The following is a 60948-nucleotide window of genomic DNA, read 5'->3' on the forward strand; positions in this document are numbered from 1 at the left end:
TCTGAAGGAGCCTGCGCTGTGAGTGGGGGTGGGGTGCCGGGGGCTGGCAGAGGTCAAAGGTCGACTCCAAGGAGCAGGAGTCTCTCCGCTTCAGTATCTAGGCAGCTTCATTGTAATGAGGAGGGACATGCATCCTCCTTGGTGGAGCAGGGTGAAAGAAAAATTTAGGTTTCCCCCAGGGCTTGGCACAGTGTGTGCGATGTCCCCCAGGTAATCCTCCCCAAAGCAGGGAACTAGCAGGGCTGAGGAGGCAGGAAGTGGGTAACTTACACTAACAAAGGCATCTGTGGCGGTTTGCCCATTCCAGGTGGGAGGGTGGGGACTCTCTTTGGGCCTGGGCCTCCTGTGAACTTAGTTGTTGCTTGAGGACTCAGAGTGAAGCAAATCAGGAACTAGAATTCCACATTTCGGCTCTTCTGTCTATGGCCAATGGGAGCCTCTGAGCAGACAGTCTGAGGCGTTCTGTAAATTCTGGGGCAGTACTCTAGGATGTCTGATGCTGGGGAAACTGACCTAGAGGAGCTCCTTCAGGCTTCTCTACATTCCTTCAGGGATCATGGGCTGTGGCTGCAGCTCAAACCCTGAAGATGACTGGATGGAGAACATTGATGTGTGTGAAAACTGCCATTATCCCATAGTCCCGCTGGATAGCAAGACCACGGTAAGAGGAAGATGGGATGGGTGGAGGAATGGGGAAGGGAGGCTGTGTGTCCAGGAGGAACAAAAAAGAATCATAAATAAAGGCCCCGGAAATAGTCAGGTGGTGGTGTGTGCCTTTAATCCCAGTACTCGGGAGGCAGAGGCAGGCACAACTCTGTGAGTTTGAGGCCAACCTGGTCTACATAGTGAGTTCCAGGGCTGTTGCACACAGAGACCATGTCTCAAAAAAAAAGGTCCTGGCCGGGCGTTGGTGGCGCACGCCTTTAATCCCAGCACTCGGGAGGCAGAGGCAGGCGGATCTCTGTGAGTTCGAGACCAGCCTGGACTACCAAGTGAGTTCCAGGACAGCCTCCAAAGCCACAGAGAAACCCTGTCTCGAAAAACCAAAAAAAAAAAAAAAAAAAAAGGTCCTGGAAATAATAGGGAACCCATGTTCCCTGGAGTACAGTAAGGAAGACATTGAGAGAGCAGAATGGACCTTTCTAAGGTCAGGTGCACACAGAGCTGGTGAATCCAGAGAGAAGGCTGGAAAAACGGAAAGAGCAGAGGTGAGGGGAGCCAGGGTCAGAGAAAAATGACCCCAGCCTCATTTCCTACCCCACAGCTGCCCATCCGGAATGGCTCTGAAGTTCGGGACCCACTGGTCACCTATGAGGGCTCCCTCCCACCAGCCTCCCCGCTGCAAGGTGACTCCATCGAGCAGGGTGTGAAGTATAAGGCCTGTGGGTGCTTGGCCGTTGGTGTCCATACCCTCTGCACCTACCCTCAGCCTTGTCTGCATCCTGCCCTGTGCCCTTAGAACTCCATTGTCCTGTCAGCCCGGGGCTGCTGCTTCTTGACTCTTCCTGTCTTTGCAGACAACCTGGTTATCGCTCTGCACAGCTATGAACCCTCCCATGATGGAGACCTTGGTTTTGAGAAGGGTGAACAGCTCCGAATCCTGGAGCAGTGAGTATCCTTCTAATCTGCCTTGCCGTGTGTGTGTGTGTGTGTGTGTGTGTGTGTGTGTGTGTGTCTGTGTGCGTGCGTGCGTCTGTCTGTCCGACCGTCCGTCCCCAACCCTCCTACATCCCTGACAGGCTCTGGCTTCAGGTGAGGGCTTTTGGAATACGGTGGGAAGGACTAGAGTGCTCATACCAAGGAAGCGGTGGCCTGTCTTAACTGGGACGCTGAGGGTTCCCAGTGGCTATGTAGGCCATGCTGATGGTCTCTCTGTGGTGCAGGAGCGGTGAGTGGTGGAAGGCTCAGTCCCTGACCACCGGCCAAGAAGGCTTCATCCCCTTCAACTTCGTGGCGAAAGCAAACAGCCTGGAGCCTGAACCGTGAGCAGGGGACCGCGTGGGAATACGGGAGAATATCCAGGGATCTCAGAGAAGGGCGTGGTCTTGGGGGTGGGGTTTGTTTGACAGTAATGGAGGAAGAATTGACCAATAAGCCAGGCTTGTTGGTGCAACCCTTTAATGCCAGCACTCTGGAGGCAGGGACAGGCAGATGTTTGAGTTCCAGGCCAGCCAAGACTGCAGGTTAAGAGTCGACCAACAAAGCCGGGCGTTGGTGGCGCACGCCTTTAATCCCAGCACTCGGGAGGCAGAGGCAGGCGGATCACTGTGAGTTCGAGACCAGCCTGGTCTACCAAGCGAGTTCCAGGACAGCCTCCAAAGCCACAGGGAAACCCTGTCTTGGAAAAAAAAAAAAAAAAGAGTCGACCAACAGCCAATGGTCTTCCTTCTACCCTATGTAGCTGGTTCTTCAAGAATCTGAGCCGTAAGGACGCTGAGCGGCAGCTTTTGGCGCCTGGGAACACGCACGGATCCTTCCTGATCCGGGAAAGTGAAAGCACAGCGGGTAAGAGTCAGGGCCTGTGGGCGGGGCTTAGAGTTGAGGGCGGTCACCTCCCAGTGAGGAAGTGCAAGGGCGGGCGTGGTGGCCGCCTGATTTACCCAAGGCAATCCTTGTCTCTCTCCCTCTCTTTTTTTCCTCTTCAACTTCTCCTCTCCTCCTCCTCTTCTCCCTTCTCCTCTCTCCAATCTTTCTTCAGGATCTTTTTCACTGTCGGTCAGAGACTTCGACCAGAACCAAGGAGAAGTGGTGAAACATTACAAGATCCGTAACCTAGACAACGGTGGCTTCTACATCTCCCCTCGCATCACTTTTCCCGGCCTACACGAACTGGTCCGCCATTACACCAGTGAGCACTGGCAGAACATTTTCACCTGTACCCACCCTAGCGGCCCATCTCCCCCCAAGTCGTTCCTAGGGACCCTCAAACCATCGGTAGTACCTGACCCTCGGCCCTGCAGGCTAATGTTGGGGGACAGACTCCCCTCCCATGCCAGTCTATTTCCCCTGCGCGGAACATGGAAAGAGGTAGGGGCTGGAGGGAGCACCCAAGGTCTCCAGTAGTGACTGCCTTACTTCTCTCCTTTGTCATTGCAGATGCCTCTGATGGGCTGTGCACAAAGTTGAGCCGTCCTTGCCAGACCCAGAAGCCCCAGAAACCGTGGTGGGAGGATGAATGGGAGGTTCCCAGGGAGACACTGAAGTTGGTTGAGCGGCTGGGAGCTGGCCAGTTTGGGGAAGTGTGGATGGGTGAGTGTGGTGGTCAGGACTGATTGGGAAGAAAGGAGGAGATGTCGCCAAGATGTGAGACGCTGGCCTATTCAGGGCAGCTACTATTTCAGGGATCGTGATTTCTGCAACTCCTTCACTTGCAACCCATTTCCAGGATACTACAACGGGCACACGAAGGTGGCAGTGAAGAGTCTGAAGCAAGGGAGCATGTCCCCCGACGCCTTCCTGGCTGAAGCTAACCTCATGAAGCAGTTGCAGCACCAGCGGCTGGTCCGGCTTTATGCAGTGGTCACCCAGGAGCCCATCTACATCATCACAGAATACATGGAGAACGGTGGGTGTCCCTGCTACGTCTAGCCGCTTGAGGGCGCTGTTGTCGTCCCACTATCTTTTGCACCCAGGCTAGGAATGTGCTTGTGCCTCTGCTCTGCTACTGAGGGTTTCTAAGGAAGCTTCCCTGGGCCTCGATGGGACAGACTTTGGAAGAGCATTCATTCTGATCTCCCCTGGTCTGCAGTTTCTTTTGCCTTCTTCCAATGCCTACCTAGATCTCAGAATGCTTGATCCAAGAAATAGTATATGGTGACTGGTACCTGCAGAGGATATAAGCGGGTGTGGATTACCATGGAACTGGAGTTACAGATGGTTGTGAGCCGCTATGTGGTTGCTGGGATTAAATCCAGGTCCCTTGTAAGAGCAGCCAGTGATTTTTTTTTTCGAGACAGGATTTCTCTGTGGCTTTGGAGCCTGTCCTGGAACTCACTCTGTAGACCAGGCCGATCTCGAACTCACAGAGAGAGATCCACCTGCCTCTGCCTCCCGAGTGCTGGGATTAAAGGTGTGCACCACCACCACCCGGCGCAGCCAGTGATCTTAACTGACTAGCCATCTGTCTAGCCCCAATATACAGTGTATTTATTAAGGATCCAAGAGTCTGACTGCCTAGATAGAGTTGGTGCTGTACACTTGCATGACTTTGGGCTGATCACACGACTTCTTTCTGCTTCAAGTAGTTCTTTTCGATCTGTAAAATAGTGTTAGGGCCAGCAAGTAAAGGTGGTAAAGGTGCTTGCTGACAAGACTTCCAAACAGGAGTTCAATCCCTGGAGTCCACATAACAGAGGTAAAACACTGACTCCAGCAAGTTGTCCTCTGATCACCATGCGTGTGCAATGGCATACATGAATAAATATATGTATTTAAAAGATAGTGGCACTAATAAAAGCAACTTCCCTATATGGTCTCTGTGAGGACGGAAGAAAGCATTATCTGTCCTGCATTGTTTTTATGTGGTTCAGATTGTTTGGAGTGCAACACCTGTCACTTTCAGGTAGGGAAACAAACTGTTCATTGGTTAATGAGTTCTGGAAATGGCAAATAGGTTTTGTCATTGGTATTTTCTTTTCTATTTCTCTTTTTTTCTGAGATAGGGTTTGTCTGTGTAGTCCTGGCTGCCCTGGAGCTCTCTCTGTAGATAGGACTGACCTTAAACTCAGACCACCTGCTTGTACCTCCTAAGTGTTAGGGTTAAAGGTGCACACCACCAATAACTGGCAGTAATTTGTTTTAATTTTATGTGTGTGCACATGTGTATATGCATGCATGAATGTGTGTGTGCATGCATTCTGATGCCTGAGGAGACCAGGAGAGAGCATCACAGACCCTGGAGCTATAGTTATATGGGTGCTGGGAAACAAATTTGGGCCTTCTGGAAAAGCAAGGACTCTTAAGACCATGAGCCAACTCTCCAGTCCCAGGATTGCCATTCTTCTACAGGGTTTTGTTTTTATTAATTTACTTTTTGGCTTTTGAGACTATGTAGCATTGGATGCCCTAGAACTCACTACATAGATCAGGCTGACTTCCTGGGTGCTGGGATTAAAGGTTTGTGCCGCTGGGTGTTGGTGGTGCACGCCTTTAATCCCAGCACTCGGGAGGCAGAGGCAGGTGGATTTCTGTAAGTTCAAGACCAGCCTGGAGTACCAAGCGAGTTCCAGGACAGCCTCCAAAGCCACAGAGAAACCCTGTCTCGAAAAAACCAAAAACAAAAAAACAAAAAAAAACCCAAAACAAAACAAAACAAAAAAACTAGAGTCTGGATATGTGTATAAAGGATCTAAAGATGATCTGTGGTAGAGAAAGCCATGTCTATAGGGAGTGAGAGAGCCATGTCATGGGGGGAGACACAGGTGTGGCATGTGCAGAGCTTTGGCTGCTGTGGAACTGGGGCTCTACCTTAGCTGAAAGCAGGAACCTTTGGCTCCTCCTCGGGCTCCCCATCTTAGCCCTCTGGAAAAGGCTTTCCCATATGCTAAGCACCCCTCTCCCACATGTGGGCACATACTCTTTCCCAGTCCTTATTCTTCCTCGCCGCTGTCAGCCACTGCTTCCAGATCCTAGATGGAACACAAGGGTCTAGGGCCTTCCTCATGGGCAATTTAGGTCACCAATTCTTGCTTATGCTCACAGGAAGCCTAGTAGATTTTCTCAAGACTCCCTCAGGCATCAAGTTGAACATCAACAAACTGTTGGACATGGCAGCACAGGTAAAGAGGATGACAAAGGGCTGGGTATGTCTGAAGGTCAGTTGGCTAAAGACTGATGACCTATTCCTGGCCTGCAGATCGCAGAGGGTATGGCATTCATTGAAGAGCAGAATTACATCCATCGCGACCTGCGGGCTGCCAACATCCTGGTGTCTGACACACTGAGCTGCAAGATTGCAGACTTTGGCCTGGCACGTCTCATTGAGGACAATGAGTACACAGCCAGGGAGGGTAGGTGCAGGAAGAAAGAGGAGGTTCAGAGCCTGCGGTAGAGCACGCATGCACAGGTGACCTAACTTTCCTCCCTCTAGGGGCCAAATTTCCCATCAAGTGGACAGCACCAGAAGCCATTAACTATGGGACCTTCACCATCAAATCGGATGTGTGGTCTTTCGGGATCCTGCTGACAGAGATTGTCACCCATGGCCGAATCCCTTACCCAGGTGAGCATTAAGGAAAGGAACTCTGAGGGCTATAAGGAAGGGCAGCTAATCCGCACTCACGTCTTCCCTGGCTCAAACTCTGAGTTTCTAGTTGCTTCTCTGCCATCCACTTGGGCTTATGACTCCAGCATTCCCTATTAGATGCTTCATCTCCCAGCACTGGCTTCCATCTCTGTCTCTGAGACCCCAATCTCTCAAAAACTCCAGCTCCTTGCTCAGTTCCGGCACAGGCCACCTGGTGTGACAGGAGTGGATCTGGCTCAGGGTGTAAAAGTTCCTTTGCTTACCAGCTGGGCCGCCGATAGATTTCGGTTTGACTTTTACCAGACCATTCCTTTTTCCTTTTTTTTTTTTTTTTTTTTTACAGAGTAACTTATTAGTAAAGTCCTAGAATTTACTCTGTAGACCAGGATGACCTTGAACTCTTAGAGACCCATCTGCCTCTGTACCCCCAGTGCTGGGATTAAAGGTGTGCACCACCAATGCCCAGCTCCTTGTTTCTTTTCTTTTCTTTTTTTCTGGTTTTTCGAGACAGGGTTTCTCTGTATTGTTTTAGAGGCTGTCCTGGAACTCGCTCTGTAAACCAGGCTGGCCTCGAACTCACAGAGATCCGCCTGCCTCTGCCTCCCTAGTGCTGTGATTAAAGGCGTGGGCCACCAACGCTTGGCTCCTTGTTTCTTAAATATGAGATCAGAACAGTGCTTAAGCCACATTAAAACATTACTAATGGGGGCTGGAGAGATGGCTTAGAGGTTAAGAACACTGACTGCTCTTCCAGAGGTCTTGAGTTCAATTCCAAGCAACCACATGGTGGCTCACAACCATCTACAATTCAATCTGGTGTATATGTAATAAATAAATAAATGTTTAAAAAATTATTAATCATTATTCTGGTGTACCAGGCTCTCTTTTGGGTTACCAACCAGCTTCCAAATCATGACACAGAGATTTCTTATCCGTTATGAATGTTCAGCCTAGCTTTGGCTACTTTCTGGCTAGCCTTTTTTTTTTTTTTTTTTTTTTTTTTTTTTTTGGTTTTACGAGACAGGGTTTCTCTGTATTGTTTTGGAGGCTGTCGGTCCAGCCTGGCCTCGAACTCACAGAGATCCGCCTGCCTCTCCCTCCCGAGTGCTGGTATTAAAGGTGTGCACCACCACCACCCGGCTCTGGCTAGCTTTTTTTAACTTAAATTAACCTATTTCTTGTTATCTATCTTTTGCCTAAGGGCTTTTTACCTCCCTCCCCCTCCCCCACCTCTCTCTCTCTCTCTCTGTCTTTCTGTCTGTCTTATTTTCTTGCTGTCTCCATGTCTAACTGGGGGCTGCCTGGCTTCTGACCCCAGGCCTGTCCCTCCCTTTCTCCCTTGTTCTCTTCTCCTTAGTTCTAGATTTTGTTTCCTCCTACTTCTTCTCTCTGCCTCCAGCCCTGCCTATCCCTCTCCTGCCTAGCTACTGGCCATCCAGCGTTTTATTAGACAATAGGGTAACTTAGGCAGGCCAGGTGAAACAAATGCAGCACATCCAGGCGGTGGTGGCGCACGCCTTTAATCTTAGCATTCAGGAGGCAGAGGCTCTGTGAGTTCGAGGCCAGCCTGGTCTACAAATCAAGTTCCAGGACAGGCTCCAAAGCTACACAGAGAGAAAAACAAAAAAACAAACAAACAAAAAAAAACAACCAAACAAACTAATGAAAAAAACAAAACAAAAAAACAAGTGCAACACATCTTTACATAATAACTAAACAAATACAGCATAAACAAATGTAATACATCTTTCAATAGTTAAATATTCTACAACACTCTGGGTAAGTGCTGTCATCCCTCTGAACCTCAGTTTCCTGATATGTGAGACAAGAGACTTTGAGAAGCAGTCTGACCCAGTGAAGCTGTTCACAGATCCTTTCCTACTGAAACTTCACAGCTAAAGAGAGAAGCCATGTAGACACGCCCTCCTCCTGGAGAAGGCACTTACCTCACATTCAACCAAGATGGGGAGGATTTGGTTGAAAGTTTCTGTTTTAATCATTTTGTTTGTTTGTTTGTTTTGTTTTATTTTTCGAGACAGGGTTTCTCTCTAGGTTTGGAGACTGTCATGGAGTCTTTTTTTTTTTTTTTTTTTTAAGACAATGTCTCATGTAACCCAGGCTGGCCATCTAACTCTGTATGAATCTGATGATGCTCCCTGAGCTCTGGATTTTCCTGCTTCCCCCTCACCAGGAGAAGCTGGGATTTCAGGCATTCATCTATGTGATTGGTTTTTGAGGGACTTGGGATCAAACCCAAGTCCTGTGCATTTCCAGGCAAGTGCACTGTCACTGAGCTATACTTCGAGGTCTAGGGGTGGAAATTTTCTGAAAGGAATTTGATAACTTCTGGGGAAAGCAAATGACACAGAAAAGAGCAGGGAGTTATGAAGCACAGAGGCCCTGCTGGCAGAAACTCCCCACAGCTCCAGGGCAATGAGAGCTGAAATTTGACCCCAGGAATGTAAAGGCACTTTGAATCCGGTGAGACTGTTAGAGGCCAGAAGATTTCTCAGCTCTGGACTTGTCCTGCCTCATAGCCCAGCATTTATCTCTTGTCCTGATACAGTATCTCTGCCACATTTCTCTTTACCTCTCTTCCATTCTACACATTTTCTCAGTGCCTGGCTGGTGAGTCCACCTCTCTTCACCCAGCATTCCTCGCTCTCCCTGGAAAGCCTACCTAGTCTCTCCTGCCTACCTATTGACCTTTCAACTCCTTATTAATCCAGTCAGGTGCCTTAGGCAGGTGAGTCAAAACATAGGCACATCTTCATACAGTGTAAACCAGAACCCTGAAACATTTCCACCTTTTTGTCTAAATAAAAAGGAAAGGTTTTCATTCTAACACAGTAAAACTATATACAATAAGAACAATTATCTGGCACATTAGTATTTGAAAATTTTAATCTATTCTTTTTTGATGAGTCCAGAGTTTTATACCTAAACCACTTTCTACTATAACGTGTATTATCAACCTAAAAATATCTTTTTAGGGACTGGAGAGATGGCTCAGAGGTTAAGAGTCACCATGTGGTTGCTGGGAATTGAACTCAGGATCTCTGGAAGAACAGCCAGTGTTCTTAACCCCTGAGCTATCTCTCCAACCTGTCTTTGTTTCTTAACCTCAAAAACTTTACATCTTTTTTTTTTTTTTTTTTTTTTGGTTTTACGAGACAGGGTTTCTCTGTATTGTTTTGGAGGGTATCAGTCCAGCCCGGCCTTGAACTCATAAAGATCCGCCTGCCTCTGCCTCCCAAGTGCTGGTGTTAAAGGCATGCACCACCACCGCCCCGCTTACATCTCTTATGTAAGTTTCTTTTTTTTTTTTCCCAAGTTTTGTAACAAGGAAAAAATTCTATCTACTCTTCAACCCTATCAGAGACCCTGGAAGGGTAAAATATTGCCTGAGTAAACAGGAAGTGCAAAACAAGCAACGTCACAAACTGTAGAAATGACAGAGACATATGGCTGCCTGGACAGCCACCCAAAGTTCCTCTGCAGTGTTGAGGCATCCATCTTCGGCCTATAAGCATAGAGTATCTGACAGATTTTTCTGTGACACATCTTCATACAGTATAAACAAATATCCCACAATAACTCTGTCTCAAAAAAAAGTGTTCTCTCAGGGGTAGGAGTACTGAAGAGATGGCTTAGTAGCTAAGAGCACTGGTTGCTCTTCAGTGGACCTGGGCTCAGTTCTCAACAACCACGTGGCAGCTTATAGCTCTCTGTAACTCCAGTTCCAAGGAATTCCATACCCTCTTCTGACTTCCTTGGGAACTGCACACGTGTGATACATATACACGTAAACCACTTGTACACACAAAAAAATTAAAATTCTGAGCTGAGCTTGGTGGGGCATGCCTTTAGTCCCAGCACTCCTGAGGCATAGCCAGGTGGATCTCTGTGAATTTGAGGTCAGCCAGGACAAGCTCCAAAGCTACAGAGAATCCCTGCCTCAAAAAACAAACAAGCAAAAAGCAAAGGAAAAGAGTTGTTCTTGGGCCTTCACATAGGTGCTTTGGCCCATGTGTTGGCACATGCAAAGCACGCACAAAACTGGCAATAATTAATAAAAGATTTTTGTTTGCTTTGTTTTTTTTTCTTTATTGCTTTTGGTTTTTGAGACAGGATTTCTCTGTACCCTTTAGAGGCTGTCCTGAAACTTGCTCTGTAGACCAGGCTTGAACTTACAGAAATCTGCCTGTCTGTGCCTCCCCAGTGCTGGGATCAAAGGCATGAGACACCACCGCCCAGCTGTAATAAAAGATTTTTTAAGCCGGGCGTTGGTGGCGCACGCCTTTAATACCAGCACTCGGGAGGCAGAGGCAGGAGGATCTCTGTGAGTTTGAGGCCGGGCTGGACCGACAGCTTCCAAAACAATACAGAGAAACCCTGTCTCGTAAAACCAAAAAAAAAGAAAAAGAAAAAGAAAAAAGATTTTTTTAAGCTGCATGGTGGTGGCACATACCTTTATCCCAGCACAGGTAGGGAGAAGCAGGCAAATCTCTGTGAGTTTGAGGCCAGTCTGCCAGGGCTACACAGAGAAGTCTTGTCTTATTCAGCCAAAATAAATAAAAATAAAAGTAAGAAAATAAAAAGAAGGAAGTTTTCTGGGCATGGTGGTCCAGCCTTTAATCCCAGAGTATGAGAAGCAGAAACAGGCAGATCTTTGAGGTCAGACTGGTCTACATAGTGAACTTCAGACCAGCCAGTGTTGCATAGTGTGACTGTCTTCAAGAAGGGGGGGATGACAAAGACTCATTTAGGTTTACAGTTTCAGAGATTCTATTTCAGTGATTTTCTTTTGTGGGGAGCAGATCTGATGAGGACACATGGTGGAGTCAACTGCTCACCTCATAGCAGAAAGCAAAGAGAGGAAGAGGACTGTGGTCTCAGCATGTTCCTCAGGAGAACATCCACAGTGACCTAACTTCCATCCCCGTATCTCTCACTGCCTCTGGCTGCGTCTCTCTTTTTAGGCAGTGTCTCCCTATGTAGCCCTGACTGACCTGCAATTCACTAGGTAAACCAGGATAGGCTTGAACTCACGGGGATCCACCTGCCTCTACCTTGAGTGCTGGGAATTCAAGGCATGTGCAACCACCACGTCTAGCTAGACCCCACCTCTTTCTTTTCTTTCTTTCTTTCTTCCTTCCTTCCTTTCTTTCTTTCTTTTCTTTCTCTCTTTCTTTCTTTCTTTTTTTTTTTGATACAGGGTTTCTCTGTATTGCTTTGAAGGTTGTCCTGGAACTCTCTCCGGAGAACAGGATGGTCTTGAACTCACAGAGATCCGCCTGCCTCTGCCTCCCGAGTGCTGGGATCAAAAGCATGGGGCACCATGCCCGGCTAGACACCACTCCTTTTTTTCCCCCTCTATATAATGTCTCTAACTGCCCTGGAACTTGCTTTGTAGACCAGGCTGGCCTTGAAACCACAGAGATCCAAGTTCTTCTGCCTCCCAAGTGCTGATATTAGATGTGTGTTATCATACCTGGTTTAGACCCTACTTCATAAAGGTTCTACCTTATCCCTATTAGTACATGAGTTGGGGAACAGGATTTCAACACACGGGGAGACATTCAACATATAAACTATAGGCTGGGTTTGTAGCTCAGTGATGGAGTGCTTGTCTGACATGCATAAAATCTTTTTTTTTTTTTTTTTTTGGTTTTTCGAGACAGGGTTTCTCTGTGGCTTTGGAGGCTGTCCTGGCCTCGAACTCACAGAGATCCGCCTGCCTCTGCCTCCCGAGTGCTGGGATTAAAGGCGTGCACCACCAACGCCCGGCTTGCATAAAATCTTTTATTCAACTCCAAGTACTACAAAATAGATAAGTAAATAGATGGATGGACAGAGGGACAGACAGACAGACAGACAGACAGACAAGAAAGCAAGAAATCCAATTTAGCATCTGCCTTGCTTTATAAGTTTCCAAAGCCTAAGTGGTGACGTTCTTTCTTCCATCCACCTTCCAGGGATGACCAACCCTGAAGTGATTCAAAATCTGGAGCGAGGCTACCGCATGGTTCGACCTGACAACTGTCCAGAAGAGCTGTACCACCTCATGATGCTGTGCTGGAAGGAGCGTCCAGAGGACCGGCCCACGTTTGACTACCTTCGAAGCGTTCTGGATGACTTCTTCACAGCCACAGAGGGCCAATACCAGCCCCAGCCTTGATAGGCCTTGCTGTCCCCAAGACCCTCCCCTAACCCTTTGCCTTGGCTGGGGCAGATGGAGCTCCTGTGCCATATCTGTGTGTCCTATGCACACGTAGACTCCGACTCTGCACATAAAGCCTGTGCATGTGCAATACACATGCAGTTTTCGTTTTGCCCACATATCTGTAGTTGTGTGGGTTCTACACATATGTCTTATACACATGGACATGTGAGTCTAAGTCTTGAATATCATCTCTTTCTGGACCCTTCCATTTCCTGAAGCCACAGAGGGAGAAGGTCTGTGGTTGACCGGCATCTCTGTCTACCACTTCTTTTCTGAGGGCACCCAGAAGTTCCTTGTAGGCTGCCATCCAATCTAATGTCTCTGTGTGTTCTGCCTTGGTGCTTAGCACACACCAGGAGCTCAATAAATGTCTGTTGATCAAGATTGTACATTTTTCTACTGCACACTCAATTTTTTATGGTGGATAGCAGTGTGGGGTCAGATGATGGAAACCGAGGTTGCTGTTTGGATTACCCACCCTAGGTTCTCCTACTGTGAATTGCCAGCATTGCTACAGGGTGTGTCATATGTAATCTTCTAAGTGTGCCTCCCTTACTACAGGATATGTACCTGTAATCTACGAGTCTCTCCACTGAATGTGGGAAGAACCTTTATTAAGTGAAACTTGTGAAACCCTGAAAAACTAGATCCACTTAAAAACTCCAACTCTGGCCGGGCGTTGGTGGCGCACGCCTTTAATCCCAGCACTCGGGAGGCAGAGGCAGGCGGATCTCTGTGAGTTTGAGGCCAGCCTGGTCTACAAAGTGAGTTCCAGGACAGCCTCCAAAGCCACAGAGAAACCCTGTCTCGAAAAAACCAAAAAAAAAAAAAAAAAAAAAAAAAAAACTCTAACTCTGGGGCTGGGCGTTGGTGGCACACGCCTTTAATCCCAGCACTAGGGAGGCAGAGGCAGGAGGATCTCTGTAAGTTCGAGACCAGCCTGGTCTACCGAGCAAGTTCCAGGACAGAGTCCAAAACAATACAGAGATACCCTGTCTCGAAAAACCAAACCAAAACAAAACAAAAAACTCCAACTCTGAATCTCTTCCAGTCTCAGTAGCCAGGGCCCCACACATTCTGCTTTGTTGTCCCCACTGCCCCTAAACTATCAGGCCTCAGTTCACTTTTCCTGGATAAAACCAGTTCATGAAGCTGGGAAGCGGTGGTGCACCCCATTAATTCCAGAACTGGGAAGGCAGAGGCAAGTGGATCTCTGTGAGTTCAAGGCCAGCCTGGTCGACAAAGCTACACAGAGAAACTTTGTGTTGACAAATAAAAAACAAACAAACAAATGCCAGTTCATGTGCCACTGTGGTGGTGCATGCCTTTAATTCCAGTACTCAGGAAGCAGATGCAGGAGGATCTCTTGAGTTTGAGGCTGGCCTGGTCTACAGGTCAAGTTCCAGAATGACCTGTCTCAAAACAAACAAACAAACAAAAACCAAAAAACCAAGACCCAAACAGATAAACAGAAAAATAGTTTGTGGATTGCAAAGATAGTACACCTAATCTCTCAGACCAATTCAACTCTTTTTTGCATGTTTGTTTTGTTTTGTTTTGTTTTTTTCGAGACAGGATTTCTCTGTATTGTTTTGGAGGCTGTCCTGGAACTTGCTCTGTTGACCAGGCTGGCCTCAAACTCACAGAGATCCACCTGCCTCTGCCTCCCGAGTGCTGGGATTAAAGGAGTGCACCACCAACGCCCGACCCAGGTCAAGTCTTGTACGTGTGTGTGTGTGTGTGTGTGTGTGTGTGTGTGTGTGTGTTCTGCCTGCATGTATTGTATATATGTATATCTCACATGTGTCTGGCACCCTCTGAGGAGGAGGAGGATGTCAGAAATGGAGTTAGAGATGGCTGTAAACCATCATGTGTGTGCTGAGAATCAAACTCTAGTCCTTTGAAAGAGCAGCAAGTGCTCTTAAAGTCTGAGCCGTCTCTCTAGCCCCATTTCATTTCTTTAAAAATATATGTGAGTCAAAAGTCTATAAGGTTAGTTAACAAATGCTGGTCCAGTACAGGGCATCAGCCAAAGCTTATATCCTATCTAGAACTCACCCTAAGATGCTCCTAGTTTGTAACAGCTCCAAGAATGTTACAATTGGATTTATTTCCTAAATATGGCCTCATAACCTTCTAGTACTTTTACTACTGGTGAAGCTCAGAGACCCATCCCTTTTAGCCAGGGATCCCTCTCCTTTAAAGTTTATAAGTGCAAGGAATTTCCTTTGTTCTGTTGATTACTTGTGAATCTCTGATCCTAATTTCCCTGGGTCACCCTGAGTTGGGGTGAGAGATGGGATAAGTGCATACATGGATATCTGTTGTAGGATGTTTGTTTACACTGTGTGAAGATGTGCCACTGTGATTAGTTTAATAAAAAGCTGAATGGCCAGTACATAGCCAGGATGGGTTAAGTGGGACTTCCAGGAAGAGAGAGGAACTCAGAGGGGTTAGACCCTAGGAATCGGGGAGATGTCAGCAAGACACAGAGGGAGTAAGTAGAACATACTATTTATGCTGTAAGAGCTAGTTGGAAACAAGCCTAAGCTGAAGGTTAAGTGTGGTGGTTTGAAAGAAAATGGACCCCAAAGAGAATGGCACTATTATGAGGTGTGGCCTTGTTGGAGAAGGCATAATTTGTTGGAAAAAGTGTGTCAGTGTGGGGGTGGGCTTTGAAGTCTTTTTCTCAAGCTTCACTCAGTGTGATAGTCAACTTCCCGTTGCTTTGGAGTCAAGATGTAGGACTCTCTGCAAGATGTAGGACTCTCAGCAAGATGTAGGACTCTCAGCTCCAACACCGAATCTGCCTGCATGCGGCCATGCTCTCCATCCTGCTCATGACAGACTGGACCTCTGAAATTGTAAGCCACCACCCCAATTTACTGTTTGCTTTGTAAGAGTTGCTGTGGTCACAGGGTCTCTTCAGAGCAGTAAAAATCCAAACTAGCCTGGCAGTGGTGGTGCACACCTTTAATCCCAGCACCCGGGAGGCAGAGGCAAGAGGATTCAATGGGTTTGAGGCCAGCCTGGTCTACAGAGTGAGTTCTAGGACAGCCAGGGCTGTTACCCAAAGAAACCCTGTCTCAAAAAAAACAACAAAACAAAACAATTTAAACAAGACACCAAGCTTTCATGATCACCAATGTTAAGTCTCTATGTTACTATTGAGGAGCTGGAAGTCCCAAATAGAGTCCAACCAAAAAGGCCAACTACATTTGTTGCCCAACATGAGGCACATATATCCACGTAGGACCTGAGAAAACTGAAAAAAAAGTTCCGAACACAGAGTTAGACGTGGTTTCCTGGCAGGCTCAGTGCTCACACTGCTGTACAGCTGAGCACTTGGGTAGCTGGAGCACTACTAGATAGAATGGAAGACTAAGTAATAATGCCTGTCTCACAGGAACCCAGCAGTATCCCAGAACACGGGCAAGTAAATGTGGCTCCTGGTCAGTACCCATGGGAAGTATCCACAGGCATAAGGCTCAGCTATCATGGACCTGAAGGGGGGCAGAGACAGCTGTCAGCACCCTGTGCTAAGCGGAACCCCAGAGTGGTTAGCCTAGCCGCCACCTAGCCATTTATGATTTGACTCACATGTCAGAAAAATGCTGCAAATGTGGAAAAAAAAGAAAAAAGAAAAAAGGAAAAAAGGCCAGGCTGAGGCTGAAAAAACTCTGAGTAGGTACAATATGCTTTAAAATGTGCTGAGCGGCAGAAAAAACCATGGACATAGATAATAATAAAATTTTTTTAAATAAAAAGTCTTTAAACAAAGAGAAGGTAATAAAAAAATAATAAACCACGTAAGGATAAGAAACACACAGGTTGGGGGCTCGAGAGATGGCTTAGAGGTTAAGAACACTGACTACTCTTCCAGAGGTCTTGAGTTCAATTCCCAGCAACCACATGGTGGCTCACAACCATCTGTAATGAGATCTGGTGCCCTGTTCTGCCGTGCAGGCATACATGGAGGCAGAATGTTGTAAAATGAATAAATCTTTTTTTTTTTTTTTTTTTGGTTTTTCGAGACAGGGTTACTCTGTGGCTTTGGAGGCTGTCCTGGAACTCACTCTTTAGACCAGGCTGGCCTCGAACTCACAGAGATCCATCTGCCTCTGCCTCCTGAGTGCTGGGATTAAAGGCGTGCGCCACCAATGCCCGGCTAAAATGAATAAATCTTTAAAAGAAAGAAAGAAAGAAAGAAAGAAAGAAAGAAAGAAAGAAAGAAAGAAAGAAAGAAAGAAAGAAAGACACAGGTTGCCTGGATCCTGTATGGTATTGTATTGACTTTATTTTTTTTTAAATATCAATGAGTAAAAACTGCAGCTGTTGAGAGATATTAAATTGTAAAAACAACAATAAAAAAGCCTACTGAATTAAACTAGCCTATATATTTTAAAGAAGTCTTTAGAATGGAAGTCAGGAAATGTGTTGTGATGGGTGTTGTGCCCAATTTGCAAAGTCCCCACAGACCACCAGGAAGACAGACCCACTAAACTGCAAAAGAAAGGCTTAATGATTGTTCATCCACCCATGACAGGGACCCTGTCTGGCTAGCTGTCCCAGAACCCCCTAGAGGGAATGAAGTTCCCGGTCTACTGCTAGGTTTTATAGACAAAAGTTACAGGATTACAATGGTAGGTATGGGTTGGTTTCTGATTGGCTGACATTTGGGAACAATCAGGAGAATTTCTCAAAGTCATATTTTGGCATGAAATACCTGTGTACCAATTATTTTCGTGGGTCAGTGCTGAGAGGGAACATTCTGTGGTTTCTATGGCATTGTATTTTTACTTGCAGGTGGCCTGTTGCACATAGATACCAACAGTTTTCAGAATTATATCCTGGAGACTATAGGGGAGGTTTTGGTCTCCCCTGGAGTTTCTTTTGTGGCCAAACAGTTCCCAGGAACCAAGCATCTAGGAGGCTGGGAGGCCAGAGGATCTGGAGTTTCCTTGTGTCAGAGGCCTACGTGTCTTTTCTATAGCTGGTCATGGCTGCTAAAGCAGGGGGCTGAGTGAGGGTCTGGTCCCTTTATTTCTTTTTTTTTTTGTGTGTGTGTGTTTTTGTTTGTTTGTTTGTTTGTTTGTTTGTTTTGTTTTTTATGAGACAGGTTTCTCTGTATTGTTTTGGAGGCTATCGGTCCAGCCCGGCCTCGAACTCACAGAGATCTGCCTGCCACAGGAAACAAAAAGCTATGGATTCCTTCAGATTAATAAAGACCAGATTTCACTGGGGGGAGACCTCCTGAAAATCTTGACTGCTGATGTAAAGAAAGAAACATCCTCCCCACCAAAAAACACCCAAAACTACAAGACAGGTGATATATAAGCTGATCTCTCAACATGGGACCAGCTCTGAGACTGTATGAAGCATGATATGCCTTGCTAGCTACGGAGTCCTCATGACTTATTATTATTACATGCCATCCTTTCATAGGGCATGGATGGAGGTTTATATTACAGTTTGGTTATGTAGTCCAAACGAACTTATAAAGTTGACAGATGCCTTTCATCTGCTCAAACAGAGAGCAGACAATTGTTTGTTTGTTGTTGTTTTGTTTTGTTTTGTTTTATTTATTTTTTATTTTTCAAGACAGGGTTTCACTGTGTAACAAAAAATACAGGTTAATAGTTAGCCATCTATAACAATCAAACTTATAGTCATGTTAGATATGTTTTCCAGGTTAAATAGAGATATATTTTAGATAGATAGATGATCTTCAAACACTTCAGTGACCTACAGAATATGGCATTTAAGATGTTTTAATAACCTAAGGTTTTTCATGATAATCTGCCCCTCCCTCATCTCCTGATAGTATACTGTCCAAAATGAACAAGCAGGCACCCAACTGTGGTGATACATTGTTTATGATCTAATAAAGCCACTGAGGATCAGAATGCAAAGCAGCCACAGCCATAGAAGCCGGGCAGTGGTGACCACATCTTTAATCCTAGGACTCAGGAGACAGAGGCAGATGGATATCTGTGAGTTCAAGACCACCCAGGGCTACAGGAGAGTGAATCAGTCTAAAACAGAAACAGAGCTCATGCCTTTAATCCAAGCACTAGAGAGGTATATAAGTTAGGAGCAGGGCATTCAGTATTCAGTCTTGGGCAATTAGTCTCCAGTCACATTGAGGTCAGGATTTCTCCAGCTTTGGTAGAGGCAAGAGTTCTCTGGTATCTGACTACTTTGCTTCTCTGATCTTCAATTTTAACCCCAATATCTGTCTTTGGGTTTTATTATTAATGCTACAGGCAACTGTAAAATTTGCCAAGACAGGGTAGGACGGTCCTTCAAAATTCCTGCTTCACGATGGGTGGTGGTGGTGCACTTGGGATGCAGAAACATGTAGGTCTGTGGGAGTTCAAGGCCAGCCTGGTCTACAGAGCAAGTGCCAGGACAAGCTCTAAAGACACACAGAGAAGAAACCCTGTCTCAAAAAAACAAAACAACAAGAAATTCTAGGTCCACAGGCTGAGATGAATGCCTTGATGTTGCTGAGGAACCTTGGGTGACTGTCCAGGAAGTCATATGTCTCTGTCATTTCTACAGTTTGTGAAATTGTTTGCTCTAAACTTCCTATTTACTCAGGCAATATTTTATCCTTGTACGGCTTCTGATGGGGTTGAAGACTAGACAGTGATACTATTTTCTTTGTTAGCAAATTTAAAAAAACATAGAAAAAAGATGTAAAGTTTATAAGGTTGTGGGACCTAAAAGCTTAAGTTGTTTATCTAAGAAAACGTTTTAAGGTCTAAAAAGATATTTTTAGTATGGTAATACAAAGAATAATAGAAAATGGGTTTGGTATAAAACTTTGGACTCATCAAGATAGGGTAGATGCCGGGCGTTGGTGGCACATGCCTTTAATCCCAGCACTTGGGAGGCAGAGGCAGGCGGATCTCTGTGAGTTCGAGGCCAGCCTGGTCTACAAGAGTTAGTTCCAGGACAGCCTCCAAAGCCACAGAGAAACTCTGTCTCGAAAAACCAAAAAAAAAAAAAAAAAAGATAGGGTAGATAATAATTTCTCCAAATACTAATGGACTGGACATTGTGAATGTAATCCTTACTTGATAATTGTTTTGTTTTATTTTTTTCTGAGATGGGTTTCTCTGTGCAAGTCCTGGCTGTCTTGGAACTCATTGTGTAGACCAGGTTGGTCTTAAACACACAGAAATCTGATTGCCTCTGCCTCCCGAGTGCAGGGATTTACAGGCGTGTGCCACCACCTAATTGTTCTTTTTTTTTTTTTTTTGGTTTTTCGAGACAGGGTTTCTCTGTATTGTTTTGGAGGCTCTCCTGGAACTCGCTCGGTAGACCAGGCTGGCCTCGAACTCACAGAGATCCTCCTGCCTCTGCCTCCCAAGTGCTGGGATTAAAGGTGTGTGCCACCAACGCCCGGCTCACCTAATTGTTCTTATCATGTATAGTTTTACTGTATTAGAGTTAAAACCTTTTTTATTTAAACAAAAGGGGGGAAATGTTGAGGGATATTCGCACACTATGTGAAGATGTGTCACTATGATTGTTTTAACAAAGTTGAATGGCCCATAGCTAGGCAGGAGAGGTTAGGCAGAACTTCTGGGTAGAGAGAGGAACTCAGAGGGGTTATAATGTAAATGCTTGAGACACCTAGATTAAGAGAAAGTCAGACACACAGAATGCAGGAGAGTTAAAAGAGTCAGTCATGTGGTAGAATGTAGATTAATAGAAGCAGGTTAATTTATGTTATAAGAGCTAGTTGGGAGCAAGCCTAAGGTAAAAGCCAAGCTTTGATAATTCGTAATATTAAGTCTCCATGTTGGGGAGCTTTATGCTTTCTCTTTCCCTCTCCCTGTCTTTTTTTTTTTTTTTTTTTTTTTTTGGGTTTTTCGAGACAGGGTTTCTCTGTGGCTTTGGAGGCTGTCCTGGAACTCGCTTGGTAGTCCAGGCTGGTCTCGAACTCACAGAGATCCGCCTGCCTCTGCCTCCCGAGTGCTGGGATTAAAGGTGTGCGCCACCAACACCCGGCCCCTCTCTCTTTTGGACATAAGTTCTTTTTTTTTCTTTTTTTTTTTTTCTTTTTTTCTTTTCTGAGACAGGGTTTCTCTGTAGGTTTGGAGACTGTCCTGGAGCTTGCTTTGAAGACCAGGCTGACCTCAAACTCACAGAGATCTGCCTGCCTCTGCCTCCCGAGTTCTGGGATTAAAGGTATATGCCACCACCACCCGGCCATAGGCCATAAATTCTCTTTATTTTAACCCTATCTGGCCCTTTAACTCACAGAGATCCAACTACCTTCTGAATGCTTGATGGGCCCACCATGCCTGTCACCATGTAACATTTTTTAAAGAATTTATCTATGTTTGTGAATGGGTATGTCTGTGTGAACATACGTGTATGGATGTGCATGCCATGGAATAGCTGTGGAGTCTGTTCTTTCTTTCTACTATGTGGGTCTTTGGGCAGGAAATTCAGGTTTTCAGGGTTAGGAGCAAGTACCTTTACCTACTGAGCTCATCTTCTTAGCCCAGGCCACCATTACCCATCTAAGCCAGCTTTACATGACACCTCCTAAGAGGTGAATATGTTATAGGTACTTCCTATTACCATGCTTTTTTCTCTTTTTACTGCTACTCATTTGAACAGTCATATTTAAGCAAGGTGTGGTGGCTAATGCCTGTGATCCCAGCTTTCAGAGGCTGAGATAGGAGGATCAACAGGAATTCAAGGCCAGGATGGACCATGTATTGAATTCTAGGTCATCCTATGCTACAAAATAAGATCCTGTGTCAAAATCAAAACTAAATAAAGGCCTATATTTGATTTCATGTATATTTTTGGTTTTGTTTGTTTGTTTTTTTGATACAGGGTTTCTCTGCATAGTCCTGGCTGTCCTGGAACTCACTGTAGACCTGCCCCTGGAGTGCTGGGTTTAAAGGCGTTGGCCACCACCACCTGGCTTCAGACATACTTTTGAGATTTATTTGTGTGTATGTCTACATGCCTGCATGAATTTATTTATGTTACCCCTGTGCAGGTATAATTGGGAACCAGCTTATTTGGGTGCTGGGAATTGAATCAAGGCCTCGGCATGAGCATTTTCTCTGAACTGCTAAGCAGTCTTGCAACCTCCTCACGTACATATTTGAGTTTTGGTTGGTGGCTTGTTCTTTTGAGACAGGTCTCACTATGCAGTCTAAGCCCGAGATGTTTCAGTGCACTGAACGAAGGGCCTCTAGCACACACAAACATGTGGCTCCAGGAGGCTTCCATCCCTGATTCCTTGTGTCCTTGCTGAAACTGTTAGACATCCCTAAAGCTGCCACCAAGGTCCATTCCTTATTTGGGCACATCCTCCTCCTCAGGCTGACCACCAAGGTCCAGCTATCAAAGGATTGAAGTCCAGCAATCAAAAGCCTCCTTCGGCTCACTTGATTAAAAAGCCCAATTAAAATGAAATACCTCGCCGGGCATTGGTGGCGCATGCCTTTAATCCCAGCACTCGGGAGGCAGAGGCAGGCGGATGTCTGTGAGTTCGAGACCAGCCTGGACTACCAAGCGAGTTCCAGGACAACCTCCAAAGCCACAGAGAAACCCTGTCTCGAAAAACCAAAAAAAAAAAAAAAAAAAAAAAAAAAAAGAAATACCTCATTCTAACACATGTGGGGGGCTGCAGAAGGGAGTGGGGAGGGCAGGTTCCGTTTGTACCTTTAAAATTGTCATTTTCCTATGTGCCATGTCTCCTCTATCCAAAGGCAGTCATTTGTCCCCTGGGACAAAGACCCCTTACCATCTATCTCCCTTGCTGTTTTTCTCCCTTCTCTTTTGTTCTATTAGCCTTCTTGGATGAGCGGTGGTGGCACACGCCTTTAATTCCAGCACTCAGGAGGCAGAGGCAGCTGGAACTCTGTGAGTTCTAGGCCAGCCTCATCTATAAAGTGAGTTCCAGGACAGTCAAGTCTTTTACATGGAGAAATCATGTCTGGGTCACACACACACACACACACACACACCAGAAAATGAACAACAACCCTTCCCCTTCTCCCTACTCCTCTCTCTCCTGGCTTTGTCCCTCCCTTATCCCTGCCCTCTGTCCCTCTGGGGCAAATCCATCTCCTTTGTGCTGAGAACTTGGTCTTGGGGTGTCTGGAGCTGACTTGGAGGTTCCCTACACTGAACATGCTCATTTAACAAGTGGTCATTGATGTTTCCTGTTTCAGGCAGTAGATTTCATGGTAGATAAAAATCCACACAAGCTAAGTGGGCTGACAAGCCTGTGGTTGTTAGGAGAAAGTGTGAGGGACTTGGCAGATCCCATGGCAGGCGAGGGTGACTGAGGTGGGGGACAAACACACCAGACAGACAGAGCTTAAGTGAGTTTTATTAGAAAGGGGAGGGAAGGGGGAGGAAAGAGAGAAGAGGTAAAGAGAGAGAGGACAGAAGAGAAGACGGAGGCAGGAAAAGCCCTGTCTGCCCCAGGGGAAGCGGGGGGGGGGGGGGGTGTTGGGGGGGGGCAGGGAGAATGGAAATGGGTGGAGCCTTTCTTTTAAAGATCCAGGACACACACACCTTCCATCACACACACACACGCGCGCGCACACACACGCGCGCACACACAAGCACACACGCACGCGCACACACACTGCACACACACACACACGCACACACACACCCCACCCCACAGGCACAAAAGCTTTGACATCTTACAGTGTTTGCACTTTAACAAGAGAATATACGGAAAGATATAATATGGTATATACTAAGGGGAAATGAAAGATGGTTATGTTTGGGGGAGAGTTACAGAGTTTTTGTGTGTTTTTAAATTTCATTTTATATATTTACAAATGTGTGTGCTTCAGCTTTCAGAAGCTGCTTTTCTCCCTCTACCACATGACCCTTGGTGATTAAATGTAGGTCATTTGGCTTGGTGATAGGCCGGTCTTTGCACACTAACCTATTACAGTCTTTGCACACTAACCTATTACAGACTGTCTTTGCACACTAACTCATTACAGGCTGTCTTTACACACTAACCCATTACAGGCTGTCTTTGCACACTAACTCATTACAGGCTGTCTTTGCACACTAACTCATTACAGGCTGTCTTTGCACACTAACCCATTACAGGCTGTCTTTGCACACTAACTCATTACAGGCTGTCTTTGCACACTAACTCATTACAGGCCGGCCTTTGCACACTAATCCAGTACACTGGCCTACCAGTTATAATTTTTGTTTTGTTTTGTTCTTCGAGACAGGATTTCTCTGTACCTTTGGAATCTGCTCTGAAACTCGCTCTGTAGACCAGAGCTGGCTTCGAACTCACAGAGGTTTGCCTGTCTCTACCTCCCAAGTGCTGGGATGAAAGGTGTGCCACCACCACCCTTCAAAGAGTTACAATTTTAAAGAATTCTTCACTAATTCACTAAGGTTATTCTTGAATTTTTGGGGAGAGGAGATGCTGAGCTCAGCCTGGTCTATGGAGGGAAAACCATGTCTCAAAAAAACAAAACAAAACAACAACAACAAAAGGAAAATAAACAAACAAAAAAAGCAGAGGTTAAGAGCACTGACTGCTCTTCCAGAGGTCCTGAGTTCAGTTCCCAGCAACCACATGGTGGCTCACAACCATCTGTAGTGAGATCTGATGCCCTCTTCTGGCGTGAAGGCATACACGCAGGCAGAACACTGCATACAAAATAAATAAATACATCTTAAAAAAAAAAAGAATCCATGGATTCGCAAACGCTCTATCATTTATTGACATTAGGGACACCTCCAGTCAAAGGGATTTTTTAGACTATGTCTTGCTTTGTGGTATAGGCTTATCTGAAGTCATGACTTTCCTATATTCCTGTCTTGAGTACTGGGATTACAAGCATGAACCACCAAGTTCAGAATTTTCACTGTTATGTTAAAGATAAGATTATTTAATTTAATCAATCTATTGGGGCACTTTTATATATAAAACTGTAGATCTTGAAGAATGGCACATTTGATTTCCTTGGGCTTGACTGTCCTCAGGGAGCAACTGCTGGCCATTCCATTGACTGGGATATGAATTCTCCCTCTGCTAGAGTTCCTTCTACCCACTATTATCCTAAGTCAAGTGTTAATAGTTATTTCCACTGCCTGGTGCTGCTGTTCTCGTGATGAAGAAGAAAATGAAGAAAGGAGAGCTATAAATGTCTTTTCAAGATGTGGTTTTCTGTGTAGCCTTGGCTGTCCTAGAACTCTCTCTGTAGACCATACTGGCTTCAAACTAACAGAGATCCACCTGCCTCTGTCTCCCAAGTGTTAGGACTAAAGGCATGTTCTACTAGCCGCCTACTAAGAAATGAGAAAATTGGCTGGGCATTGGTAGTGCACACCTTTAATCTCAGCACTCAGGAGGCAGAGGCAGGTGGATCTCTGTGAGTTTGAGGCCAGCCTGATCTGCAGAGTGAGTGCCAGGATAGACTGCAAAGCTACACAGAGAAACCCTGTCTCGAAAAACCAAAAAAAAAAAAAAAAAAAAAAAAAAGAGAGAGAGAGAGAGAGAGAAAATTAAAAGCATTTAAAAATGACAGTTTAGGCTGTGTTTGATAGAAGAGAGGAGAAGGTATATTTCTTTTCTTTTCTTTTTTTGGGTTTTAAAGACAGGGTTTCTCTGTGGCTTTGGAGGCTGTCCTGGAACTAGATCTTGTAGACCAGGCTGATCTCGAACTTCACAGAGATCTGCCTGGCTCTGCCTCCCGAGTGCTGGGATTAAAGGTGCATGTCACCAATGCCTGGCGAAAGTATATTTCTTTATGGATGCTTTATGGATGCTTAAAAACTCTAAGTTTCTTTCTTTCTTATTTTTCAAGAAAGGGTCGCTCTGTGTGTAGCTCTGGCTGTCCTAGAATTTGCTCTGTATACCAGGCTGGCTTTGAACTCACAGAGATCCAACTACCTCTGCCTTCAGAGTGCTGGGATTGAAGTCATGCACCACCACTGACTGACTCTCTTTTTTTTTTTTTTTTTCTTTTTGAGGCAGGGTTTCTTTCTGTGTTTTGCCCTGGCTGTACTGGAATTTGCTCTGTAGAGCAGTCTGTCCTTGAACCCATTCATAAAGATCCGACTGCCTCTGCTTCCTGAGTGCTGGGATTAAAGGCGTGTGCCGCTACAGCCCAAAAATGCAAACAAACAATATCTGAGTCATAAGAATATAAACTCATCCATTTATACTGCCCACTAGACCTCTGTAGGCATCTAAGGTTGTAAACCTTGTTCTACAATTCATAAAATGCTTCAATAGCCATGATTCTCATTCCATAGTAGGTACTGTGTGTGGTCATGAGCCGATAAATTTTGGGATTTTTTTTTTTTTTTTTGGTTTTTCCAGACAGGATTTCTCTGTTTTGTTTTGGAGGTTGTCCTGGAACTCGCTCTGTAGGCCAGGCTGGACTCGAACTCACAGAGATCTGCCTGCCTCTGCCTCCTGAGTGCTGGGCTTAAAGGCATGTGCCATCAACGCCCGGCTAATTTTGGAATCTTATTCTCTCCATATTGTAAAGATGGAAATGGAGTCCTAGAAAGCGTAAGCACATCCACTAAAGCCAGCAGGGAAGCAGCAATACAGAAATGGAACAGGGTCTATTTCCTTGCCCTATGCTTGCCGTTTCCACGTTTCTACAGGCCTGAAGGAAATCCCCAACGGAATAAGATTAGCACTATATAAAAAGGGCTGGGCATGGTGGTGGTGCAAGCCCAATCCCAGTTCTTTTTTTTGTTTTGTTCTGAAGGCAGGGTTTCTCTGTGTGGTGCTGGCTGTCCTAGAACTCACTTTGCAGATCAGGCTGGTCTAGAACTCAGAGAACCACCTGCCTCTGTGACCTAAAGCCCAGGATTAAAGGTGTTCATCACCATGCATGGCAAGATCTTTTGTCTGTTTGTTTTGCTTTGAGACAGAATCTCATTGCATTGTCTCCAGAACTCATGATGCTGACTAACATGGCCTGGAACTTTTAGAGATCCATGAACTGCCTGTCTTTCAAGTGATGAGATTAAAGGCACAAACCTCACACCAGGTTCATCCCAGCTCTTGAGAGGCAAAGGCAGGAGGATCCCTTAAATTCAAAATTTCAAAATCAGGCTGGGCAATGGCACATATCTTTAAACATACTGAGACCCTGTCTCAGACAACATCAAGGAGGAAGATTTCAAGACTAAACTTGGCAACTGAGTAAGGTCCTAACTTAAAAGAAGTCAAACAAAATATAAAATGTATGTTTGTTTTAGGAACACAGATAAGCAACCAACTCATCACAATATTGACTGCATAGTAAGAACTCATTAAATAGTAAGGTTTCTTCTTTTTTCCTCGTCCTTCTCTTTTTACCCTGATACAGGGTCTTACTCACTATGTAGCCTTGGCTATCCTGGAATTCACTACGTAAACCAAGCTGACTTTGATTCAGAGATCAACTCAGGGTTGGGATTAAAGGCATGTGCCACTATGCCTGGATGCTGTGTCTTTTTTTTTTTTTTTTAAATAACCCAGCACAGAGCGCTCTGATCTATCAATAATGATACTTGATGACTGATGAATTCAGGATGTAGTGTAGTGTTTCTGTAGGAACATGGGAGATGATTTTAATCTACATCTAGATCCCCACACATCCTGTTCCCAGACATTTGTCAGTGTCTAAAGACAATTTTGGTTGTCACAGTGTGGGTGTATATGGGGTGTTGCTACTGGTATCTAAGTCCAAGCATGCCAATTAACATCCACAATGCCTAAGACAGAACATAAAAAAAAAGAATTTCATTTCAAAGTATCAACAGTAGCAAGGTTAAGAAATTTTGCTCTCACTGCACTCGGGAGGCAGAGGCACACAAATCTCTGTGAGTTAGAGGTCAGCCTGGTCTACAAATGGAGTTCCAGAGCTGTTGCACAGAGAAACTGTTTCAAAAAACCAATCAGTCAGTCAGTCAATCAATCAGTTTTTCTGTTAGCTGGGCATGGTAGTATCTGCCTTTAATTCTACCTTTTTGGAGGCAGAGGCAGGCAGCTCTCTGTGAATTTGAGGCTATCCTGGTCTACAGAGTGAGTTCCAGGACAGCCAGGGATACACAGAGAAACTGTCTTGAAAAACAACACAACAAACCCCCCAGAAGTTTTGCTGTCCTAATCGATTGGTGGCACCATCCATTACCTCCTACCTACACTCCCCAGTCATTCTGGGTGGCTGCATAGGGTGGGGTAGGCTTCAAGTTTCCAAAAACTAAGTTCTGGGAGGGTGAGATGGCTCAGTATATAAAAGGTCTTGCTCTCATGCCTGATGACCTGAGTTCAATCCCCTCCCCCCAACCTAAATTAGTGAAAGGAGAGAACCAACTCCTAACTCTTGCAAGTTGTCCTCTGACTCACCTCCTGTGCATGCCACCGCATAGAAGCACCCCCCCAATAAATTAAAGACAAAACAAAACACCAAGTCGTTCTGTCACTTTGTCACAATGCTAGGGCATATAGGTTTTAAGAAGTATGTATACCTGGAAATGGAATTTAATTTGTAGCATTGAGTTACTCACAAAGAGCTTAACCTCTTCAGCCTTACTTGCTTCCTTGCGGGGGTGAGGTGGGGTGGAGTGTTTTTTGAGACAGGGTTTCAGTGTGTAGTCCATGCTGGCCTCAGTTTACAGAGATCCAAGCCTGCCTCTGCCTCTCGAGTGCTGGGGTTAAGGGTATGCGCATCCACGCTCAACTAAAATGGAGGTTTTTTTTTTTGCATAAAAAAAAGTCCGATCATCATAGCTTATGAACATGAAAAGCTCTTGCCCCACCCACTACAGTAGGCCTCTGGCTATTTTCATTCTGTTCCTTGTCATTTCTTTCTCTTTCCCGAGTTCTAATCCAGACCCAACCTGTTCTTTTAGCTGAGTGGCCCTGTGCAAGTCTTTTCCCCTGGGGAAGCCTCTGCGTATTCTCGGTAAAGTAAGAAAGCTGGCCCCTGATCGTTACACACGCTCCGAACTGTGAAGCGGGGCTACAGAGTTCACGGAGCCGACTCCCTCCCTCGGGACTTGATGGTACAGCCCCTGGCCTCCCCGACCCCTCCGCTGCGGACTTTGGTACAGGCCCAGGGGGCCCGCGGCAGCCTCTCCGGGCTGCCCTTGCCCCACGCCGAGTTCCGGCCCGGCCCCGCGCAAGCTGATTGGTTGGAGCGGGGCCCGGGCTGTGCTGCTATGGGTGATCCCGGGAGTGGGAGGGCGGGGCTACAATGCTGGCTCCTCCCCCCGGGTCGGACGCCTTGAGGAGCCGCGAGCGGGCGGGCGGGCGGACAGACTGACGGGAGGGCCGGGCGGTAAGCAAGATGGCGCAGACTCAGGGCACCAAGAGGAAAGTCTGTTATTACTACGACGGTGAGCGGCGGCCTGGCGGCGGGGCACGGGCGTTGGGGACGGACTGGGAGAGGAGGCTGGGACGACGTTGCGACTGAGGGAGGAGCCTGGGAGGAGGTCGAGGCCGAGGGGGCGTTGAGGAAAAGTCGAGGCTGAGGGAGGGGGGTGAGGAGAGGAATTCCCAAGGCTGAGGCCGAGAATGGGGGTCGTGGGAGGGGTAGCCTGGGGTAATCTCGGTGCGGTGAGATCCTCAGGGAATCCGACGTGAAGTAGGAGTGGGACTCCTCGGGGGAAGGCTGAGTCTGGCGCGGGGGGGGGGCGTAATATGATGGAGACGGCTTGCCAGGAAATATTCTTTCTACTGAGAATACAGAGGTCTTCCATCCACTGTCCCCTTGTCCTTTTATTTTTGGGGGGGTGAGTTCTGCAGGACTGGCCAACCGCTTCCCCTCCCCTCCCCCACCTCATCCCCCAAGTCTGCGAGTACGGCCTGCAGTTACTAGTTGGGGAATGGGGCTCCCCGGGGATGCTGGGGGAAAGACGCAACTCGTTAAAGAAGACTTTTCATTGAACCAGTATGGAGCAGCTTATTCTGTTCTGGGTTGTGTTTCTGTTGGGGCTAGAGGACTCATCGAGTCACATTTCCTGTCTTGAGTTCCCGTCTGAAGGGGGAGCTAGACAGTGGCACAAGTCCCTTTCTGTGTAAGTGCTGGGATGAGTGGATGTTCTGAGTTGGAGAACACAGAGAAGAGGCCTCAGTCCATGCTGAACGAGTAGGTAGGTGTGTGTCAGTGCTTAGGATCCTAAAACTGGAAGGCTCGTCAGGCCCAGGGAAGTCAGAGGTAACAGCCTGGTGAAGAGAACAGTGCCTTTATTTGAGAAAGGGTTTCACTATGTAGCTTAGACTGGTCTTGAACTAAGATTCTTCCTCATCTTTCAGATTGCTGACTCTAGGCCTGCACTACTTTGTCTAGCTTTGGTTTTAGGGAATAACCGTTGAGTTGTTTAGGGGACATCTAGCCAGCCAGCTATTTAGATCTGAAGTTTAGAAGACAGTTATTTTTGGTAATTGTCAGTATAAAATAATGCAGATAGTTAATTACAACTTAGGTTGTAGAAAGTGAAGAAACTCTATTTTAAAATTATTACTTTTTTTTTTTGAAACAGGCTCTCTATGTAGCCCTGGCTGTTCTGGAACTCACTTTGTAGTCTAGGCTTGCCTCCCACTCAGAGATACTCAACCTACTATGCCTCTGGAGTGCTGGGATTAAAGGTTGTACCACCATGCCTTGCCAGTTTTATTTCTAAAGAAGTTACCTAAATTGGGTGTTGGTGGCACATGCCTTTTAATCCCAGCATTCGAGAGGCAGGCAGATCTCTGTGAGTTCGAGGCCAGCCTGGTCTACAGATCGAGTGTCAGGACAGCCTCCAAAACAATATAAAGAAACCCTGTCTCGAAAAAACAAAACAAAACAAGTCACCTAAGAAGACTCAGTGGCCCTGATGGTTCATTTGACACTGTTAGCAACAGTCCTGGCTTAATCTTACCCAATGGATGCACCTTAACTTGTTCTTGTTTCTATTTTTCTGTTTTGTTTTCTGAAGTAGGATTTCTCTGTGTAGCCCTGGCTGTCCTGGATCTCACTTTGTAGAGCAATCTGGCTTTGAACTCTAAGAAATCAGATTGCCTCTGCCTCCAGATGGGCCAACCAGCTTAGCAGCCAGTTTTTGTGGGTTTTTGTTGTTGTTGTTGTTTTTTTTATGTGCATTGGTGTTTTGCCTGCATGTATGTGAAGATTCCAGATCACCTGGAACTAGAATTACAGACAGTTGTGAACTTCCATGTGGTTGCTGGGAATTGTACTCAGCTTCTTTGGAAGAACAGCCAGTGCTCGTAACCTGTAAGCCATCTCTCTGTATCCCTGGTGCCTAAAATGTTGGGTAACTCATAATAGACTTCAGATTTTTTTTCTTTTGAGACTATAATAGGATTATATAATTTTCACCTCCCTTTCAGTTTTCAATGGTAGACGTTAAATAAATATTTGTTGGTTAAATGAAGGAAGGAGGGCCTGGAGAGATGACTTAGCATACTGCTCTTGCAAAAGACCAGTTCAGGCTGGGCGTTGGTGGCACACGCCTTTAATCCCAGCACTCGGGAGGCAGAGGCAGGTGGATCTCTGTGAGTTCGAGGCCAGCCTGGTCTACAGAGCGAGTTCCACACAGAGAAACCCTGTCTCGAAAAACACCAAAAGAAAAAAAAAAAGACCAGTTCAGTTACTAGCACCCATGTTGGTGACTCACAGGCACCTGTTACTCCAGCACCCTCTTCTGGCTTCCACAGCCACCTGCACTCATGTGTACACATATAAACAACACACATAATTAAAATTAAAATAGAGTGACTGAATAAATGGCTCAGCAGTTTTAGAATACTTTGTACTGAGGATATGTCAATTCCCAGGACCCACATGCTGACTCCCAGATCCATCTGCCTCTCGACCTCCAGAGTATGCTCCCACTGCCCAGCTATTTTGGTTTTTTAAAGACCAGGTTTCTCTGTAGCCTTAGCTGTCCTAGACTATGTAGACCAGGCTGGCCTTGAGCTCCCAGATCTGCTCCTGAGTACTGGGGGCAAAGGTGTTGGGACACCACCACCCTGGCTGAAAAGTTTGTTTTGTTTTTTAAGACAGGGTTTCCCTGTATTGTTTTGGAGGTTGTCCTGGAACTAGCTCTGTAGACCAGGCTAGCCTCAAACTCACAGAGATCCACCTGCCTCTGCCTCCCAAGTGCTGGGATTAAAATGGCATGCGTCACCAGTGCCCGTCTGAACTTATTTTTTTTAAGTGGACAAAGATGGACAGTGGTTGAACATGTCTTCAGTCCCAGCAGTGGAAGGTAGAGGCAGGTGGATCTCTTTGAGTTCAAGCCAGTGTGGTATACAAAGTGAGTTCCAGGACGTCCAATGCCATGAAGAGAAACCCTGTCTAGAAAAACAAATGCCCTCCCCCCAAAAAAAGCAAATCTTTACATAAAATAAACCAAAGAAGTGGAATAGTGATAGTGGTTATGGAGGAGACAGATGAGCTAGAAGCCAAAGTCTATATACAGGTGTGATGAAGGGATATGTGACAAGGAAATGTTGAGGTGTAGAGAAGTTGGAAGGGTAGAAGATAGAGAGAAAGTATAGGAAGTCCTTTAGGGATTGACTGTCTCCACAGACAACTGCACTGATAAGTGTTATTTGCAAGTGGTGGTTCACGCTTTTAATACCAGCACTCTGGTCTAGAGAGTGAGTTCTAGTACAGCCAGTGCTACACAGACAAAACCTGTCTCGATAAACCTAATTAAATAAAATAAAACCATTCTTTTCAGGTGATGTTGGAAATTACTATTATGGACAAGGCCACCCAATGAAGCCTCACCGAATCCGCATGACTCACAATTTGCTGCTCAACTATGGTCTCTACCGAAAAATGGAAATCTATGTGAGTTACTGGAGTGCCACCCCTGCCTAACCTCATCACTGCTAGTTCCCTGTGTGTATTCTTTGTCTTCCTTTCTCAGTGTTCATTCACTCAGTGACTATTGTTTGGCAGACAGATAGATTTTTTTTCTTTTGAGATCTTCCAGTCTGCTTGCTAGGGTTAAAGGCCTGGAATTGCAAGTTTACAGGCTCATGCACCATGCCTATTTTTGTGCAGTGCTGAAGCATTTGAACACAGGTCTTTGTCGTTGTGTGCTAAAGGACTCTTGGAGCTGAGCTCCATCCCCAGCCTCAGTCTAAACCCATGTCTCCTTTCCAGATACAGCTCTAACTAATTTTGTATGAGCTTCCAATTTTAAAAGAAAAACTGGAACTTTGGATTATATAATATCTCCTAAGTTTAAAATGTGTTGGCTCAAGGTTTTTGTCTTAGTTTTCTTTTTTTTTTTTTGTTGATGAAAACTTAGAACCTTATGCATAGGCTATAATCCCCATATTTGTTTTTATTTTTTAGCAGTCGTGTAAGCAAAACACACCTATATATATATGTAGACTAAATTTGGCTCAGTTCTTAGTTTAACCTCCTCTGGAGGCGGTGAGGAGCAAATGAAAAGCTTTTTTTTGTTGTTTTTTTGTTTTTTTGAGACAGGGTTTCTCTGTGGCTTTGGAAGCTGTCCGGGAACTCGCTCTTGTAGACCAGGCTGGTCTCGAACTCACAGAGATCCGCCTGCCTCTGCCTCCCGAGTGCTGGGATTAAAGGCGTGCGCCACCAACGCCTGGCTTGCTTTTTGTTTTTTTGTTAAAATTTTTTTCCCAGCCACAGCCCAAATTTATTTACACTCATTGCGAATCATGACTTAGGGTTAAACAACAGGTGCCAGGGAATAAGGTCATGGAGACTGAGGAGGTGGACGGCAGGGTTGGGGAAGAAACGGGAAGGCGATGGTGAGGATGGTCAGGACCCTTTTCCAGTGTCCCCCAGGCTCGCAGGTGCGCCAGGGCAGAGAGCAGGTGAGACTGTCTTCAGGATTTGGACTTGGAGACAGCTAGTCCACTGTGTCCAGCCAGGTCATGCCACCAACAATGGCCATGCCTACTAGTCCTTCTTTCTTCATGGCCTTGTCAATGAGGCATTCCAGCTCCTTGGCCTGGTTGTTCTGGGGATCAGTCTGCAGCAGTCCTCACACATACTTTAGCGCCTTTTCATATTCCTTGAGACAGTAGTTGCCCATTGCCAGGTAGAAGACATAATCCCGCTGTTCCTCTTTGTTCCCTTTGGTCAACAGCTCCTCCAGGAGCATGATGCCTCTATGGATATCGTCATTGTATTTTCTTTGCACCAAGCACCAGGCATACTCAAACTGTGTGCTTTTGGATACAGAGCCAGCTGCCTGCTCAGACTGAAATTTCCTTTCAAAATTCTTTAGATCCTCCACAGACACCAGCTCGTTTAGCACAGCCTCCATGGCCACCGCCCCTACAAGTCTCACACTAAGGTCTCTGCTAGCCCAAGGTTTTGTTGTGTATGTAGCACCAACTATCCCCAACCTTGGGCAGTCTTGTTGCCCTCAGCCTCCCAAACACATATTAGTTTCCAACTCATTATGTAGTGCAATATGATGATGATCTCTGTGAGTTCAAGGCCACCCCTGTTCTACATAGAGAGTTCCAGGCTTGCCAAGACTACATAGTGAGACCCTGTCTCAAAAATAAAATGCAATTTACAAATCAAACAAACAACAGAAATGGCAAGGCCAGTTCCCTTTGGGGTTATCCCAACAGTAGAATGAGGAAGACAAGTTCAGCAGCACCCATGCTACTTTATGACTTACAGTTTGCTACAAATGGTTGTCTTTCCAGCTTGAGTAACCTAGCAAAAACAACATCTAGCAAAAACAACATCCTTAGTATTTCAGAGACTGAAAGTAGGTGAGTCTTCTTTCCCAGATGCCTTTATGTTTTGAGAGCCTCAGGAGGCACCTGAGAACAGAGGAAGATGGTCTTCAACTGTTGATTTCCTTCTGTCTCCATCTTTCAAGTGTTGGGATTCTAGGCCTGTGGCATTACACCCAGTGATGGGGTGCTGGAGTCTTGTGCATGCTAGGAACGTGCTATGCCAACTGAGCTATATCCTAGTCCCTCCCTTATTAAAGAGGCAAAAATCCTAGAAACTTGTTAGCAGAATCCCCCCTTTTTTTTTTTTTTTTTTTTTTTTTTTTTTTTGAGACAGGGTTTCTCTGTGGCTTTGGAGGTGGTCCTGGAACTAGCTCTTGTAGACCAGGCTGATCTCGAACTCACAGAGATCCACCTGCTTCTGCCTCCCAGGTGCTGGGTTTAAAGGCGTGCGCCACCAACGCCCAGGTCAGAATTCCCTTTCTGTCTTTTGGTCATTTGCTATCTTCTAGCCATCCTCTAGCCTTAATGGATCTTGTGATTTGCTCCCTTGGGCTGTGTTTATCAACACCCAAATAAATTGAAGAATAATTGGGAGGCAACCAACAGGGACTGCCATAGCAGATTTTTTTTTTTTTTTTTTTTTTTTTTGGTTGTTCGAGACAGGGTTTCTCTGTGGCTTTGGAGGCTGTCCTGGAACTCGCTCTGTAGACCAGGCTGGCCTCGAACTCACAGAGATCCGCCTGCCTCTGCCTCCCGAGTGCTGGGATTAAAGGCATGCGCCACCAACGCCCGGCCGCAGATATTTTTTTATGATTTATTTATTTATTATGTATGCATTGCTCTGCCTGCTTGTATCCTTGCACACCAGAAGAGGGCACCAGATATCATTACAGATGGTTGTGAGCCACCATGTGGTTGCTGGGAATTGAACTCAGGACCTTTGGAAGAGCAGCCATCTCTCCAGCTCCCGCAGATATTTTTTTGAGGCAAGAGCTTATATAGTCCTGTTTGGCCTGGAAATTGATGTATGGATCAGGCTGGCCTTGAATTCATGGAAATCCACCTGCTTCTTCTGAGTGCTAAAATTATAGGTTTGTGCCACCATGTCTGCCTGGAGGTCTTCTGGAGATAACTTTCTGTATGGCGTTCTTTTGTTTTCTTTAAGACAAAAAAAAAATTTATTTTGTATGTATAGGTGTTTTGCCCGCATGTATGTCTGTACCAGTGAATGCCTGGTACCCAGGAAAGCAGAAACTGGAGTTGCAGGAAGTTGTGAGCCACCATATGGGGGCTAGGAGTTGAACCTGGGTTCTCTGAAGAACAGCCAGTGCTCTTAACTGCTAAGCCATCTCTCCAGCCTCTGTTTTTTAATGGTTTGTCTCTGTGTGTCTGGAAGGGTATGAGTGTGGGTGTGTAATAAGGCCAGAAGAGAGCATTGAATCTCCTGGAGGTGGGAAGTAAAGTTAGAAGTGCTTATGAGCTGTCTGATGTGGAACCAAACTTAGTGCTTGTAAGCATCACGCCAGTAGTGTTCTTACTGCAAACATCTAAGGCAAACACCTTATACAATTTCCTTCTCTAATCAGTAGACTTTGCCTTCTGTAATGTTATTTTTTTATCCTCCAACTCTGCCTCTGTTGGGTGTGAGTCTTTGGGTTTGTTTTCCCATAGTGTTTCTTTTCTGTCACTCTTTTTCTCTTGGCTGTATGTGGCCTGTGCATCTCTTTCCCAAAGCACAGAGCCATTTCAGTTTCTGTCCTGAAACTGATAGCTTTAGGACTCACTCCTAATAGAAGCTTTAGCCAAATTGCAGACAAGCTGCTGTTCATCTCTATCCTGTCTCTGTAGCTGAGGGATCATTTGATGTTTTACTCCTTTTAGAATCCTTTCTACACTTACCTGTGACCTTCCCAGAGTTCCTTGCATTACAGCCAGCTACTGTCCTGGTCACTAAGTCAAGAACCTTTGTTTTCTATTCCATTGGATACATTGGATACTAATTTTCATACTTCTAGACTTCCTACTTAGGGCTCCTTTTTTTTTTTTAATTTATTTATTATGAATACAACACCCTGCCTCCATGTACACATCAGAAGAGGGCACTAGATCTCATTACAGATGGTTGCGAGCCACCATGTGGTTGCGAGCCACCATGTGGTTGCTGGGAATTGAACTCATGACCTCTGGAAGAGCAGTCAGTGCTCTTAACCTCTGAGCCATCTCTCCAGCCCTTAGGGCTCCTTCTTATTTCTGTTGTGCCCAAGTTGCAAAGTCCCCAGAGACCACCAGGAAGACAGATCCACTAAACTGCAAAAGCAAGTTTTTTTGTTTTTGTTTTTTTTTTCCGAGACAGGGTTTCTCTGTGGCTTTGGAGGCTGTCCTGGAACTCCCTCTTGTAGACCAGGCTGATGTGGAACTCACAGAGATTCGCCTGCCTCTGCCTCCCGAGTGCTGGGATTAAAGGTATAGGCCACCATCCAGCTCCTACTGCTGTTCTTTATAGACAAAAGTTACAGAATTATATCAGTAGGTATGGGTTGGTTTCTGATTGGTTGACATTTGGGAGCAATTAGGAGAATTTCTCAAAGTCATATTTTGGCATGAAATACCTATGTACCAATTACTTTCATTGGTCAGTGCTGAGAAGGAACATTCTGTGGTTTCTATGGCATTGTCTTGTTACTTGCAGGTGGCCTGTTGCATGTTGATACCAATAGTTTTCAGAATTATATCCTGGAGACTATAGGGGAGGTTTTGGTCTCCCCTGGAGTTTCTTTTGTGGCCAAACAGTTCCCAGGAACCAAGTTTCTAAGAGGCTGGGGGTGGTGTCTGGAGTTTCTTTGTGTTCAGTTTTGGCCCTAGGCTCCAGGACACCAGAGGATCTGGAGTTTCCTTGTGTCAGAGGCCTATGTGTCTTTTCTGTAGCCTGTCATGGCTGCTAAAGCAGGGGGCTGAGTGAGGGTCTGGTCCCTTTATTTCTAAATTATTAGAAGTGAAGCCTTTGAGTTTAGTTTAACCCTTTCATTCCCTCTCTTCTTTACTCTTTTTTTTTTTTTTTTTTTTTTGGTTTTTTTTTGAGACAGGGTTTCTCTGTAGCTTTGGAGGCTGTCCTGGAACTCACTGTGTAGACCAGGGTGACCTTGAACTCAGAGATCCCAACTGCCTCTGCCTCCCCAGTGCTGGAATTAAAGGTGTATGCCAGCACACCTGGCTCTTTTTTGTTTTGTTTTGTTTTGGAGACAGGTTTCTCTGTGGTTTTGGAGGCTGTTCTGGAACTCGCTCTGTAGACCAGGCTGGTCTGGAACTCGCAGACATCTGCCTGCCTCTGCCTCCCGAGTGCTGGGATTAAAGGCATGCGCCACCACTGTTTGGTGTCATGCCTGGTTCTATACTATATTTTATTTGTATAGATGTTTTTGTTTTGCCTGCATGTATGTCTATGTGTCATGCACTGCCCATGCAGGCCAGAAGAGGGTGTCAGATCTAGAACTGGAGTTAGAATTGTGAGTAGCCAGGTGGATGCTAGGAACCGAACCCAGTCCTTTGTAAGAGCAGCTAGTGCTCTTAACCTCAGCAATTTCTCCATTGGGCCCCTTCCCCCTCTTTTTTGAAATAAGATCTTGCTATCCTGAAATCATTGTATAACATAGACTGTCCTTCAACATAATCCTCCGTCCTCAGCCTTTGAAGTACTGGATTGTCTGAGCCACCTCTCCTAATGGGAGGGGGGTGTGTGTTTGTACACAGACATTTACCCTGTGTGGATATTGGGTTCATTAACAGAAATGGTAGAAGAAATTCTGAAAGTGAAGTTGGACTTAGTGGACATGCAACAAAAAAACTGTGTAGTGTTAACAATTTAAAATGCTTCAAGGGCCTGGTGTTGGTGGCGCACGCCTTTAACCCAGCACTTGGGAGGCAGAGGCAGGCGGATCTCTGTGAGTTTGAGACCAGCCTGATCTACAAGAGCTAGTTCCAGGACAGCCTCCAAAACCACAGAAAAACCCTGTCTTGAAAAACCAGCCAACCAACCAAACAAACAAATAAGTAAAACTTCAAGTATTCCTAGGTAGTAGAACTGGTTGGGGACCTACTAAAATTATGAGCCTTCAGCTGGGCATAGTAGTGCATGCCTTTAATCTTAGCATTTGGGAGGCAGAGGCAGACTAGTCTTGTGAGTCCAAGGCTAGCATGGTCTACAGAATGAATTCTATGACAGCTAGAGCTACAGAATGAGGAGTGAGATCCTGTCTCAGAAAAAAAATAATTGGGAGTTTCAACTCAGCACACAGACCAAAATGGAGTTAGGATTTGGGTGGTATCATAGAAGCCGTAGCCAAAACAGCTTTGCTGATATTTCGAAGAAGGTAAACCCTGACAGAATGGGTTCCTGAGTAAGAGCACTTGTTGCTGAGCCTGAGGACCTGAGTTCAATCTCCAGAACCCACACAGTGGAAGGAGACACCCAAGCCTGCAGGTTGTTCTCTGACCTCCACTGTGCATTATACACCCACCAGCCTGTACACACTTAAAAAAACTTAAAAAAAAAACACAACCCTTGGTCTTGCTTTTTACTATTGCTATCTTTGATTTTAAGGAATGATTTTCTGTATAGCTTCCATTGGCCTGGAACTTGATATGTGACCCTGACTGGACTTGACCTCCCTTTCTTGCTCTAGTCTCCTGAGTCCTGTAATTCCAAATCTGAGTTACTCTGTATGGCCTCTGGGTGTTTTTGTATTAAATGAGGTTCAGAATAGTGCCTAGAGTTAGGTACATGGGTTTCCAGTCAAGTGTACCACCAGAGTACCTTTTCTGCTGTAATTTGAAAGACTTTACTGCAATACTATGAACTTTAACTTTTGTGCACATGATGGGCACAGACTAAACAATAAATGTTAGTTGTGGAAACGACAGAGAAGAGCAATGTCTTTCCAGGTGACCCTTCTCTAAGGGATAGTGAGAAGGGAGTCTATTTTCCCCTCTCAGACAGGCTTCTCTGTATAGCCCTGGCAGGCCTGGAACTTCTCCATAGACCAGGCTGTTAGTTACTCTGGGTTAAGGGCAGACTGGGATGTGTTTTTGAGATGGTCTACACACCCCAGCCTGCCCTTTGAACTGTGTGGTGTGGTCCTAACCTCTGTCTAGTCTTGCTCTGCCTCCTGAGTGCTGTTGTAGAGGTCTCTGTCACCATACTCAGTTGAGACAGGCCTATCCCTGAATTCAAGGCCAGCCTGGCCTCCTGAGCAAGTTCCTGGAAGCCAGGATGACAGAGAAATTCTGTCTCAAACCAGGCTTACATCTTTAATCTCAGTACTCAGGAGGCAGAGACATGTGGATCTCAAGGCTAACCTGATCTACATAGTGAGTGCCAGGCCACCCTACATAATGAGACCCTGTCTTAAAAAAATAAAAACAACAAAATTCACAGATATTTTAATCATCTTGAGTCAACCTTTCCTTGAACTCTTGGTGCCTTTTGGCTCATGACTAAAAGTTATTGAATAATAAGTAAGTAATAATTTATTTTTATTTTTTTATTTTTTTGGTTTTATGAGACAGGGTTTCTCTGTTTTGTTTTGGAGGCTGCTGAACCAGCCCAGCCTTGAACTCACAGAGATCCGCCTGCCTCTGCCTCCCAAGTGCTGGGATTAAAGGCGTGCGCCACCAACGCCCGGGGTAAGTAATCATTTATAAGGTACTTAGTTTTACGAATTAGTTTTTGTCCAGCACCTGACTATAACTGTGATAGGAAAGGTCCGGCGCAGAGAAGCAGACAGTTACTGAGAGAATACAAGTGATTCAACTAGAAGGGTGAAGACTGACATTGACAAGGTTAACTTGCCTTTCTTCCTATACTCTTTAGCGTCCTCACAAAGCCAATGCTGAGGAGATGACCAAGTACCACAGTGATGACTACATTAAATTCTTGCGTTCCATTCGCCCAGATAACATGTCTGAGTACAGCAAGCAGATGCAGAGATGTAAGTATGTTCCATCCCCACCCCATTCTAAAGCTACACATTGGATTTCTCTTTCCATGGGGAGACCTTCCTACCCTTGGCCCCCATTTAGTTAACAACTGATTTGTCTTGTTCCCGAAAAGTACCAGCATATTCATTTCCTCATCTGATTTTAAATCATAAATAGCAGAGTTGGGCTTTTTCTGGTTAGGGTTACAGTGCTGTCCCAGGCGTACTCTAACTGTAATGGGAAGGGTGCTGACTTAGAAGCAGACAGTAGACATTGGTTTACTCTTAGCTAACTGAGCAGGACACTGCCCCTAAGATTTCTATTTTGAGTGAGCATTTGCTCTAGCTTTGTATTAGAATTTAGAGGCCACAAAGGACAGACTAGATAGATGATCTTTGAGGTGAGGTAACTCTACCCCTGCCCCCTGGGATCTGAAACAGCAGAGTCCATCCCATCTCAAAAACCATACCTCGTTTATAGGAATTGTGATTGCTTTTAGCCGTGGAAAAGCATTGTTCAAACTTGGAACTACATTGTCAAACCTGAATCTCTTTTGTGATGGAAGTGTTTGTTTTCTGAATTGACAAAATCTTGCTGAATTCATGGAGATCAGCTCGTTCCTTTCCTGCAGATGATTGGAAGGGTTTCCATGTAACATTGACAACAGGATTGAGCTCAGTTGTCAAAAACAGGCTCTCAGTAGAGAAGCAGCCTGTATCACAGCAGGAAAATGAGTTTTCTTTCCTTTTTTTTTTTTTTTTTTCTTTTAATTTTCTTGTGTGTTTATCCACATTTGGAAGCCAGAGGACAACTTAATGTTGACCCTTTGCTACCATGTTGTGGTATCTGGGGATCACAATCAGGTTATCATCAGGCTTGCTTTCTGTTGAGTTTTCTTGATGGTCCTGAGATTTCGTGTCTTGGTTTGAATGTTCAACTGCTACCTATTCCACTTAGTTTTGTGTATGTTCATGGGTGTGACTGTGCTCATTTAGGGTGGGTGTGGCTGTGCTGAATTGGAGTCTCAAGTTTGCCAGGCAAGTGCTGAGCCACTGAGCTGCTCACCTCTCCCTTTGTGTCCCTTTTTGTTTTAACTACACAAGTATTTTGTTGGGTGGCGTTAAGTGTGACAATTGCAGGTGTGAAGGTCAGAGGACAGCTTTGGGGAGTAGGTTCTCTCCTGTCATGGGTTCCCAAGATTGAACCCAAGTCATAGGCTTTTATGGCAGGTGTTTTTACCCACTGAGATCTCTCTCCTGGTTGTGTTTTGACCAAGTCTTCCAGCCTCTCTGAGGATGACCGTCCCAGTCCTATATTTGAGGTCAAGGCATTCAAAGTACCTACCTTCAAGAAACAGTAGCTTTTGGTATTATGTGACATCTGTAATTCACAAATCTTTCAAGTCAGACAAAAATACAAGGTTTTCGGGAATGTACAGATTCTGTGCCAGTATTCTGGTTTCTTAGAAATTAGAAAGTTGTTTGTTAAAATGGTAGGTCTGTAATTTTCTCATTGAAAATGAAGGTGGGAGCCGGGCATTGATCGTGCGCGCCTTTAATCTCAGCACTTAGGAGGCAGAGGCAGGTGAATCTCTGTGAGTTTGAGACCAGCCTGATCTACAGAGTAGGTTCCAGGACGGGCTCTAAAAAAAACAACACAGAGAAACCCTGTCTTGAAAAAAAAAAATCAATGAAGATGGACATGGGGCTGGACATATGATTCAGTGGTTATAGCACTGGCTGCCCTTCCAGAGGATCTAGGTTTGATTCCTAGCACCTTCATGGTGGTTCATAACCATTTGTTCCAGGTGATCTGATGCCCTCTTCTGGCTTCTGTGGGCACTGTATACACGTGGTACACATTCATACATATAACCAAATACCCACAAACTAAAAATCAAAAGTAAGCTTAAAAAATGAAAGGTGGATAGGATGAAGGTTTCAACCTTGTGAATCCTTAGACTTGGTTCATAGTATTTTAGGAATCAAAGTAAAGACATTAGATATCACTAGGGAAGTGCTTTCTGAAATGTCTACCAATACAGGAAGCAAAACCTATGAGTTTGTTAGTAATGTTTAATAGTATCTAACCTAGGGAGTTGATGTGTGCTCTTGGTGCACATAAAACCCTGTCTTGAGACTTTTAGAACCTTGATCAGATGTTCTGCTTTGCTCATATTTTATAAATCAAAATGAGAACCTAAATAAATGCAATTTCTGGAGCAGACAGTCCCAACATGGAGCTTGTGCTAAAAACATAATGATATCCCAGCACTCGGGAGGCAGAGGCAGGCGGATCTCTGTGAGTTCGAGGCCAGCCTGGTCTACAAAGAGAGTTCCAGGACAGCCTCCAAAGCCACAGAGAAACCCTGTCTCGAAAAACCAAAAAAAAAAAAAAAAAGGGGCTGGAGAGATGGCTCAGAGGTTAAGAGCACTGACTGCTCTTCCAGAGGTCCTGAGTTCAATTCCCAGCAACCACATGGTGGCTCACAACCATCCGTAATGAGATCCGGTGCCCTCCCCTGGCCTGCTGGCATACGTAGAAGCAGGATGTTGTATTCATAATAAATGAATAAAATTTAAAAAAAAAACGAAAAACAAAAAAAAAACAAAAAAAACGTAATGATAGAGATTGAAGGGGTTGGAGCTTTGTCTGTTCTGATCCAGAAGATATTTTCTCAGAGTCACATGCAAGGTAGCAGGGGAGAGAAGGAAACTCCAGACTCTTGTCCCTATGTTCCATATTTGTGGCTCTGTTAACCACTCTTTAAAAAAAAAATCATTCATAGCCAGGGATGTCATCCCAGCACTTGGGAGACTGAGGCAGGAAGATGAGTCTTCAAGTCTAACTTGGGCTATCGAGTACGACCTTGTATCAAAACAAAGAATGCATTTGTACTGAACATTGGCAGATTTTTTTTTGTAATACCCACATTGTGTTATGTATAATAACTGTTCTAGAAATGATCTCAAATGCAGGAGTTCCAGGCCATCCAGGGCTACATAGTGAGACCCTGTCTCAAAACAAAACAAAAGTAATGGGGTTCAGTGAAACGTGACTATAATCCTGAAGTCAGGGGACCCAGGTAAGAGAACTGCCTCCAGTTGAAGGCTAGCCTAACAACATAGTGAATGAGTGGCCTATAGTGTGAGACTTGTCTTTAAACAAAAAAAATTTATCAAAAATAATGAACACCCGTGTTTCCTCACAGCCCAAGAAAGACGACATGAGTACAGTTGAAGAACCCTGGTTACAGCTTGTTTCTATACTTTTCTGGTTCTCTTTTGTTTCCCTTCCCCATTCTGTGACCCTATTGCCAGGTGTAACTTGGATTCCAAAGTTAGTGTTTAATATTATACAGGTTTCTACAGTGCTGCCATATGTTGTTGTTTGAGATAGGGTCTAATACTACTTAGGCCTACTTGGTACTTACTATGTGGTCTCACACTCACAGAGACATTCTAAGAGTTGATTTTACAGGCATGACTCTTCCCTGCTTGCTCTGTCTCCTAAGATGCTGCTTTCTTGCTGGTCTTGAACTATGTAGCTGAATTGAAATTTTCTCATTCTCCTTCCACCATGAGCTGAGATTACAAGTGTGAGTCACTGTGTTCAGCACCGTGTCTTCTTGAACTGAAAATAAATAGACTGGCTGTGTTGTTGTATTGAGTCCTGATGGTTGATCCGTCTTCTTATGTCTAAAACACCACCCATTCCCTCCTCCCATGGGATGTCAGGGAATGTCACATCCCACAAAGTAGTGTAAGGTAACCTTTGGAAATTCAGGTATCAAGACCTGCTCCTGCAGGGAAACAATCAGGGGGTGCAGATTTATTTGCCCTTGGATAAATAGCCTGGTTCCAGGCACCAAAGTTCTTATTGGCATAACCTTTTCCCAGTGTTTACCAAGAAAATGAGGAAAAGCCATCTACTGCCCACTCACTAAGTAAGCACCAGACTTGAGGCACTCTTCAAGTTACAGTAGCACTGTCTGGTGGGGGTATGAGCGTGTTACAACATGTGACTAGAGGCAAGAGGAGTTGAGTCCTTCCACCTTTCTGTGTGTTATAGATTGAACTCAGGTCACCAAGCTTACACAGCAACCACTCTTACCTTCTGAGCCAGGTTATGGTAGCTATGTCTCAATATTACAATAATCCAGGCTGGCCTTCCCAGTTTCTTCTTGCTTTGCTTTGGGAACCCCATCTATAAAAGACTGGAGCAAGAGAGTAAGGATGTAGCCCTACATCTGCCCCTGACCTCAGTAGTTTCCTTTTTTTTTTTTTTTTTTTTTTTTGTGAGAGGAGATAGCCTGGGGTTCCTCTGACACTCCACCCTCTAGGTGTGTTTCCTGTCTGTTTTTCATTTGCATTTGTGTTTGCATTTATTTCTACATGATACCCTACTTTGTACTTTTACCTCATGGGCTTGAAATAACTTGGTTTGTCACTGGGGTGTGTAGTAGAAAGCACTGGGGCTATGGTGGTCAAGGCACCTAGGTCCTTCCTAGTCTAGTTCTGATACTGCCTGGTTACATAGCCTTCAGCAAGTCACTTTGCATGTTCAGTGCATAGTGGATTCAAGTCCTGTCTGGTCAAATATTTGTAGTGTTAAGGTTGAGATGAGAGTGAATATGTGAAACCACTTTGGAAAAAACAGGATACATTTTCTCAGTCCTTTAGGACAGGCAGCAAAGCATGAGGCTTGAATTTTGCCTCTAGTATTTATTAGCAGTTTACCTCTCAGAGCCCATTTCCCCATTTAGGATTGGAACAAATTCTACCTCAGAAGCACGTGTGCGGATAAATGCAGCAGGTATTTAGTGCTTAGAAATGAGCATCATTCTATAGACACTATGGTGTAGGTTCCTCTTCCAGCATTTTCTAAGTTGCTAAGTGCTTCTGCAAGGTTTCTAATGCTTTGTGTGCAATAGTTATAGCTACTCAGAAGGCTGAGACAACCGGATACCTTAAGCCAGGAGTTCAAGACCAGCTTGTGGAACACAGTGAGATCATGTCTCTAAAGGGGGGAGGTCTCTTAATTTTCCCACTGACTAGTTGAAGTGAACATCATTATTGCTTATTATAATTGATAGCCTAAATCTCTAAGAAGTTAACCTAGACTAGAACCCAAGCCTTCTGAATCTAATTGTTTTGCTTTTCATCTCATCAGCTCATACATATCTAAATTAAAAAAAAAAAAACTGAGGGAAACTGTGGAAACTAACCCTTTACTTATTTATTTTCTTTCAAGTCAACGTTGGTGAGGACTGTCCAGTATTTGATGGCTTGTTTGAGTTCTGTCAGCTGTCTACTGGTGGCTCTGTGGGTAAGGAAACAAAATCAGTTCCTGGGACTGTGCTAGACTGTTAAGATGAGATCTGCGTTTTAGATGAGGCTCTTGGAGTGCTGACCTGTGACCACTATGAATGGTGCTGTGGGTTTTTACTTTAGATCATTGACACAGCACTGACAGGTGTTCTTTAAATCTCCTTCAGTCCTTAATGGGTTATTAAAACACAGTATATAAAAGCAATTTGTGAATGACAAAGTTTTATAAATGCCAACATCTGTGACTTATGAAAAGGTGAGATCATTAACTTCTGATGTCATAATATTCCTCACAAGTCATTTCCACTATGACCTCTGTCTGGGTTATGTAACATTGTCCTAAACATGCAAATGCAGCTTTACGTGACTTAAGGATGGGGACATGTTTTTGAGAAATGTTTTGTTAGGCAGTTTCGTTGTATAAATATTATAGTACAGACAAATATAGATGGTATAGCTTCTTACATTTCTAGGCTGTGTATTAGACATAGGGTCCTAAGATCTTGATGAATAATAGAGTAATGTGAGGTTAAATCAAACACCAGGAAAAAAAAAATACAGAGGCAGTAGTGGTGGTCTAGCATTTAAGAATGAATGCTTACTACTCTTAAACAGGAGTTTGGTTCTCAATCCCCATATATAACTCCAGTTTCAGCATGCCCAGGCCACTCTTCTGATTTCTGGGGGCACCAGGTACTAACATGGATCACATTACATCATGTAGGCATGCATATGCATTTATGTAGGTAAAACACTCATACCGGCCGGGCATTGGTGGTGCACGCCTTTAATCCCAGCACTCGGGAGGCAGAGGCAGGTGGATCTCTGTGAGTTCGAGACCAGCCTGGACTACCAAGCGAGTTCCAGGACAGCCTCCAAAGCCACAGAGAAACCCTGTCTCGAAAAACCAAAAAAAAACAAAAAACAAAAAAAAAAACTTATACCACAGTAAACACAATGTTTCATGTGTGCTGAAACATTGTGTGTGTGTGTGTGTTTTCTTTTTTCTAGATAAGATAAGTATGTATGAAGCAGGGTTTAAATGAGTTCCACTTACTTGGAACTCACTGAGTAGACTAGGCTAGCTTCAAACTCAAGAGATCCCTCTGCCTTTGTTCCCCTAGTGCTGGAATTAAAGGTGTTTGTCAGCATGCCTGGCAGTGAATTATTTTGGTTTGGTTTTGGTTTTTCAAGACAGGGTTTCTCTGTAGACAGTGATTTTGGTTTTTCTAGACAGGGTTTCTCTGTATTGCTTTGGAGTCTGGCCTGGAACTTGTTCTGTAGACCAGGCTGGCCTTGAACTCACAGAGATCTGCCTGCCTTTGCCTCCTCAGTGCTGGGATTAAAGGCATGCGCCAGACAGTGATTTTTTTTTGTTTGTTTTGTTTTGTTTTTTCGAGACAGGGTTTCTCTGTATTGTTTCGGAGGCTATCGGTCCAGCCAGGCCTCGAACTCACAGAGATCCGCCTGCCTCTGCCTCCCGAGTGCTGGGATTAAAGGCGTGCGCCACCAACGCCCGGCCCCCAGACAGTGAATTTTTTACATTTATTTTTGCTTTTAAGGGACAGAGCCTCTATGTAATCTTTGTAGTCCTATGTATTTTGGAATTTGCTATGTAACTCAGGCTGTTCTTGAACTCACACAGATCCTCCTGCCTCTGCCTTTGGTTGTGTTTTTTTGTTTGTTTTTTGTTTTTTTGACACAGGGTTTCTCTGTATTGTTTTCTAGGCTCCTGGAACTCACAAAGATCCGCCTGCCTCTGCCTCCCGAGTGCTGGGATTAAAGGTGTGCACCACCACCGCTCGGCTGCCTTTGGTTGTTACAATTAAAGATGTTCACCTCCATGCCCTGCTTAGTGATTTGTGTGTGTGTACACGCCTTTAGCCAGGTGGTGGTGATGAACGCCTTTAATCCCAGCACTCAGGAGACAAAGGCAGGCGAATCTGAGTTCAAGGACAGCCTAATCTACACTCTTGAGTTCCAGGACAGCCAGGGCTACACAGAGAAATGCCATGGGGGGAGGTGTACCCTCGAAAATAGCACTGTTATGAGTCAAGTGTGATGACATATGCCTATAATTCCAGGGAGTATGATGCAGGAGTAACTAGTTCAAGGTCAGTGAGAATCATGTATACAACTAGAATATCCAAAAAAATCCAAATCCACAAATATTGTAACACGAATCAGTCTCAGTCATTTGTTAACATTATCAGATGTTACTTATGTACCATTATGTGCCTGGCAACATTGGAATAGATTCATTTACTCTACTGTTATGGAAGCCATATCAGTGGTGAGTTGTACTGCTGCAACAACTGGACATGATGGCACTGCCCCTATGATAACAGTACTCTGAAGGTTGAGGCAGGAGAATCACCACTATAGTGTTTCAGTTCAATCTGGGCCATACTACAAAACCCTGCCTCAACAAAGTAACAGTTTTTTGTTTTTTGTTTTTTGTTTTGATATGCTTATAGTAACAATATTAGATGGATGTTCTGTTTTTAACTAAAACATTGTATAATGCTTAATTGTATTTATTTTTCTATGGTTATTGTGTCTCCACCCTCCATATACTTTTGAAAAACACAAAAAAAAGCCAAACCCATCCAAATTCACTCTAGATAACTGCTATTTCCATTTCAGTATTTGTATCCATCTTCTTCCCTCTCTCCCTACAAAATAGTTTTAGGGTGTCAGTAGGTTATCCTTGATTTGAAATCTTACTCCCTATTGAAATGAGAAATAGGTGACTAGTGCATTGTATGATAAGCTACCTCTCTCTGGGTTCACAGGGGAAGGAGAATGGTTTAATAACAGACTTGTGTTTTCCTTCTGTACCCAGCAAGTGCTGTGAAACTTAATAAGCAGCAGACCGACATTGCTGTGAACTGGGCTGGGGGTCTGCATCACGCAAAGAAGTCTGAAGCATCTGGTTTCTGTTACGTCAATGATATCGTCTTGGCCATCCTGGAACTGCTAAAGTATGCCTGCCTGGCCTTGTGTCTTGGAGGAGCATCTTAGGCCAGGTTCCCACTTCCCTCTTCCCGGGGCTTGCCTCCCTAGTTTGCTTTTCTTACGGTGTGCTGGCTAGGATGTGTTCCATGAGTGTCTCTGGCCATCCTCTCCTTGACGGGGTCTTGGTTTGATCTGAGCCCATGGCAAGATCTGGGGCAGGTGCTGCTCAGATCCTGCCTCCAGAGTGTCCTTGTGTGACTGGAGTTGACCCTGGCTGTAGAGTAGGAAGATCGGACATGGTCGGCTTGGTCAGGCCTCTGGAGACACCGGGCCGCTCTTCCACCTTCCTTCAGCCAGTTTCCACGTCTCTGGTGCTTAGAGATACCTGAGGGAGGCAGCTAGCTCGGTAAGCTGGGACCTGGCGCCCTTGGCGCGTCCCATCCTCAAAGAACCCCAGACCTTTGACCGCCTTCTGATCCTAGGTATCACCAGAGGGTGCTGTATATTGACATTGATATTCACCATGGCGATGGTGTGGAAGAGGCTTTCTATACCACAGACCGGGTCATGACTGTGTCCTTTCATAAATATGGAGAGTACTTCCCAGGAACTGGGGACCTACGGGTGAGAACTCCCTTTAGGAACCAACCACCTCACCTTCCGCTCTAACTCCTATCCTTTGTCACTAAAAACTACTTCCTGCCTCTTCTGCCATTCAGAATACCACACTACACAATCTGTTTCATTCTTTATTCTGTAAGACGGATAATAGGACACAAGGAGTCAGCTCTTCTGACATTCAGAATATCATACTATTATGTCTCAAGCTTGAATTTGGAGTGAGGAACCCTCTCAAAGGTTCTCTACTTTTAGGTCACCTTCCCCTTGCCATATGACTGAAAGCAATGGGCTTTCCCAAGAACACCACATGAAAACTGACTCTTTTTTTTTTTTTCCAAGACAGGGTTTCTCTGTATTGTTTTGGAGGCTGTCCTGGAACTCCCTCTGTAGACCAGGCTGGCCTCGAACTCACAGAGATCCGCCTGCCTCTGCCTCCCAGTGCTGGGATTAAAGGTGTGAGCCACCAACGCCTGGTATTAAAGCTTGACTCTTAAGTAGAACAACAGTTAATGGACTTTGTTTCTGTTATCATGAATACAGTGAGATCTCTTTGCTCTGACAGACCTCTGTAGGTGGGAAAATAATACTAATTAAATTACTTAATACACCAAACATTCAAATAAGTAGCTTTTACTATTTTGAAGTCAATTGGAAGAAGCTTTCTTCTCTTACTGTTGCCCTCCACAGCTTCCTAGAAAGAACAAAAGTGGAGGAATGTATAGTAAAACTCTGGGCAGAGTTGGTGGTTTATTTCTGTGAGCCACCTGCTTGCTGGCTCTTAGCTAGAGGCAGAAGTCTTGTGCTGTGGGATAGGATATTGAATCTCTGAACCAGTGTAGGTTCAGGAACATTGAGAGGTGTAAGTTGGGCTTGCTCTGGCCTTGCCTATCTCGTGGGCTCATCTGGTCTCAGAACTACTGTCTTTACTTAAACTTCCGACTCCATCTTTGAATCCCCTTCTATTTGTCTTTCACTTTTATTTTCATATCCCTTTTGATTAGGATATTGGGGCTGGCAAAGGCAAGTACTATGCTGTTAACTACCCCCTCCGAGATGGGATTGATGACGAGTCCTACGAAGCCATTTTCAAGCCAGTAAGTGCCTTCATTCACCCCTTGGGCTACTGTTCGAAAGACAGCAAAGCACCCACCATGGCCAAGAGGTTGTTTCTTACTGCTGCTATTGGAAAGGAGAAATATTTCCTACTTTGACTGTAATTTGTTTCTGCTTTCTGTGAGCCTGACCATTGCTTAATACATTAACATGTAAGGCACAATCTTTGTGGGAGGTAAACAATATGTACCCAGCAGTCTGTGGCAGTTGTGTGCCAAAACTTTCCTGGGGAGACACAACACATCTATATTCACCCCAGATAGGGCACCCATGATAGACCAAACTTGATGAACCAATTAGTTTTGTTGGAGTTACTTACAGGAATAGAAATAATTCAGCTGTGTCACCAAAGCCTACCCAGCAAGGGTGGTAGTTTACAAAATCTGGGAACCTGAAGCACACTGCACAGCCTCCAGGCAGCTCACAAGGTAGTGTCCTTTCCAGGTGGCTGAGTTGGTCTGAAGCTTTCCCAGACAGCTCAGCTGGTTTCTGTTTCTTCCAGGCATCTGGTCTGGTCTGAGAGTCTTTGCAGCTTTTACTACTTACTCTGGCAGGAAGCAGTCCCAGTTTCAGGGACTTCTTAAAGCAGTTTTGAGTCCTTTGCCTTCCTGCTTAAGGAGCATCCCTGCAGGATGCAATCTGAGACTGTTACACAATACAAACGGTTTGGGGATTGTTTGTTTGTGTTTTTTGTTTAGTATTTCAAGACAGGTTTTCTCTGTAGCTTGGAGCCTGTCTTGGAACTCACTCTATAGACTATGCTGGCCTAGAACTCACTTGAGATCCGCCTGCCTCCTGAGTGCTGGGATTAGAGGCATGTGCCACCACTGCCTGGTTAACAGTAATGTTTTTGACCTTTTTTTTTTTTTTTTTAAATGCAGTTGCCCAGGAATTACAGACATTTGGCCATAGGCCCTGGCTCTCCAGGACTGCACTTTTTTTTTTTTTTTTTTTTTCGAGACAGGGTTTCTCTGTGGCTTTGGAGGGTGTCCTGGAACTAGCTCTTGTAGACCAGGCTGGCCTCGATCTTTTTTTTTTTTTTTTTTTTTTAAAGATTATTTATTTATTACATAGACAGTGTTATGGCTCTATGTCAGAAGAGGGCACCAGAATGAATTGTAGATGGTTGTGAGCCACCATGTGGTTTCTGGGAATTGAACTCAGGACCTCTGAAGGAACAGTCAGTGCTCTTAACCTCTGAGCCATCTCTCCAGCCCTGTTTTTGACCTTTTAAGCAGTTTATTAGCAGAGCAGAGAATACTCCAAAGAAAGATGGGAGCAGGCTGATCTGATAGTGAAGGCTTTGGAATCAACTACTAGGATTCCTTTCTTCTTCTTCTTCTTTTTTTTGTTTTTGTTTTTGTTTTCCAGACAGGATTTCTCTGTATAGCTCTGACTGTCCTAGAACTAGCTCTGTAGACCAGGCTGACCTGGAACTCACAGAAATCCTCCTGCTTCTGCCTCCCAAGTGCTGGGATTAAAGGTGTGCACCAACATCGACTGGCTATAAACAGAAACTTTTTAAGAACAATATTTAATGTAAGTTATGTGATCCCTCAGACACGTGCCTACTATGTACTTAGTAGTAAAGATGATAGAAGCTTCAGTTTTAGACTTCTGAGTGACATGCTTAGGTTTGAGAATAAAATATGTGTATGAGGCTTAAATCTATAGGGCCAAATGAATTAAGCAGAAGCAACTAGAGGTTGTGTTTAAATTGGAAAGCTCTTGTCTACCACACAGTATGGGGAGATAAAAAGGAAGAAAGTGCTTGCTTTTTTTTTTTTTTTTTAAATGATAACCAAGGTGTATCCTTTTAGGTCATGTCCAAAGTGATGGAGATGTTCCAACCTAGTGCAGTAGTCTTACAGTGTGGCTCAGATTCCCTATCTGGAGACCGGTTAGGTTGTTTCAATCTAACCATTAAAGGTGAGACCAGGTAGCACACACAGGGATGGGCAGGGTCTCCTGGGTTCCCCTGTAAACCAACATCTCTTTTCCTTCCAAAGGGCATGCCAAGTGTGTGGAGTTTGTCAAGAGTTTCAACTTGCCTATGCTGATGCTGGGAGGAGGTGGATATACCATCCGTAATGTTGCTCGGTGCTGGACTTATGAAACCGCTGTGGCCCTGGACACAGAGATCCCTAATGGTATTAGCTCCTCATCCAGGCTGGGCTGGGTGGGAGCTGGACCTTATGTGCCTCCATTTACAACTTCTTTCCCATTTCGTCATAATGTCTCTCATACTCATAATTGAGGTCTCTGCTTATTCTCTGCTGATAGGCAAGTTGTAGCCATCAGTTTTTCCCTAGTCTTGTCTTCTTTACCTCTGGTTTTTGGTATGGACATTATCAGTCATTTAGATGTTTGGGATTTCCACTGCATGGGCTAATCAACAGGAGTGCTTAGTGTTACACCAGGACTTGACCTTTCCCTCCTTCGGACACATATTCCAATAGTTCTGATATTAGAGCATGGTGTCATCAAAATTAAATGGGTCCTAAGTGTAATCCCAGCCTTTGGGAAGGAAGCTCGGGCCACCCTGGACACAGAGGGATCCTGTCTCACAAAGACAGAAAGAAAAAAAATTTAAAACTTTGTAGGTGTCCAAATCTCAATATCTTGGAGGCATTCTTCTTTTCCAGGTGGGTAAACAGACCCAGAGAAAGTTCTGTATGCTTTTCTCCGGGCCCTGTGCTGGCAGTGTCTTGACTCTCCTCTCCCATGTCCCCTCAGAGCTACCATACAATGACTACTTTGAATACTTTGGACCGGACTTCAAGCTTCACATCAGCCCTTCCAATATGACCAACCAGAACACTAACGAATACCTGGAGAAAATCAAGTAAGTGTGTTGCTAAGCTGTGTCTCCATTGACCAGGGCAAGTCTGCATTGTCTAACCAGAGCCCATCCTGTTAACTGTAGGCAGAGGCTCTTTGAGAACTTGAGAATGCTGCCCCATGCGCCTGGTGTCCAAATGCAGGCAATACCTGAGGATGCCATCCCAGAGGAGAGTGGTGATGAGGACGAAGAAGACCCTGACAAACGCATCTCCAGTAAGACCTAGATCCAGGGCCCTGTACTCCCTGCTCAGTAGTCAGCTCTGAACTTCCAAGCTGCCCAGCTGTTAAGAAATCTTATATTTGCTGGGTGGTGATGGCTCACGCCTTCAATCCCAGCACTTGAGAGGCAGAGGCAAGTGGATTTCAGTAAGTTCGAGACCAGCCTGATCTACATAATGACAGCCAGGACTATTACACAGAGAAACCCTGTCCTGCAAAACCAAAAAGGAAAAAAGGAAGAAGAAACCTTAGCTTTGAGACCCCTGATGTCTTTGTGGAGTAGTGCTGAGGATGGAACCCAGGGCCTTCTCACGTGGGCAGGCTCTCTGCCGCTCAGTCCCTATAGCGTCTCTTGAAGGACACTAAGGCATAGATCCTGAAATAGCTCCTTGCTCACATACCAATGTTTTATGTGTCTGCTACCTCCTAGTCTGCTCTTCTGACAAACGAATTGCCTGTGAGGAAGAATTCTCCGACTCAGATGAGGAGGGAGAAGGAGGTCGCAAGAACTCTTCTAACTTCAAAAAAGCCAAAAGAGTCAAAACAGAGGATGAAAAAGAGAAAGATCCAGAAGAGAAAAAAGGTGGGTTTGTTTTGGGCCACGACTTGGGTCTAATTAGGGCACAGGAAAGTGTTAACCCAGGCCCGGTCAGCTTCTGTGGGGTGTTGTCTGGGTTCCTTAAGCCTTTCAGTAGCTCCTAGAAGTAGCAAGACCATAAACAATGACTCCTGGGCTCTGCTGGCAGATTGAGCCTGGCTCTCACATAGCACCCAAGCCTGGTCCCCAGCACTTTGCCCTGTTTCCCAGGGGGCTGCCTCTGCCTGTGTTCTGGCTGAAACTGGTTGGGAAACTGGTCTAACCTGTTTGTTTTCAGTCAGACTCACCAAAGGACCTGGGATGGGCTTTTCTCATTTTTCTATAACCAGTGAAGTGTAATACTGGAGAAGGGGTTTCAGGATAGAAGAGTCCCACTGCCTGACCTGGGTCTTTTGAAGCTTCCAACCATCCCTGTGCTCTTGTGTTCTAGAAGTCACCGAAGAAGAGAAGACCAAGGAGGAGAAGCCAGAAGCCAAAGGGTGAGGAAGGAGTTGTTGGCCATCTCCCTGGCATTGGAGCGTCACCCCTTGTGTCCTATCACTGGGGAGGGTAGAGACAGCGCAGGGACAGCTGGTCTAGTTTACAAAGGCCCCTTTCAGGGTTCAGTCTGCAGAACTAGGAAGCCCAGCCCCCTCCCAGAAGTCACCTGGGCAGTTAGGGGCCTATGGAAGTCATTGTAGCTGTATTTCTGCTTCCAGCCTTCCTGAGGTTTACTCATGCAGTCTGTTTTCTCCACAGGGTCAAAGAAGAGGTCAAGCTAGCCTGAGCATCAAGATCTGCGACTCTGGCCTCTCCCCAAGTTCCCCACTTCTCCCCAATCTCAGATTTTATATTTTCTATTCCTCTGTGTATTTATATAAAATATATTAAATATAATGTCCCCAGGGACTAGACAGGAACCAGGGACCAGAGCCCAGTGCAGTGGTGCTGGGGGAGCTCTTCCCAAAGCCACCTTGTCCATCCTGCTCAGGTCTTAGTTTTGAGCCATGTAGGGTGAAAGCAACCAGAAGACAAAATCCTGAACTGCCAAGTGCCTGCTTTAGGAGCTCTGTTAAGATGCCCTTATTAAGCTTTCTAGAAGGGGTAACAGAGTCTTCTGGGACCCCTTATTTTCAGGCTTAGGTAATATCAGCCATTTTTAGATTGGTTCTGTTTATACCTTCCCACTGGACTCAGGCAAGCAGAAAAACTCCCATTGCCCTGTCTTCCCCCAACTCTGCAGGTGGAGGTTTTAGCCTAGCTTCCTTTTTGAGATATTCCATTTTGTGAGACTCTTTATAATAAACAACACATTTCTATACCCTCCTGAGCTTGTTTCCTAGCAGTGTCCCTGGCTGATTCTAACTCTCTTCCGGGTAATTGCCAGAAACCCCCTGAACTCACCAGCTGTCTTCTTCCTTACCCCATGTGTGCCCAAGACGACCACTCATTAAAGCACCACTAAAGGGACAACATTTATTCCTGTTCCAAATGTTACAGCAAATCCAGGTGGAGGAGAACGATTTTAGCAGTTAGAAAAAAAAAGTACAAATCTGGGGTTTGGCCATTAAAAGTTATTTACAACGATGGGAGAAAAAAAAAAAGACAACAAAAAGTTGTTTCACATTACAGACCTCCCTCCCGCCCCGAAGCCTAACACTTGCTTGTCAAGTCAGAGATATGGTTGATTCACAAGCTGGAGGTTTGAACTTGAGTAAGACGTTTATAAAACCCAGACGGGGCAATGTCCTCCCCAGCCCAGGTGCCACTAGGCACAGCACAAGAGACTAAAAACTCAACAGGGGAAAGGCTGGACACTCAGGGTTTGGGAGTATAAGCCCCCCCACTTCTGGCTCAGGGGTTTCAGAAGTAGAATAAACAAAACGTACTTGGAAAAGAATTGGGAGGAAAGCCAGCAATTGCCTTCTGCAGGGGTGGGGCCTGGGGAGGAGGTAGGGACAGGAGCATTTCACATCACTAACCTAACTTGGGAAACCGTAAGGGACCATCTTCGACTGGCCTTAACAGTAAGACCAGATGGCTGATGGGAGAATCCACAGGAGGGAGAGAGGGGTCGTGGCTGGGAGGGGGCAACAAGCCCCTTCCTTTCTGGGCACAGGAAGGCAGCCAGGGCACCGGGTCCAGGCAGTGACCTCATAAGGACAGCACAGTTTTTGCAGCTTAGAGATCACCCACCTGCCCCCACCCAGCTACTCATTCTGCTCAGCGCTGGCCGATGCAGGGCCACTCTCAGGCCCCGAGGGAGTAGATGGCTCTGCAGCCTGGGGCCCTGCCTCCTCTTCCGTGTCTCCTCCCTTGGAGGCAGCACTAGCCTCTGCCCCCTTGGCCTGGGGCTCTTGGCTTTCAGGGGTGGCAGTGGCCTTCCCTTCTTGGGCAGTGCCCTCGTCGCTGCAGGCGCTGATCTCCCCCTGCTCCTGCTCTTCCTCTGTTGGTGAGGAGGCCGAGGAATCGCCCCCACCCTCCTTCCGATTTCTCTTGAAGGACAGGCCACTCAATTTGAAAGGCTTCTTGAAAGAGAATTTCTTCTTCTTCTTGGGGGTCTCCTTGGGAGCGACCTCCCCCCTTGGCCTCAGCTTCCTGGCTAGGGGGCGCTGGCTCGATGGCATCGCCAGTAGCCCCAGCTGCCTCATCTGTTCCGTTCACGGGTGGTGACTCCCCTTCACCCTTGGGGGTTAAGTCTCCATTGCTTTTCACGTGGCCATTCTCCTGCAGGGCAGAGGAGAGAGCAGTGAGGGATGGGGCCCTTCTCTCCCTACCCCAGGCTGCTTCTGAACCCTTGCAGGCGGTGGAACCCACCACTGGTCTGCAGCAACCCAAGTCTGGCTTTGGCCTCACTCCCATCCAACATAGCCCTCGCCCCTCACAGGCTCGCTGGGACGATCACAGCCAGCAGGAGGCGCTGGGGTACGGGCCCCCACCCCCCCTCCCCCGGGGCGCGCTCTCTATTTTCCGCGCGGAACCTCACCGGGCCTGGAGCCCAGGCGGGTGGGCAAGCCTAGCCCGGAGCTATTGGGCGGGAAGCAGCCCCGGGGCGCTGCCTCCCAGCACCTGGACGGCCGATTTTCCCAGGCTCCCGCTTTGTGTGAACAGCCCCCACCCATCCCAGAGTCTCCCCACATCTCTGCTGCCCTCCACTTCAAAAGCCACCACGGGCCGCCGAGGTCGGGGCTGCAGATGGGTCACCCTGGGTGCCCAGCACCGATCCCGAGGCCTCGGACGCCCCCTTGGCGCGGCCTAGCAGCGCCTTTGTTCCACGCGCGGCCTTCGGGGCAGCCTGGGGGCAGCGCCCGCGGTCCGGGCACGAACAAAGAAGGCGGCGAGCCCGGCCGGCGCCCCCTCCCGCCCCTCCCCTCGTTCGCCCGCGGGGGCTGCGGCGCCGAGAACAAAGGGACCGGGCGGGGGAGGGGGCGCCTCGTGTCCCGGGCCGGACAAAGCGCGCGGCCCCGGGCCTGGGCCCCAGAGGGGCGAGGCGCGCGGGTCGAGGGCCAGGGCCCGAAGCTCCGAGCGCACCCACCTGTCCGTTGGCCTTCGCGGGGGAAGCGCCCGCTGCCTCCTCGGCGGTCACGTCGCCCCGGGGAGCCTTGGAGCTCTGGCTGCCCATGGTGGGGGTCTGCTAGGGGCGCCCGGAGCCGCCCCGCGCTGGCGCCGCAGGGGATAGTTCGGCTGGGACGGCCCGGCGGGCGGAGGGGTGGGGCTGCGTCCGAGGGGGAGGGGTACGGGGGTAAAGCGCGCTGCACCCCCGCTCCGTAGCCGACCTGCTAGCTGCGCCCGTCGCTGCTGCGCTCCGCGCCAGAATGCCGCCCGCCGCCCGCCGAGCCGCCTATATGTATGCACCCGGGGCTCGGGGCGGGGCCGGGCATTTAAATGAGCACCCAATCGGGGGGCGGAGGCGGGGTCGGGCCCGGAGTCCGGGCCCCTCTCGTGCAGTGGCCAAAGCTAGCCCTCTGGCTCCCCCATCACTAGGCACTGCTAGGGGCAGATAGGGTTCGGTGTGGAGAGGAGAGCTTCCCGGTCCCGCCGGGAGCCAGACTGGGAGGGGGCCGTCGAGGAAGAAGCACTCAGTCATCCTTTGCTCTCACAGCCTCACTTCCAGCCTGAGTCCTCCTCCACAGTGGAGAGGCCCCCATTCCCCGGTTCTACACTGGCTCCTTGAACTCTTGGAAGGGCTCACATGTCCAGACTCGTCAGATGGCTGATCCTGGGTTGTGCTCTAGAAATTTGTCCAAAATTGCCGAAGCACCCCACACCCTCCTATCCTCTGAGTTTGGCACCCCCTCGGGTCAGAAGTTAAGCTCCAACCACGTCCCTACCAGTCTACTGCAAACAAACTGGGGGTCTGACCTAAAGTGGGGTCACTCTGGTCGGAATTGTGAGATCCAACAGTCACTCTTCTCCATCTGTTGGTGTCCAGTTTTCTTCCTGCAGCCTGAATCCATTACAGAAGTCCATGGCAGGGGTATTGCAGCGTGTGTGCGTGCGTGCATGTGTGTGTGTGTGTGTGTGTGTGTGTGTGTGTGAGTGTGTTTCTGTACCTGTGTGTATGCCCGTCTCCATGTGTGTCTGTGAGTGTGTGCCTGTGTGCATGTGTGTCTGCATGTGTGTCTCCATGTGTGTCTGTGTGTGTGTGTACCTGCCTCCATGTGTGTGTGCCTGTGTGCATGTGTGTCTCCATGTGTGTCTCCATGTGTGTCTATGTTGTGTGCCTGTCTCCATGTGTGTCTGTGTGTGTGTACCTGCCTCCATGTGTGTCTGCATGTGTGACTCCATGTGTGCGTGTGTGTGTGCTTGTCTCCATATGTGTCTCCATGTGTCTCCTCGTGTGCCTGTGTTCTTGACCAGAAGTCACTGATCTTCGTCCCACTTTGTAAGCAGAAGAGCCTGACACTCCGAGATGTTTGACATATACCTGATTTAGCTCTGGTTTCCCCTCCCCTCAGGTCTGTGCCCACACACTGGGGCTTCCCCATTCAGCAGGTAACATAGTCCCAGTGAGACTCCACAGACTTCAGACACCAGTTCCTTAACGTGAAGGAAGACATTTGGGTTCCTCCCTCTCTGTGACACACCACTAGGGATAACCCCCCAAAACCCACCCTTTTTAGAGACCTTGGTCCTCTTCTGTTTCCTTCTTTAGACCAGGTAGGCCAGTGAGAACCCAGAGTCCTTGGTTGGGCCCAGATATGTGTTGAGGACAGCTACTTCCTCTTGTCCCCCATCGAGACCGGGATGGGGGCTGGAGGAAGCCAAGTGTTACAAAAGCAAAGCTGAGTCTTGAATAGCTCAACATGCCCCTTCCTCCTAGGCGGGGACTCCTGGGAGACAACCCTAACCCTGAGAAATCAGGGAACTCCCCACAGATAGGACCATAGAGGGGTGAGGTGGCTTCTGCATTCCAGGCTTTCTCCTGTGTCCTTCATTTCCACCGTGACTCGGACACTGCTGGACTAGCCTCTCATTTTACCCCAGGTTCAGAATAGGAAAGACATGCTAAGGGCGGAAAAAAACCCTGAATGCTTTCCTATTGAGAACCGGGCTGTCTGATGAGGTGAGAGGCAAGAAGAATTATTTGGGGGCAGGGAAGGGTACCATGGCCCCCCTGCAGGTCATTCACAGCACGGTGGCCCCACTTGTTAGCACTAAGGGATAGACCTCCTGACAGGCTCTCTGTCTTGGCCACAATAGGAGAGCCACAGTGCTGCCAGGCACTGCCTGGACTGACTGCCTAGAAGGATTCAGATGGTGTGTGTGAGTCCTGGAGTGTTGAGCCCCAAGGTTAGGAGTAGACCTCGAGGCTCCTGTTCTCCAGGCACTGCCTGGCGGAGATACAGACAAGTCTCTGGGAAGATTCCAGGAGGGAAGAACACAGGGCTAAGAGACCCTGAATGCCCAAGTCCCCTGAGAGCCCCGTTCCCAGCAGAGGCTCTGCATCTTCACCAAAAGTCCCAGGAGGCTGAGGAGGGGGTGCCAGCCCCTCAGCAAATGTAGGTCCTGGCAGAATCTGACTTCTGGAAAAGGAAAGACGCTGGAGTGGTGAGGCCATGTACAGCAGCCCCCATGGCCTCCTGTCCACTGTGGCTCCTTTCTCCCCAGCTGCTGCCAACCCAGACAATGCCCCCATTGTTCTGGGACTCTGAGAATCTGTGCAGCTATGTGTCTGTTCACTGTGTGTGACTTTGTATGGCTTTGTGATTGTGTGTGTGGCTTTGTGAGACCCTAGGTGGGTACATTTGTTGTTGTGTGAGTCTGCATCTTTGTTTGGTTCTGCATATCCAAGCACTAGAGAGCTTTGGTGACAGCTGATGACTCTGATTTCTGTGTGGACACTTGGCCTTCCTGGAGACTACGTGTTAGTGACTATGCCTGAATGTGATGGGGTGTGTGGCTGAGCTTGTGTGAGGCTGAGGGGATATCTAAGTGTAGAGACTGAAAAGTGGCTTCTTCTTCTTCTTCTTCTTCTCCTCCTCCTCCTCCTCCTCCTTCTTCTTCTCTTTTCTTTTCAGATATAGGGTTTCTCTGTGTAGCTCTGGCTGTCCTGGAATTTGCTCTGCAGACCAGCCTGGCCTGAAATTCAGAGATCTGCCTGCCTCTGCCTCCTGAGTGCTGGGACTAAAGACATGAGTCACCATACATGGTCAAGAGTGGCTATTTTTTTAAAACTGTTCCCAGGGGGCTTGTGTGCCTCTTTGGGCCACTGAGACTATGGTAGACTGTCCTGGTCAACTTGATACAACCTGGAGGTGTCCCTTGAGTAGAGAGAGCCTCAGCTGAAGAATTGCCTATATCAGGCTGGCCTGAGAGGTCCCTTGATTGCTAATTGTAGGAGGGCCCAGTCCACTGTGAGCAGTACCATCCCTTAGCAGGTGTCCTGAGTTGTGTAAGAAAGCTATCTAAGGGGCCGGACAGATGGCTCAGCAGTTAAGAGCACTGGCTGCTCTTCCAGAGAACCCAGGTTCAATTCCCAGCACACCTACATAGCAGCTCACATCTGTCTAAACTCCAGTTTCAGGCCTTCTGATGCCCTCACACAGACAGACATGCAGACAAAACACACCAATGAACATTAAATAAATTATGAATTTA

At 46.2% G+C, this 60948-nt stretch overlaps 3 protein-coding genes and 1 pseudogene across 5 annotated transcripts in view; 2 read left to right on the forward strand and 2 right to left on the reverse strand.

Annotated features, from left to right (window-relative positions):
* Lck (LCK proto-oncogene, Src family tyrosine kinase) overlaps window positions 1-12859 on the forward strand; it is a 27962-nt gene extending 15103 nt beyond the window's left edge. Inside the window, exons 2-14 of one of the 3 annotated variants that reach the window (XM_040756260.1) lie at window positions 1-18; window positions 552-661; window positions 1265-1346; window positions 1518-1608; window positions 1884-1982; window positions 2402-2505; window positions 2699-2848; window positions 3097-3249; window positions 3386-3565; window positions 5701-5777; window positions 5855-6008; window positions 6089-6220; window positions 12223-12859. The exon at window positions 1-18 is cut by the window's left edge and continues 93 nt beyond it. In XM_040756260.1, the coding sequence (XP_040612194.1) occupies window positions 557-661; window positions 1265-1346; window positions 1518-1608; window positions 1884-1982; window positions 2402-2505; window positions 2699-2848; window positions 3097-3249; window positions 3386-3565; window positions 5701-5777; window positions 5855-6008; window positions 6089-6220; window positions 12223-12425 (1530 nt within the window). In that variant the 5' untranslated portion in view covers window positions 1-18; window positions 552-556 and the 3' untranslated portion in view covers window positions 12426-12859. 3 annotated transcript variants of the gene reach the window in all.
* Window positions 12860-28714: 15855 nt separating this feature from the next.
* Window positions 28715-55168, forward strand: Hdac1 (histone deacetylase 1). The gene is made up of 14 exons (XM_040756557.1): window positions 28715-28850; window positions 32205-32317; window positions 40079-40196; window positions 45439-45513; window positions 48361-48499; window positions 48956-49097; window positions 50096-50188; window positions 52028-52136; window positions 52217-52357; window positions 52944-53052; window positions 53134-53264; window positions 53701-53853; window positions 54299-54347; window positions 54607-55168. Exons 1-14 carry the CDS (start codon window positions 28802-28804, stop codon window positions 54632-54634), a joined length of 1449 nt encoding a protein of 482 aa, XP_040612491.1. The 5' UTR covers window positions 28715-28801; the 3' UTR covers window positions 54635-55168.
* Window positions 33232-33803, reverse strand: LOC101843844 (annotated as a pseudogene).
* Window positions 55169-55309: 141 nt separating the features above from the next.
* On the reverse strand, window positions 55310-57665 carry Marcksl1 (MARCKS like 1). Its single transcript, XM_005079492.4, is given in 3 exon segments — window positions 55310-56429; window positions 56431-56574; window positions 57383-57665. Coding segments are annotated over 3 exon segments (603 nt in total). The 5' UTR covers window positions 57470-57665; the 3' UTR covers window positions 55310-56057.
* Window positions 57666-60948: the final 3283 nt, after the last annotated feature.

This window comes from Mesocricetus auratus, unplaced genomic scaffold (assembly GCF_017639785.1).
Source record: "Mesocricetus auratus isolate SY011 unplaced genomic scaffold, BCM_Maur_2.0 Super-Scaffold_100014, whole genome shotgun sequence".
NCBI classification, from domain to species: Eukaryota; Metazoa; Chordata; class Mammalia; order Rodentia; family Cricetidae; genus Mesocricetus; species Mesocricetus auratus.

What these genes read in the sequence shown, in the direction of transcription:
- Hdac1 (XM_040756557.1), top strand. Translation starts at nt 28,802, where the DNA reads ATGGCGCAGACTCAGGGCACCAAGAGGAAAGTCTGTTATTACTACGAC. An exon ending in AGTCTGTTATTACTACGACG is followed by an intron (nt 28,851 to 32,204) that starts GTGAGCGGCGGC and finishes CATTCTTTTCAG; the next exon opens with GTGATGTTGGAAATTACTAT. An exon ending in ACGAAGCCATTTTCAAGCCA is followed by an intron (nt 50,189 to 52,027) that starts GTAAGTGCCTTC and finishes GTATCCTTTTAG; the next exon opens with GTCATGTCCAAAGTGATGGA.